Below are 60948 nucleotides of genomic sequence, written 5' to 3'. Positions count from 1 at the left end.
TCCCATCTCTTCTTGTTGCATGTTGAAGCTCTCCTTGGAACCTTGTGAAGATCCAGCCGTGCTAAATAGGATTTCTTGCCATTTTTTCAAGTGGTCTTAAACTTTTGCTCAGGACTGTATATTTTATATGGGGCACGGGCTGTCACTTGTAGCTTGCAGATACAGCTGTGTTGTGGGATTACACCCCTCGGTGATTCCATTCCCTGTAATCCCCGGGTCTTATAAATGGCTTCCTCAGGATTTCGAGCTTCTCTGACTCTTTTTGAACCTTGATATTAACATTCACGTCATCATTGCTGTTAATGACAGAAGTCATGGCACAGGGTAAAAATAACATCATCCATAAAGAGAGCGCACACGGGGGGGCAGTCGTGTTCACATGTTGTGCCTGGTTTTCTAATGAGCGGCTGCTTGCATCACTGTTTCCATAGCAACACGTCCTTTATTTTTTTTTGTCTCTTGCAAGCAATCAGTTTTTCATTTCCTGCGCAATTTATGTTCCTCTAGGAAGCAAAGTACCTGACTCATGAGTTAAAGGGACACTCTGGGGAAAAACTGCTACAATGTGTCATGCCTGACCTGAGGGGGCGGAGCATAATCCTTGTGTCATGCACCCCCCCCCCTCAGAACCTGTATTATGTACAACACAATGTATCAGTTTTTCCTTCAAAGTGGAATTCTACTTTTTGTCAATGAACACCATGGAGTAATGAAAGAGTATTTTCCGTGCAGTCAGAGTATTTTGGACTTAGAAGGCGAACAAAAAATGTATAACCAGTGAGAACAACACAACTTTCTGAAGGGCTCCCATTTTTGCAGGAAATGCTGAATTCCTGCTTTTTTGGGAGACGTGATCACTGACTGATTTATATTCATATACAGCAGTTTTGTACCTATGACACTGGCTGACCTGTTACATGTGCGCTTGGCAGCTGAAGGCATCTGTGTTGGTCCCGTGTTCATATGTGCCCGCATTGCTGAGAAAAATTAGGTTTTAATATATGCAAATGAGCCTCTAGGAGCAACGGGGGCATTGCCATTACACTTAAAGGCTCAAATCTCTCTGCAACTGCCACTCCCTCTCCACTTTGACAGGACCAGGCACTGTAAACAGACTTTGAGTGCAGAGTGCAGAGGGCGTGCCAGTTGTAGAGAGAGCAGAGCCTCTAGGTGTAATGGTAACGCCCCTGTTGCTCCTAGAGGCTCATTTGCATATATTAAAACATCATTTTTCTCAGCAATGCGGGCACATATGGGCATGGGACCAACACAGACGCCTTCAGCTGCCAAGAGCACATGTAACAGGTCAGCCAGTGTCATAGGCACAAAGCTGCTGACAGATGCCCTTTAAACTGACCATGAATCCCCCGATTATTAGGAACTACTGAGGTTCTGCTGATACCTGGGTGATGCCCTCTTCATATCTTGCATATGTTTTAACATTTTTACCCCTTTTGATAACCTAAAATCAATAGAAAAAGAGGAAAATACAAGAGAGTAACGAGCAACTGCCGAATCAGACTGTGCGGGGTTCGTCTGTAACCAGAACTGTACCCAGTCCTCCATGTGTGGTCTGACTAGTGATTTGTAAAGTGGTAGGACTATGTTCTCATCACCGGCATCTATGCCCCTTTTGATGCAACCCATTATCTTATTGGCCTTGGCAGCAGCTGCCTGACACTGGTTTCTACAGCTTAGTTTGCTGTTTACTAAAATTCTAGGTCCTTTTCCATGTCAGTGTTACCAAGTGTTTTACCATTTAGTATGTACGGGTGACTTGCATTTTTCCTTCCCATGTGCATCACCTTACATTTGTCAGAGTTACCCAGTGTTTTTCCGTTTAGTATGTACGGGTGACTTGCATTTTTCCTTCCCATGTGCATAACCTTACATTTGTCAGTGTTACCCAATATTTTACCATTTAGTATGTACGGGTGACTTGCATTTTTCCTTCCCGCTTGAGTAGATCCCTATGGACTGAGCTCTATCATCCATCACCACAAATACAACCTGGGAAACCTGGAGCTTCACATGTTTATTTTTGACCATGCAGTAGTTCTTCGCATGCACACAGTGCAACATGTTCACATCCTACCAAGGAGGAAGACAAAAATGACAGATAGGACACACAGCTCGCAAGACGCTCCCTCCTCCGCGTTAACTCTTTTATGGCTTTTTTGGCTCAAGACCTCAAACTTAACATGAGAGTTTGTAATATACTGAACCATACTGAAGTGCTGTGAGGCAACCCTAAAAACCTAATGTCAGGAACCACTCACAAAGCTTTAGGGGAATGCCCACTTTTGGCACAATGACGCTTTTTAGATTCTTTTTGTGCTTATTGAATTTGAGATGTATCTTTATAGAGACCAGAGTTCTGTATTTCTGAGGCAGAGATTTAAATTCCCCTGCATAGACATGCATACAATTCTCACTGCCCGCAGCCACCACCAGAGTGGAGCTTACCGCATACTGAGCTCAATGTATACTGTAAGCTCCTGGGCTCCACCTAGTGGTGGCTGCAGGAAGGCAAAATGTTATAATTTAAAGGGGTTTTCCCATCTGAGACAATGGGGGCATATCGCTAAGATAAGCCGCCATTGTCTTATAGGTGCTGGTCCGAGAGAATGGAGCCCTGAAAGTGGTGGAGGGCGCACTGCGCGTGCGCAGCCACCCTTTATTCATTTCTATGAGCGGTGCGCTCCCATTCACTTCTATGGGAACAGCGATATGCCCCCATTGTCTGAGATGAGAATACCCCTCTAACTGTATGTAGAGGCAGAACATTTGATGCTTTCCATCCAAATAAACTTATTAACCCTTTCAAAACTGGGTGATCTTTTTGTTTAATTTTTTTTTTTTACTCCCAGCCCTTCCAAAGCCATAACTTTTTAATTGTTTCATTCACAACGCTGTGAGAGGGATTGTTTTTTGAGGGACAAGATGCACTTTCTAATGGCAACATTTATGGTCGCATAAAATGTGGTGGGAAGCGGGATTTTATTTTAAAACGGGGTGCTGGGTGTAAGATCCCAGCCAATCTGATATTGATGACCCTATCCAGAATGTCAGGGAACCCCTCAAACCTTTCTACCTCATTCTCAGATGTGGAATTGTCCTTCATGAAATCATCCATGGGGCATAACTGATGCTTAAAGGGCTATTCCAGTCATGACAAGTTATTACCTATGGTTTCGGGAAGTGGTGGTGGGGGGCGGGGGGTTTACACTGCACTATACTTTACACCAGTTCCCGGTATAAATTATGTGGCAAGAGAGAAGCGAGACTGGCACAAGTGGCATAAGGAATTTGCCCTATTTTTTGTCTCTATGACTTCAGTTCAAAGCTTTACCTTTTGGTGAAATAAGAAATTAATTCTTCTTTAACGTACACAAAATTTGTTCTAAAAAAAAAATATGTACTCCCCCCCCCTTTCTTAAAACCATAAGAATCTAGAATTCAGGATGAAAAATAATCTCTTGGAGGTCAAGAAGATTTCTTTTTTTTTTATATTTATTTTTTAAATGATGCCGATAGAAAAAAAAAAAAAGATTACCATATAGTTTAAATCTTTGCAAATGAAACATTTTGGTATAATTATCCACCATTTATTACCTGGGACAAAGAGCATCGCTCTCCCTGGAGGACTTTACATGGACAATATCACAGATTTCAATGGATACTATGTAATGCTACATTTCCCCTGTGGTGGCGCTGCAGGGGAATTGAACGCTTGCTGTGGTTTTCCCTTGCAGATCACAGCTGATAGCTGAAGGTCATAACAGCGGAGTACCCTGTGACAAACTTATTTTTGGGTGACCCATGTAAATTTTTAAAAAAAATGTAAAAACTGTGGACAACTTTAAAAATACAGTTCAGGTGGTCCTACTTGTGTGGAGCATAATCAATATCCATGCTGCTCAAGATTTATATCCCAGTGATAGAATTTAGCAAGGTTAGGGCTGACGCACACAAACGCATTTTCTTTCCATGTCCGTTCCATTTTTTTTTTTTTTGGGCGGACCGTATGCGGAACCATTCATTTCAATGGGTCCGCAAAAAAAACTGAAGTTACTCCGAGTGCATTCTGTTTCTGTATGTCCGTATTTCCGTTACGCAAAAAAATTGAACATGTCCTATTATTGTCCGCATTACAGACAAGGATAGTACTGCTCTATTAGGGGCCAGTGGTTCCATTCCGCAAAATACGGAATGCACACGGACGCCATCCGTATTTTTTGTGGACCGCAAAATACATACGGTTGTGTGCATGAGCCCTTATGGCTATATACCATCGATAGGTTTGGGAAACGCAGTGTAGGATGCACAAATGACCTGTGAAGAAATCATAAATAGACCTTTGATGATGTCATGAAGCTCCTCCCATGAGGAACGAGTGGAATCTTTTGCAATGAGTTCAGCATAAAACATAGGACCAGTGTCCGCACTAAGCAAACCTAGGCAAGTGACGGAGCTTCAGCGACCCATGGCAATATGAGTAAACATGGTCTACTGTGTTGCCCATATACACCTGGCGCCGTCCCTCCTAAAAATGATACATTGTTACACTTTTAAACACAGTAAACCACTTTGTTGCTTTGTTTATATCATTCTTGGCTCCGTGTACAATAGGTCCATGTTCTTTTCCCATATTCTTGGCAGTGATGAGAGCCTCAGAGATGATGAGATCAGGACAGGAACTCTCACGGGAGCAAATGGTGCCACATTGCTATTTGTCTCCTGGGATTATTTATCATTTCTTGCCAGTGACTCTTTCCTATGCCAGTCTGATCTGACCCCAGATAACACGAGCCTATTGCACGACTAGGTCCTCCGGATTCCTGACTCAGCAACTCCATCTTCATGCTGACTTCTCCTAGGAGTTCTGGTGGCACCTCAAACATGATCATCTCATTCCAGACGGGATTGATTTTTTGTTTTGCCTTTTTGCTTTGTTTCCTCTTGAGCCTTTGTGCCTGATGCCAGAGGATGACCTTGAAGAACAGATCTACCAGGGAGACACAGGGAAGGGTCAGAAGGCTGTGACTTATGTGTATGCCCCAGCCACAGATCGCCTGGAGCTTTATTACAGTTGACACTTTTGTTTGATGTTTGCTTAGTGACTTGTAAATCTTCAGAAGTAAAGTGCACATGAAAGATGCAGGTCACGTACCTTTGCCCACGAGGTCGTTGTTCTGATCGGAGTGGATATTCCGGGCTTTGATTAGCACCACGATGAGGCGATTGGCCGCTGGGAGATAACTCATGGACATGAGGACTTCTCCAGACGAGTCTGCATCCTGAGGATAATAATATACACAATAATCACTTCACTGTTTTTGTCCTAAATCTGACCATTTTCTCCAATCACATCTAGAGCTGCATTCAGAATTCTGCCAGCTGAATTTAAAAATTGTCAGTGGTTTATCTACACTCCATTTCCAGAAATGTGGCCAAACAGGTCAGCTTTGTGTACTGTATGATTGTATATTATTTGGGCACTGTATGAATGTATTATTATTTGGGCACTGTATGATTGTATATTATATGGGCACTGTATGATTGTATATTACAAACCGGATTCCCAAAAAGTTGGGACACTATACAAATCGTGAATAAAAACTGAATGCAATGATGTGGAGGCGCCAACTTCTAATATTTTATTCAGAATAGAACATAAATCACGGAACAAAAGTTTAAACTGAGAAAATGTACCATTTTAAGGGAAAAATATGTTGAATCAGAATTTCATGGTGTCAACAAATCCCCAAAAAGTTGGGACAAGGCCATTTTCACCGCTGTGTGGCATCTCCCCTTCTTCTTACAACACTCAGACGTCTGGGGACCGAGGAGACCAGTTTCTCAAGTTTAGAAATAGGAATGCTCTCCCATTCTTGTCTAATACAGGCCTCTAACTGTTCCACCGTCTTGGGCCTTCTTTGTTGCACCTTCCTCTTTATGATGCGCCAAATGTTCTCTATAGGTGAAAGATCTGGACTGCAGACCGGCCATTTCAGTACCCGGATCCTTCTCCTACGCAGCCATGATGTTGTGATTGATGCAGAATGTGGTCTGGCATTATCTTGTTGAGAAATGCAGGGTCTTCCCTGAAAGAGATGACGTCTGGATAGGAGCATATGTTGTTCTAGAACCTGAATATATTTTTCTGCATTGATGGTGCCTTTCCAGACATGCAAGCTGCCCATGCCACACGCACTCATGCCACCCCATACCATCAGAGATGCAGGCTTCTGAACTGAGCGTTGATAACAACTCGGGTTGTCCTTGTCCTCTTTGGTCCGGATGACATGGCGTCCCAGATTTCCAAAAAGAACTTCGAATCGTGACTCGTCTGACCACAGAACAGTCTTCCATTTTGCCACACTCCATTTTAAATGATCCCGGCCCAGTGAAAACGCCTGAGCTTGTGGATCTTGCTTAGAAATGGCTTCTTCTTTGCACTGTAGAGTTTCAGCTGGCAACGGCGGATGGCGCGGTGGATTGTGGTCACTGACAATGGTTTCTGGAAGTATTCCTGAGCCCATTCTGTGATTTCCTTTACAGTAGCATTCCTGTTTGTGGTGCAGTGTCGTTTAAGGGCCCGGAGATCACGGGCATCCAGTATGGTTTTACGGCCTTGACCCTTACGCACAGAGATTGTTCCCGATTCTCTGAATCTTCGGATGATGTTCTGCACAGTTGATGATGATAGATGCAAAGTCTTTGCAATGTTTCGCTGGGTAACACCTTTCTGATATTGCTCCACTATCTTTCTGCCAACATTGTGGGAATTGGTGATCCTCTGCCCATCTTGGCTTCTGAGAGACACTGCCACTCTGAGAAGCTCTTTTTATACCCAATCATGTTGCCAATTGACCTAATTAGTGTTAATTGCTCTTCCAGCTCTTCGTTATGCTCAAATTTACTTTTTCCAGCCTCTTATTGCTACTTGTCCCAACTTTTTGGGGATTTGTTGACACCGTGAAAATTTTAATCAACGTATTTTTCCTTTAAAATGATACATTTACTCGGATTAAACGTTTGATCTGTCATCTACGTTCTATTACAAATAAAATATTGACATTTGCCATCTCCACATCATTGCATTCAGTTTTTATTCACAACTTCTTTAGGGTCCCAACTTTTTGGGAATCCGGTTTGTATATTATTTGAGCACTGTATGACTGTATATTATTTGGGCACTGTATGATTGTATTATTTGAGCACTGTATGACTATTATTATTTGGGCACTGTATGATTGTATTATTTGCGCTCTGATTGTATATTATTTGGGAACTGTAAACCTCACCATGGATGTCCTAAAAATCAAAACCACCTACTGGTTCATATTGTCCTACCCTCCATCCTGGGAGACGGCATTCTGTCCCTTGTCTCGCACAGGTGACAACTTAATAGCTAAATATAATTTATAATTTTTGTTTACGAGCAGGTACCAGACGCCCCCCCCCCCAAACAGCAAATTCATCTTGAACCTGATATAAATGGAAATAAGCGGCTGTACATAATGCAGGTGCGCAGAACTGATCTGGACATTTCTCCTTATCTACTTTCCATGAATTCCCTGACACCAGGAGGATATTAAGGTGAGGGGGAGCGTATGAGCTGTGCTAAAAATAGCAGCAGGGCGTCTTCTCCCCCTCCCCGCTGCACCAGTAATGATCGGCACCGAAGGACCACTCCAGGATATCTGCTGTGACGCAGGCAGACATCTGTGAACTAGGACACGTATTCAGGATCCAGCGCTCGCCATGTGCCGCTCGGCTGAAGTGACTCATTATCTGCTGCATCGTTGATTATAAATCTTATTCATAGATTTCAGGTTTTACGCTTTAATCCGATCTGCTGACGTCTTTCGCCTTAGGTACTTTCACACTTGCGTTGCTGGATTCGGCAATCTGTATGCAAACGGAAACCATTTGTAGACAGATCCGTATGCGGATCCATCTCACAAATGCATTGCAATGCCGGATCCGTCTGTCCGGTGTCATCCGGAAAAACGGATCCGGTATTATTTTGTTTTACATTTTTAAAGGGGTCTGCGCATGCGCACACCGGAAGACCGGATCCGTCAATGCGGCAATTTTAATGCCCGATCCGGCACTATGGAAAAAAAATGCCGGATCCGGCATTCCGGCAAGTGTTCCAGAATTCTGTCCGGAGAAAATACCGCAGCATGCTTAGTAATGAGATTTGTGAAATTGATTTACGTTTTCAAACTAGTATCTGCTCGTAGTCAGAAGGGCAGGTTATGCTACTCTATATATAATGGGGATTAACATTTACTCCCCCCATTCGTAAGCCGATTGCTAGAACAGGGACCCCGGACCCACAGTCCTCAGTGTAGAGGAGTTGTATGTTGCAATGGCCAAGCATGCTCACAGCGTCCTCCATAAAAGTCTATGTGATATGTGGAAATAGCTGAGCGCGCTCACTACATCTTCACCCTTTTAGGTGCCAATTCACTGGAGGGTCAGACCTGGTGCACCCACCATATTTCCCTCATGTCTTGATGTCACTGCTTTCCATAGTCATAGTTAGGTTAAGGTAGATCCAAATCATGATGATGATCCTGTCTTGCAACATTGGGAGAAGAGCAAAGCAGGTAAGTGCTCGTCATTTGGGTCAGGCCAACAAGTTTGCTAAGAATATTAAAGGGAGGCCCCACCGCTGATTTACCATGACCAGATACCAAGCCTGTAGCATCTTTTTAGTGTATCCTCCTAAATAGTGTTGGAAACCAAGAACAAGCTGCTGTTGATGGATCTGGTATTTATATTATTTTTAATATTTCTATTTTTTAGAGCTTTGAGGGGTACAGTTTGGTTTTCTGAGACTTTATTTTACTTATCGGTGGGGGTCCGACAGCCATGACTCCTGTGAGCGCCGCGGCCTTCTCTCTGCTTTCCCCAGGCGACGCGTTCATCAGTCACATGACCTAAGTGCGTCTCAGTCCCATTGAAATCAATGGGGCTGAGCTGCAGTACCAATCACAGCCACTAATGTATGGTGCTGCGAGTAGAACCATTGCCTTCTCAAAATAGCTGATTGGGGAGGGGGGCCCGGATGCCCCCTACTGATCAGATATTGATGACCTATCAGATAACCCCACCCCACATTCTGTGACATCACCAGTCTATGTCAGATAACCCCACCCCACATTCTGTGACAACACCATTCTGTCAGATGACCCCACCCCACATTCTATGACATCACCAGTCTATGTCAGATAACCCCACCCCACATTCTGTGACATCACCAGTCTATGTCAGATAACCCCACCCCACATTCTGTGACATCACCAGTCTATGTCAGATAACCCCACCCCACATTCTGTGACATCACCATTCTATGTCAGATAACCCCACCCCACATTCTGTGACATCACCGGTCTTTCTCAGATAACCCCATCCTTCATTCTGTGATATCATTAGTCGTTAACCCTCTGTGTACTAGTTTAAATCAGGCGATACATTCTCATTTCACTGTAGGCTGCAAAATGAGATTCGTTTTTTGGACCACTCTGCAGCGTTTTGTCCACTAGGGGTCAGCACATGAGAAAACGGCAATATTGCATATTTATACATGAAAGACATATCTATTACTTTCTCCACCTTTTCTGGTGCCCTGAGGTCCACCCATCTTGCTGTGCCAAATGGAATGCCAACGTGAGCCAGGCTCAGGGTGATTTCTCCAGCCACCTGATGTCGAGAGAAGCGGTCGCAGTTCCTCAGGGTGAGGGTCAGCGTGGCCTCCGCTCTGTCCTCCTCCTTCAAAGGGAACAGCAGAGCTTCTTCCCACACCGTGTGGGCCTTTCTCTTTATAAGTGCTGTTTGTGCCTCCGTCTGGCCATGATGAGTATTTAGTGTGCCCAGGACGTAGCAGTGACTCCCACCATCCTCCTCTCCTGGAAGCACTGCTCCTACAACTGCAATATATCAACATTGTGTATGTTTAGTTTTTTTTCCCAAAACTTGCATCAAAATAATGGATGTTTTTCAAAAATATTCACACCCTGCAAATGATCACTCACCTTCCATTACTCATGCTCCAAGAAGATCAGATATTGTTTGTCAAAAAATGAATTTCCACTCCTTCACCCTGCAGTGCCCATGCCCCATGTATGACCCAAACCAGACAGTTATGTCCTGTTCTGGGTGGGGTTTATTTAAGGCCCCACCCATTTTCAGCCCAGGACAAGCCAAATTTACTGGGATTGTTGGCAACTATGCACCCCAGTGTTCCCTCCATGTTACAGGTAGGTATTGGGACCTGCAAAGCAGTTCTATAGTGAGAGTGGACCCTAGCAAACAGCTCGCCATATCTTAGCTTCCTGAATTCTTGTGACTGTGAAATATAGGTTAAGGTAAAGCTGATTGTGGTTGACTTGTGAGTGTGAGAAGATGCTTGTGCTTGGCTTGTGAGTGTGAGAAGATGCTTGTGCTTGGCTTGTGAGTGTGAGAAGATGCTTGTGAGCATGAGAAGATGCTCAGGATTGGCTTGTGAGTGTGAGAAGATGCTCGTGATTAGCTTGTGAGTGTAAGGAGATGCTCAGGATTGGCTTGAGAGCGTGAGAAGATGCTTGTGCTTGGCTTGTGAGTGTGAGGAGATGCTCGGGATTGGCTTGTGAGCATGAGAAGATGCTTGTGCTTGGCTTGTGATTGTGAGGAGATGCTCGGGATTGGCTTGAGATCGTGAGAAGATGCTTGTGAGTGTGAGAAGATGCTCGTGATTGGCTTGAAAGGGTGAGAAGATGCTCGTGATTGGCATGAGAGTGTGAGAAGATGCTTGTGATTGGCTTGTGAGTGTGAGGAGATGCTTGTGATTTGCTTGTAGTGTGAGAAGATGCCTGCAATTGCCTTGTGAGATAGAGAAGATGCTCATGATTGGCTTGTAAATATGAGAAGATGCTTGTAATTTGGTTGTGAATGTGAGAAGATGCTTGTGAGCGTGAGAAGATGATTAGTGATTGGGTTGTGAGTGTGAGAAGATGCTCGTGATTGGGTTGTGAGTGTGAGAAGATGCTCGTGATTGGCTTGTGAGCGTGAGAAGATGCTTGTGATTGGCTTGTGAGTGTGAGAAGATGCTTGTGATTGGCTTGTGAGTGTGAGAAGATGCTCGTGATTGGCTTGTGAGTGTGAGAAGATACTCGTGATTGGCTTGTGAGAAGATGCTTGTGATTGGCTGACAGCTATGTTGTTTTTTTTCCTAGGTCATGCATTTAAGAATCAGTCTCATATAGGCTGATCTTAAACAGGTTTTCCAGGGTAAGAAAACCATGGCTGCTTTCTTCCAGAAAACAATGCCACACCTGTCCACAGGCTGTGTATGGTATTACAGCTCTCCCAATTCTTTTATTGGACTTGAGCTGCAATACTAGACACGACCTATGGACAGGTTGGCCGCTGTTTTTGGGGGAAAAAAGCAGCCATGTTTTTCTAATAATTGACACCTTGTCTGATGTGCCATATCTTCTGCCATAAACCTTCATCATGGAGTGTGACTTCCTTCTAGATACAGCTCTGAGGATGAATAATCACTCTCCTGCGGGTCTCACACTAAATACTGATATGTGAAATCTTAGGGCCCTCATACACATTAGTGTATTGTTGGCTGAACCCCCCAAGAACTGCAGGTTTGGCTGAACATCTAATGTGTTAGGGGAGAGCAGGATTGGGCAGAATGAATACTTTTGCCTGATCCTTTTGTTTTCACGGGAGATAAGAAGTGTTTGGGGGCAGCTTTCTCCTCACTGCTCATGGAATACACATCCGTGTTCTGCAGAGCTGACCGTGTGCGGAGGAGTCGGGGGAGATCTCTGTCGGCCTCAGGATCCTCAGACGCTGCTCTCCTACTTCTCATTTACATATAACTGATGGCGCGATTTCCATATAATGACATATTTACCTTCAAGGAAGGACACACATAACTCTGCCGCTTGCCGGTCATACCCCAGGGAGTAGCTGCAGTTTTGGTGCATGATGTAAAGAAGAGGTTGTCTTCTCAGGGTCCTCACCAGCAGGAGAGAGATTTGGTATCTGGTCTGGAAATGATAACGAGTTAATGGTTACGTAGATAATAAATATTGACACATTTGTAACATGAGGTTTCATATGGAACCAATACACCTCTGTGCAAGAGCAAACCCATAAAAAACAGGGGTACCCCATCTGCACACAATCTGTTAAAACTACAGTCGCTGAGGGGGGGGGGGGGGGGTGACCTGCCGTGGTGCTGCCAAGACGTGATTCAGAGAGCTCTCTGACTTATCTTGACAATCCTTGGCCATCGGCGGTTATAAGAGCTACGGAACGGTCCAGTCAATCAGTACTAGCTAGAACACGCTGTTTCATCTGTCTTGGACCGCCTGGAACAATTGCGAACTGGAGATCTGCCTCTTTTACAACTGAGGCCTATGCGGCCTAGAAGCCTAGGGGCCGCCTGCTCTGAATCTCCCGGCAGCCCCAAGACCGTAACATTTTCTGAACCAGGAGCTGATGGACCAGGTAAGAGACGTGCTCCTTACTGCGCTGTGTTTAAAGGCCCAGAATTTATGCCGAGCTTCATTCAGTTCTGTCGGTTCCTGGTCACCGACCTGCCCCATGGAACACCGGGCAGACCTACTCGGTGAAACATCGTGAGTGCTGCATCTGCCCCCGTAACTGGCGTTTCCACTAACTACAAATATCGCCATCCTAGGTGTACAACTCACCAGAGGGCCTGACATCCTGGTTAGTACTATACCGGAGCCTCTCTGGTGGATCTGGTCCCGCGGCCCGCTCTGTGAACTGCTGTATAGGTTACTGGTTCCTCTTTACCCCATTGAAAACGATTCTCCGCATAACTTAAAAGGATATGACTTCTTGCCCCTCTCCTATGTAAGGGCACTGCTCCAATTTTTCTGGATTGTTCTAACGATCTAATTAGCTGCCATTGTTTTTGGGGTGCGCCATCACCAGCTTCAGGACCCTGTCCTAATTTTTTCTGTGGCTATAATACAATATAATATCCACTCTCCGAGTACTTACTAAGTGTCCCCGATGTAAATAGCATACGAGGCACCAAGGAGTCCCAACACCTCTAAAGCCTTCTCCCTCGTAACAAAATGGTTAAAATTGGGCAAGCTGTCTCTAAAGACTCTAATAACACCCAAAAATCCACTGTCTCATGAGGAGAAATGAACAAATACATGACAAAGGAAAATTCCAACTCTGCCATTCAGAAAATGTCTACCCCATCTAAAGACTCTTCCACTATCTCCTTTGGCAAATGTTGATACTGGAGAGGAATCGGATAGTGAAATGGATGTTCCTTCCCATCAAGATTCTCTTCCAAAGCTTTAGACCCCCTTTTTAAGGACTTACAAGATATAAAGCAAGATGTGAAGTTATAAAGCAAGATGTGAAGTTATAGTACAGCTGTCATGGCTAATCTGTTGTCCTGCCAAAATTACCACAATGCGGCCTTTGAAGCTATTAAAGATCAGGAGAACAGAAGTCATAGAAACAACTTGCGAATAAAAGATCTTCCAGAATCTGTTATACCAACAGCCCTTCACTCAGCAGTTCTGCAAATCTTCCGCCTCATCCTAGGGGACTCCTATGCAGATGATGTTATAATAGAACGAGTCCATAGAGCACAACGGAGGAAGCCTAAAGATTCTGAACCATCACGGGATGGTGAAGGAAGAGATTCTGCGTCTTACTAGAAGATCTACCCAGATTGAGTTTGAGGGCACCCAAGTACATATTTACAAGGACTTATCTCCACAAACATTACAAAAGAGAAGAGCCCTCAAGCCATTAACAGAAGCTCTTAGATCTAAGGGCATCCAATACAGCTGGAAATTCCCATTAGGACTCATGTTCACATGCAGTAATAAAAGATTCCTGGTCCGGTCAGTCACAGACCTCCCAGATGGATATATGGCCTTGGATCTACCAGACCTCCAGATTCCTGATTGGGCAGAGGTGAAGGACCTGGCAAATTTACCACATCTTCAACCACCTTCCCCATGGGAAGAAGTTACACACGGTTGCTCTGCGAAATCCAGGAGGAAGGGAGGAAAGCATCAGTTCAGATAACACCTGAACTGACATGTTGGTAAAAGGGACATTTCTCCACCTACCAGTACTTTGATACTAGATGGTACTGTAACCTTTATGGATACCTATAGACACTATCTGTTTCCACCTTCGCCTTTACTTTACTTCTGTCTATATTCCATTCTGCTCTCTTGCAAACTGACCTCCCTCCAAGAGATCTTCTTATTCCTTTTAAGAGTAGACCCGAGATTGCCTTCCCTCCATGAACACATGCTACCTGTCTTATTCTCACACTGTATCCCAGTGCCAACTTGACTTCTTCCCCTATACATGCCCACTTCAAACTGGGGCACAAAGTTTAGACACTTCCAAATGTCCTTCTTCTCTTTGCTCCTTCCTTTCATTTCCTGCCCTTTGTCTCTATACACGTGAAGACCTTCTGGTGTCCAACCCGGCCCATAACTCTCCACTATATAGGCTCTTCCACTATCTCTAAATTTCCGCTACTCTCTTGTAGCACTATCATTTTCCTTCTTTACAAACCATCCTTATTTTTTTTCACCCTTTATTCTTTCTTTATGCTTCTATTAGTCCATGATTAGTTGGGTCTCTACAGCCATGACATCTGTAATACCGCTGTCACCGGCTGTATCTCTTTATGGTACTCTTATAAAGCCCCCGATTCACCTTAAGCGTTGCACTATATACTTTGAGCCATATTGTTACCAGAGGTCCTTGGGGTGGGAGAGAGGGAGGGAGGGAGGAAGGAAAGGTTGAAGTGTGGGAACAAAACAGAAATAACATCAGCTAATGGCTCTTTCTCCTAAATATTTCAATGACACGCCTTAATATTCTATCCTACAATGTGAGAGGCCTAAATTCTCCATCCAAGAGAGGTCAGGTGATTTATTTTCTTAAAAAGAACAAAGCAGATATCTGTGTGATATAGGAAACGCACTTTAGGAAAACGAACCTTCCCACTATGAACAGACTTCATTTTTCCACATGGTATCACGCTGGCTCGGACAGTGGCTAGCTGATAGGGTGTAAGTATAGGAATTAGCAAACGTATCTCCTTTTCTGTGGTTGATAAATGTGTGGACACAGAGGGCCGCCATCTCTTTATTAAAGGAAAACTAGGTAACTCTATGTTCACAATAGGGAATCTCTATGCTCCCAATAAGGATCAAATTCCTTGGCTCATCAAGGTCTTGAAGAAATTATTACGCTTTTCAGAAGGGACATTAGTTTTGGGTGGTGATCTCGATGTGGCTTTAAACCCACTTATAGACACGTCTAATGGAAAATCGGCCCATCGATTCAGGACCTTAGTAAAATTAAAACAGCTACTTTACTCCTTACAATTAGCTGACTCGTGGCGCACACATTATTCGGCCCGACACAATTCCTATGGATAGATTATATATTCATCCCCATTAATCATATAACTATTAAAACACAAGTTCTTTTAGATCACTCACTATTGGAACTAATTTACACATTACCCTCGTCCCCACCTCCTTCTAGATGTTGGAGATTAAATGACCTTCTACTAAAATCCCCCCCAAAACCCCCCAAAAATTAAGCGACACCTAGAGGAATTCTTTAAAATAAACGATAATGGGGAGGTCTCACTGCAGACGCTCTGGGAGGCGCACAAGTCGCATATCAGAGGGGAATTCATATCTCTCTGTGCATATGTACATAAAGAAAAGACTAAGAAAATATCAGACTTAGGGCTCGTTCACACGACCGTGTGAAGCCCGTGCTGTGGACAGCAAATTGCGGTCCGCAATGCACGGGGCACCTTCCCTGCGGCAGGCGCATTGGGATCGCAGACCCATTCACTTGAATGGGTCCACGATCCCTCCGTTCCGCAAAAAGATAGAGCATGTTCTATCTTTTTGCGGTGCGGAGGCACGGGACAGAATCCCAGAAAGCACTCCGTAGTGTTCCGTTCCGCATCTCCGGATTTGCGGACCCATTGAAATAATTAGGTCCGCATCCGTGATGCGGAATGACAACGGAACGGGTGCCCTTGTATTGCGGATCCGCAAATGCGGTCCGCAATACGGGAACGGGACATCAACGGTCGTGTGAACGAGCCCTTACAGCAGAAAATCTCACAACAGGAGTGTCTGCGCAGGAAATCCCTATTAGCCTTCGCATCTAGCAGATTTAACGTCCCTCCGAGACGAGCTCAAAAATATTCTCAGCCAAAGCTTACCTTTATGCGAAATACTGTATAAACATTACGCACATGGCGACAAGCCGACTAGCTTTATGTTGGCTCAGATTAAAAATAGGAAAAACAAATAATTTATCGCAAGTCTTAAAAGCTCCTCGGGCAACTTACTACACAAAACAGAGGATGCACGCTTCTACACACAGTTGTATAATTTACAAAAATTTCCAGGATCTGTCGACCCCTAAGATTAAAAAGCACTTGTTAGATAATTTCCTCTCCTCACTGTCTCTCCCCAAATTAACTGAGGCTCAAACCCAAAAGCTCTGCTCCACTATATCCATTCAAGAAATTAAGGAAGCGATAGATACTACACCTAAAAATAAATGTCCTGGCCCAGATGGACTATCTCCATTCTATTATGATACCTGTTAGCAGATGTTGCTTCCATACCTTAGTAAGTTGTATAATGCAGCGCTAGCTTGTATCCCCTTTCATAAGCAAACTTTAATCTCTATTATCCATAAGAAAGGGAAGGACCCAACTTTATGTGGTAATTATCGGCCCATCTCCTTGCTTAACGTGGACCTTAAACTGTTTGCAAAAATATTGGCCCATAGATTACAAACTACCCTTCCCTCTCTTATTTCCCTAGATCAAGTTGGATTTGTGCCTGGCAGGGAGGGTAAGGACAACATTTATAGAGTAATACAACTTATCACATGTGCTAAAATATCAGAAAAAACGCTAATATTGCTAAGTACAGACGCCGAAAAGGCTTTCGACCGGGTAGACTGGTTGCATCTATGGTCTTCTAGAGCAGCTTCCGGTATTCTACTCGCTTTTATCGAAGCTATTTTCTCCATGTACAAAGACCCTACTGCTAGAGCAATGGTGAATGATGTGCTGTCGCCCGTGTTCCCTATTTCTAATGGCACTCGACAGGGTCGTCCATGATCTCCTCTGCTCTTTGTGATAATTATGGAGACCTTGTTGCAGAAAATAGGACTCGATAACCGCATATTGGTAGGGAGCACAAGGCCGCAGCATACGCTGATGATCTATTGCTGATGTTGACTGATCCTTCCACCTCACTTCCAATAATAGAGCTCTTAGTCAATGATTTCGGTGCAGTATCTAACTTCAAGGTAAAGATGAGTAAGTCTCAAGTTTTGAACATATCCCTCCCTAAGCGCCAGTCATCCTTACTATCTAACAAATCGCCATTTGACTGGTCCCAATCCTCCATAAAATTTCTAGGGATAAAGATCTCTTCTGAGACTGCTCAACTATATAAAAATAATGTCCTACCCCTGCTTCAGGAGATATCCAAAATCTTAGCGTCCTGGCCAACACCGTATATTTCTTGGTTTGGTCGAAAAAATTGAGCAAAATGTCTCATATGGCCAATCTACTACAAGCTCTACCCATACATATTCCCAACATCTTTTACTCCAAGCTGACCAGGATCTTCTCTAGATACATATGGAACCGAGCATTAAATACTCCACACTTCAACTCCCCCCAAAATAGGGGAGAATTGATTTACCTGCCCCACAAGCACACGTCCGAGCTGTCCATCTGAATAGGCTAGTGGATTGGGTTAGGAAGCCCCCACATAAGCTATGGGTCCCTATCGAGGAGGATATTTGGTGTTATCTGCTGAGATACATTGTATTCTCTAATCAAATCATCTCAGCATCATGTGCAATACAGAACCCATTTATATCTGAAACCAGAAGAATATCGACTATGAAGGATCTCCGAGAATTGTGCTCCCCTTTCCCTTCCCCACTACTGCAAGTGAGAGATATAATATTCAGTGCGGATATTGATTACAGCAACACCATACCTAAAGAGAATAAACTCAATCACTCCACCATTGACGCTTTAATAACAGATGGCACAACCCCCGCTCTGGCATCACTCGCTGAACAAATGCTTTGCCCATCCACTAATATACAACACATTTATTTCATCCTTTAAACAACTAATACAGACGGGAAACCTACATAGATCGGTAACAACATTTGAAACTCTCTTCACCCAACTTAAAACACCTAAAAAAAAGTGGGTTATTAACTTCCACAGCTAATAACATAGTACATTTATTCATCAAAGCTTGGGAAAGGGATCTCAATAAAACATTCTCGGAAGAGGTTTTACACAAGCTCTTTCTTGCCCCTAAACAGTCCTCGAAATGCATTAGAATGCAAGAGAGCGGCTATAAAATACTGACTATATGGCATCTAACCCCAGGGTTGCTAAACAAATATGACTCTAGATAGAACCCCTGCTGCTGGAGATGCGGTCAACAGTTGGGCACATACTTCCACTTATGGTGGACATTCCAACTCACTGTCCCATATTGGTCGTCTGTTATATCCAAGATTAATCTGATTATGGGGTTGAACTTCTCTTTACTACCAGACACCTATTCCCAGACAAGATTCCCAAACACTGACTGAGGTTAAGAAGACACCTCTTAGCAGCCGCTAGGATAATGCTCCATACACAATGGAAATCGGATTCTCCGCCAACACTTAGACAGTGGATAGAGAAAGTTGACTCCTTGTACCGCCTAGAAGAGCTAGCTGGGAGACCAGGTCACATTTCAGACTACCTGGTCCCCCTGGGCGAAATACAGACACTTCTTTATTTAGCAAGTTATTCTGTAAGACACCATGGCATGCGGAACGTTTGCATGTACATATCTTACTCCTTCTCTCTCACTTGGCCTTTATACCTCTCCTCTGAACCTTATAGAGAAGCGATGAAATAAATGACCCTTGCAAAAAAGGACAATCATTTGATGGGCTCTTTCCTCCCCGCTTCTTTCGCTGGTTCATTTTTGCATTGGCAGCTCATCTTTTTAGGATAAATCTACACTTATATTTAGTGAGATTACTTTGTTGTTCATCTCTGATATTTGTTACAGAGTGACCTGGTGACTTATACTATTTTGCGATAAGATTTTGAAGCCCTCTGTACCTATTGATCTGCAGCTATCATCTGCCTTGTAAGAAGGTCTGTATTGATGTTTATGTTTCTTATAATACAATAATAATAATAATTTTGAAAATAAAAAAATTAATAAATACAATCGCTGAGACTTCAACTGTGACCTACTTAACAGATCCATCTGAATATTCAGAATACCTTGAATGTGGATGGCTGCCCACGGTTTGACCTTCCACTGCCCAAGTCAAATTTTTACTGTATCGACTGTACCGTGGATCAGAGCGAGTCCTGCGCCAATGGTGGAAATACTATCTGTTTGCTCCACCACTGACTGATTCTTGAGCCTGCCCTAAATGAAGAGCTAGATATATTGCTCCCCGGTCTCTGATATTGGATCACAGATACACCGCCTTTCCTGAGCTCAAAGAATGTGGAAGTGTACTTCCCGACCAGAGTTATTGGAATGGCCAGAAAAATCTACTTTGTTCAGTATTTCTTGGACGAAGCCATCAATACTGGTCTTCCCGAGTTTCTGGCTGGATCACCACAAGACGAACCAGACTTGATAAACATTGGTTTCTTCTTGAAACAATGCTGGTTTGCAATGTACACTAATGCCCATGGTACCGCTTCTGTCTGAGAGGTCAGGAAAGTATCAGTTTGTAGACACAGCGGCTGCCTGGCCTGATCTGATAGCGATCTTGATTAGCGACAGGAGTGGTGGTTGCACGGGAGGAGGGGGGGGGGGGGGCAGAAGAAAAAAACATGTCTACCTAGTGGGTGTGCACTCCTTTATAGGGGGATTAATTAGTCTGATTTACTAATGATTTATCTTCTGTCCTAGACGGGAGGAGCAAGACATTAACCCTTTGTGTTGTGCGGCCTGAAGGATGATAGGGAAAGATGGTTATATATACTATAGATGTGAGATAGATAGATAGATAGATAGATAGATAGATAGATATGAGAAAGGAAGGATAGATAGATATGAGAAAGGAAGGATAGATAGATAGATATGAACAGATAAACACAACCAGGTAATTTTGGTCACAAATAAATAAGTAATAGGAGTAACCAAATAATTCAAAATAAATTAAATAACTAGTATGGGTGACCTGATTAAGACTTAACGTTTAATAAATATACATTACAATAGGCCCATATCCATTGATAGAAATGCAAAACAAGATAACTCGAATAGCTCAGCATGACCAGGAGAGAGGGTAGTGTATAGACTTAAAGGGGTTAAAGGACACAACACCGGGTCTCTTACCCTAAGGCCCCTTTCACACGGGCGAGTATTCCGCGCGGATGCGATGCGTGAGTTGAACGCATTGCACCCGCACTGAATCCGGACCCATTGATTTCTATGGGGCTGTTCACATGAGCGGTGATTTTCACGCATCACTTTTGCGCTGCGTGAAAATCGCAGCATGCTCCTCTTTGTGCGTTATTCACGCAACGCAGGCCCCATAGAAGTGAATGGGGTTGCGTGAAAATCGCAAGCATCCGCAAGCAAGTGCGGATGCGGTGCGATTTTCACTCACGGTTGCTAGGAGACGATCAGGCTGGGGACCCGATCATTATTATTTTTCCTTATAACATGGTTATAAGGGAAAATAATAGCATTCTGAATACAGAATGCATAGTACAATAGTGCTGGAGGGGTTAAAAAAAATTAAAAATAATTTAACTCACCTTGGTCCACTTGCTCGCGCAGCCGGCATCTCCTTCTGTCTTGATCTTAGCTCTGTGTAGCAACAAGGACCTTTGGTGACGTCACAGTCATCACATGATCCATCACATGATCTTTTACCATGGTGATGGATCATGTGATGACCGGAGTGACGTCACCACAGGTCCTGGTACTGCACACAGCTAAGATGAAGACAGAAGAGATGCCGGCTGCGCGAGCAAGTGGACTAAGGTGAGTTAAATAAAAAAAAATTTTAACCCCTCCAGCGCTATTGTACTATGCATTCTGTATTCAGAATGCTATTATTTTCCCTTATAACCATGTTATAAGGGAAAATAATACAATCTACAAAACACCGATCCCAAGCCCGAACTTCAGTGAAGAAGTTCGGGTTTGGGTACCAAACACGCGCGATTTTTCTCACGCGAGTGCAAAACGCATTACAATGTTTTGCACTCGCGCAGAAAAATCGCGGGCGTTCCCGCAACGCACCCGCACATTTTCCCGCAACGGCTGTGTGAAAGTGGCCTAAGAGTCCCTACAGCTCTCTCCAAAATGTGTCTTCCTATACGGCCCTGGTGGTCCCTTTGGAATACGGCGATGACGGCCCAGCTTCGTCAAAGGGATGAAATAAAGAGAAAATAAACACTCACACCAACTCCACAGAGCGTTCCAACGTGTTTCAGTGGCACTGTGGTGGCGATATAGTGCCAAGAAAGCCCTAGTGCCAATGTGGTCCTGGTGCCAAAAATCGCCCTACTATGGGCTACAAATACAATCAGCAGTTCTATGATAACATTGTCGCCAGCAGATGTATAGTGACAAAAGGAGCGGTGATCAATCGCTCAGTTATACTCATCTGTCCATGTAGAGGTGGGACATGGGTCAGAGATGTGGCATCGCGTCCAGTGTATGGCGGCAGCGATGTAGGTATCTGTGCAGCCGAATTTAAAGGCCGCGCCAGATCGCTATCAGTCCGCCCCGTCCCAACACATGGCGCGTCACATGGGCCGGTCATGTGATTCATCACATGATTGGAACGATCGTCGGAGACAGCGAAGCCAGCTGGGAGGTTACAACACGTCCTACTGACGCGCTAGGTGGGCGGAATCAGCAACGGGAGGGATGGGAAGGCAAAATGGGCTAAACACGCCTCCCCGGCCGCCTCGTTATGATCGAAATAGACAAAGAAACCTTTTACCACTGGACAGACAATGCTTGTCCATAGTTAATGGGGTTTAGAGAAACCTCTTATCAGCAGATTCTAGGTCCATATACTTGATGAGACTTGATCCGTAAACGGAGCTCTCATTTAGAAGCGAGAAGGTAGTAACGATATGTAAATGAAGTACTGAACCATAAACCAACAGGTGGTGAATTACTAGGATCCCAGTACCATAAGATAAGAGTATATATCGTCTATTCGATACAAAGAACAATACAACAGTCCTCCCTGTAGAGATGCACTAATCCAGACGTACTACACTCACAGCTAGTGATAATGCTAATCACAGGCGGCAAACTTTTAGTAAAAAATGCACCAAAATAATGAATTACAGACCATGAGCTGAAAGATCATATGAGTCAAAGATAAATATCACAAATATATATAATAATAATAATTCAACAGCTTGGAATCACATGTAAACAAGATAGAGATGCTGACAAAGGTTAGAGGTCCGAATATGGGACAAAAGATGGTGAGATGACAATCCCTGGTCAGATATAGCAGCCAAATAGAATTGCTCATTTAGGCCCTTAGGATACTCAGCTTGTAATTCAAATATCCAGCACGATTCTCTCTGTAGTATCTTCCTGTCCCATTCTCCACCTCTTTTGGATGGATACCCATGAACCTCAATTTGGAGTGATCACCGCCATGTGTAATTTCAACATGTTTGGCTATGGGGGCATCCCTATTGTGTCTCACATCACCCAAGTGTCCGAAATTCACGAATGACCTTGCCTATATACTCAAGACCACATTCACAGGTTGCCCTGTAGATGACGCCTTTTGTACGACAGTTTATAAAGCGTCTAAGTGGCTGTGTAGCCTGCTCGCATATCACCCGGGGACGCCTCTTTACCAGCGATGTTACTGGAAAAACGTATGAGATTAGACGCTTTATAAACTGTCGTACAAAAGGCGTCATCTACAGGGCAACCTGTGAATGTGGTCTTGAGTATATAGGCAAGACCATTCGTGAATTTCGGAAACCGATTGGGGAACACTTGGCTGGACGCGATGCCACCTCTCTGACCCATGTCCCACCTCTACATGGACAGATGAGTATAACTGAGCGATTGATCACCGCTCCTTTTGTCACTATACATCTGCTGGTGACAATGTTATCGTAGAAATGCTGATTGTATTTGTAGCCCATAGTAGGGCGATTTTTGGCACCAGGACCACATTGGCACTAGGGCTTTCTTGGCACTATATCGCCACCACAGTGCCACTGAAACGCGTTGGAACGCTCTGTGGAGTTGGAGTGTTTATTTTCTCTTTATTTCATCCCTTTGACGAAGCTGGGCCGTCATCGCCGTATTCCAAAGGGACCACCAGGGCCGTATAGGAAGACACATTTTGGAGAGAGCTGTAGGGACTCTTAGGGTAAGAGACCCGGTGTTGTGTCCTTTAACCCTTATAAGTCTATACACTACCCTCTCTCCAGGTCCTGCAGAGCTATTTGAGTTATCTTGTTTTGCATTTCTATCAGTTGTTATGGGCCTATTGTAATGTATATTTATTAAACGTTTTGCCTCACAAGTCTATTGGGGAATCCAACATTGAATGCTGCTCCTTAGATCTCGGTCATTGCCAGGAGATTTCCATATACTTTCCTGCAAGTCTGAAGCCACACGCATAGCTTAGGGGCCATCAGTAAGGAACATTTATACAGTAGGTTTTACAGTCATTTATATTTTTGCCTACCTTTTTTTGTTGCTATTTTGTTGTACTTTTCCCAATTTAGGTGCATCTTTTTAATTTTGCAGATGACACAATATGTGGAATTGCCCTTTAAGGGTTTGCTATTGCAATGAAGACGCTTTGGCAGCTGAAGTATTATCATTTTGTTAGCAAGTACCTGCAAGTGCTATCGATCTCATGAGGGCTCTTGAGAGTAAGAGCACAACAACTCGGAAATGTGCTGTAGACCCACACACCAGCCGTGAATCTGCAGCAGGAAAGTCGCCTTTTCTCCCCAAAAACATCTCTGTCAAACACTTGCATTATTTTTCCGCTTTTTGTCACAATTTTTGCAGTAATAAAAAAATATTGGAAATCATCAACAAGCTGCTGTTGATGGATCTGCTCTTATAATATGCATCTCTTTAGTACTCTGGTCACTTCTGGTCTTGATGTAAGTTTGATTGATGTTAGCTCATTAGCGATATGAGTGTTTTTACCAGTTTTTTCTTTTACCAGCAGTAAGGTCAGAAATTCAAAAACACCTGGGTACTAATGTACTTTCTTTATGACATAGCCAAATAGACTGGCATTAAACACAAATCTACTCTTGTCCTGGAAGCTTGGCATATACATAGGCGTGCCATGTGATGTGTCATATGACAACATGTATGTGACTGGGTGACGTCGCCCATGCTGTAGCATTTTATGAGAGCACCCTGCACTGATCAGCCAATTCATTTTTATTTTTTCAAAAATAAAATTCTGTTTTCTGCAGCCACCACTAGGGGGAGCTCAGTACATGCAGATTTATACTCCTTTCAAGGCACTACCTGTGTAAGCTCCCTCTAGTGGTCGCTGCAGGCAGGCAGACTTTTATAATTTAAAGAGGCTCTATCAGCACGATCGACCCTGTTAAACCAGACATACTGCCTGGTAGGGCTAATCATGCTGAATAAAACGATACCTTTCTTTTGTCTGTATGCTAAATAACTGCAGAAATATCAGCATTTTATTCATATGCATTCAAATGTTGGAGCACCAGGAGGCGGGGCTGTGTCCTTGCATGTACATATCATATACACTATGTACTATAGCTTCACCACACTGAGATCTGCTCAGAAAGCCAATCTAGATATTACTGCTTTATCCACAAGCACAATATATGATTCTAAAAACACCAGTGATATGTGTCAGCTTATAAGTATAGAAAAGACATACTTCTCTATGTGGTAAATTTATAGCTTGGAGGTAAGTGCTTGGTTTTATATATCGTTCAAGTCCCAGGAGAGACTAACATAAACTTTTTTTACTGTTATTTCTTTTCTCTTTTATTTAACCCATAATAAAAGCCTATACTATAAAAATAATATATATAACAATAAAAGCTGTCACTACATTGTGAATTGGTTTTTTCTTTCCTTAGAAACCTAAAACCTATTACCGGTTTATTCACAGGCACAATATATGATTATAAAGAAATCAGTAATTTGTATTAGCTTTCTAAGTCTAAAAACACTATTCTCAATATAAGGGGTCATGCACACGAATGTTTTTTGCGTTCAGTATACTGGCCGTTTTTTTAGTTCAGTAGGCGTTACTTATACTGAACCACTCATTTCAATGGGTCAGCAAAAAAAAACTGAAGTATCTCTGTGTGCATTCCATTTCCATATTTCCGTTCTGTTCAAAGATAGAACATGTCCTATTTTTGCCCTCAAATCACGTTCCGTGGCTCCATTCAAATCAAGGGGTCCTAAAAAAAAACAACAGAACACATACGGAAAGTACTCCGTATGTCTTCTGTATCAGATCCGTTTTTGCGGAACCATCTATTGGAAATTTTATGCCCATTTCAATTTTTTCTATGTAATTACTGTATATGCCATACGGAAAAACGGAACGGAAAAATTGAACTGACCCGGAAACACTAGTGAAACAAAAAGTGGATCTGTTAAAAATAGCCCGCAAAACACTGAAAAAGCCATACGGTCGTGTGCATGAGCCCTAAGGATATAGACTTTTATTATGGGTTAAGTGTGGAAGAATAGAATATCTGAAGAAAAAAATCTCTGTCCCTCCCAAGATTCAAACCTGGAAGCCCTACCTGCAAAACCAAACACTTATCACAAGGCTATAGCATAACCACATTGAGAGAAGTTTGTATTTTCTATACTTATAAGCTATCACATATTACTGGTGTCTTTATAATCATATATTGTGCTTGTGGATAAAGCAGTGATATGTAGATCAGCTTTCTGAGCGTTCTGAGTGTGGTGAAGCTATAGTACATAGTGTATATGATATGTAGATGCTAGGACACAGCTCTGCCCTCAGCATGCTGATGTCTTGACCTGTCAATCAAGTCATCACACCTCTATGAATGTAGATGGAAAATTAATCAGCGCTGATTATGGGACCTGCACACGAAGTGATGTTCATATTTGGTACAGTGTAATCTAGCTCCCATAGGACCTGCGTGCATGATTAGTGGTGAGCGAATTGAAGTGGAATTCCATCCGAATTTCAGGGAAAATTTGATTCACCACAAAGCCGAATTTCCTCGTGCTTCGTGGTAACTAATTAATTTTCCCTGAAATGGGGTAAAAAAAATAATCATACCCCATCCATTTGAGCGCCAAGAGCCTGCCACCGCCATCTTGATTTAAGTTCCTGCGTGAAATCCCGTGCTCAGTGACGTATGACGTCACCACGCCGGCTGATGTGATGACGTCATCATGGGCCGCGGGAGATTTTGCGGTGGATTTTCAATCAAGATGGCGGTGGCGGCGGGCTCTTGGCGCTCAAATAGATGAGGGTAAGTATGATTTTATGAATTTATTTTTTTATTACAGACTTAAATATTAAAGTCAGCTATGAACTCAGCATCTGAGGGGTACAACGACGGGGAGCTGCGCAATCACCGTTCCCTATCATTGCACCCGCTACTTACAAAGAAATGCACTTCGTGATGACAAAGTAATTCATCACAAAGCAAATTTTTGGGGTAAAATTTGGCGGAGCAGCCGAATCGAATTTTCCATAACTTTGCTCAACACTATGCATGATATAACATACGTACGTGCGCCCCACACATAGAGAACTTCTTCTACATTGTATTTTTATTCTGATCTGAGACCCGGCTTACAGTGTGGTCTATCGCCTGTGTTCCCTAGTACTTTGCATGGTAATTACAAACTGTTTCACTGAAAACAGGTTATTCCAGCTTATCCTTAAGACACCTACATCTCCTCAGGGATCCGGAAGCTCTCAAGTCTAGGAACAGGTGACACAAGCGCCTGCTGGCAATGTGGCTCCAGGCTGCCGGTGCTACAAGTACATCCCTGGACGTCTGCCAAGGAGTCCTCAGCTAGCCGTTCTGTAGATTCTAGATATGTGGCCGGGGCAGAAAACGGAATCCTTGCCCCAGCTGACGGAAAACCTATGAATTTCCCAGTCCTATGTCAATGAAAGGGTTGTACCCATCTCAGTTATTGATGGCATATCCACTGGGACCCCTGCTATATCCTGAATGGGGCCCCAGAAATGAAGGAGATCATACCTTACACATGCACAGCATGCTCTCCATTCACTGCTATAGGAGTTCCAAAAATACGCTCGAGTGACCGTGTTCTGCTATTTTCGGAAGCCCCATAGTGGTGAATGCAGAGCGCACGGCGCATGCACGGCCGCCTCTCCATTCACTGCTATAGGACCGCCTGAAATAACTGAGCTCAGCTAATTTTGGAACTTCCATAGCTCATACTCGGCCGCATTAGCATTACTTTGTGGGGCCCATCCTGGAGATAGCGACGGGTCCCAGACCTTTCTGACGTTGGTGGCCTATCCTAACGATATATATACCATTAACATCTGAGATGGGAACACCCCTTTAAGCGTCATCATTGTAAAACAATGTATCCAACATAGAATTTCAGTATCTGCCCTTTTCCCCAAGATCTTTGCTTGCTGCCATTGAATGGAATTGTTAAAATTCAGTAGCTGAAAACCGCTCCTAATCCTACAGTGTCAGAGTCTGTTACAAAGTATCAGTTTAGGTAGAAGTTGTTTTCTTCTGTATTTAATACATTGTAACACTACAGATGAGCAAGTTTTCAGCCACGGAAAGGGGTTATCATCATAAAATGACACCTCTAAATAATGATGATGATGATAATCATGAATAATATCAGTGTCCCTGCTCCAGTACCTGAGTACAAACCTCCTGAGATAGTTTCCACAGGTTTGTTGTTGTCTTCTTTCTGCTCGTTTTGGGCGACCTTCAAAGCTTGGTCTTTGCAATTAATGATCTCCGGGGACGTTTGCGCAGTAGAAATGATGTGAAGAAAGCGAAGCTTCGCCTGAGGCTGAACCGGCTCCGTGCATCTGTAGACATTCATCTAATGGTAGAAGTGGAAGAAAGGGGGATGAAAGACGGAAGTAAGAGGAAGATCAAGAGCAAAGCCACTGAAGGGTATCATACAAAATGTGATGATTAGCGAGATCTGATACAATGTAGGTTAATGCAAAGTTTTCAAACTTGTTGTAACTTTACAGGGGTATTCCCATATAAGAATATAACGGCACAGAGCCAGGATATAATGGGGCTCCACAGATACTGAGAAAGAAGGGGTTCCAGGGCTAGGATATCTGTCCCGTCATCTTAGGGATTGGCCCCCACACACTGAAATACTGGAGAATATTCTAGTGATATGCCATAATAGTCATACAGGGGAATACCCCTTTAAATAATCCAGTCTTCCCCAGCTAGCTGAGTTGGTTGTATTGGCTTCATCTTGCTACATGGTATGTACATAAAATAGAGGGGGCTCTACTTCACAAGGCTAAATGGTTCTGGTGCCCCCTAATCCCATGGTTGACCCTTCTCCTCTTCCGTTCTTCACCCCAACCCTTCTAGGAAGGAAGGTTGGCAATACCCTATGGTGAAATTAGAAGTTTACTAAATATATGTTGTGGGCAAGACCCATGTTTCACCAAAATCACTGTGTAAAATGTAAAAAAAGTTTATAATTTTTGTGTAAAAAATACAAAAATGAGTCTTTATTACACCAGATTTCTGCTGCAAATAGAATAATTAATTCCCCCACTGAGTTCAATGCAATTTGGGTACAATTGGATGCAGTGAGCTCCCTCTAGTGGTGGCCGCAGGCAGACAGAATAGATCGCTATGAGAAAGATAGATAGATAATAGATAATAGATAGATAGATAGATAATAGATAGATAATATATAGATAGATAGATAATAGATAGATAGATAATAGATAGATAGATAATAGATAGATAATAGATAGATAGATATGAGATAATAGATAGATAGATAGATAGATATAAGATAGATAATAGATAGATAGATAGATAATAGATAGATAATAGATAGATAGATATGAGATAGATAATAGATAGATATGAGATAGATAATAGATAGATAGATAGATAATAGATAGATAATAGATAGATAGATATGAGATAGATAATAGATAGATATGAGATAGATAGATAATAGATAGATATGAGATAGATAATAGATAGATAGATATGAGATAGATAGATGCGTAAACAGGTTGATAAATATACCCAATGTGCAGAATCTATCATACGGCGTGTGCACCACTAATAAATCTGATAAGTCTAAGACAGAAATAATAAATCCCCCCCCCCCCCCCATGTCTGCAAGTGACATTTCGGGATTCGGGATCGCCCAGGCAGATATGGCGTCCGTCACCCGGGGAGACCCCTGCACTCGCGTTGACTCTCTGAATGCATTTACACATTTGGCGCTGTCGTTGCTTGGTAACAGTGCCGTCTCTGTAGAATTTCTGAAAAGTGTAAATGTGTCGATCTGAGTTTTACAGAACAGTCGGCAGCGAAACGCGTCCTCCTGGGATCACGTTACATATGAAAGTTTCCAGAAGACTTTTCTTTGCAATGTGAAGTTTTTCAGGCGCATGATGCACATGTATAATGTATCCAGATTTATAGGAGGAGAAGCCAAGAATGTCCTCCTGTGTAATCAACTGCTGCAAGTCAGCGAAGTACTGCAAACTCCCTGGAATCACTGACTACAAAGCTATTATCTATCTCCTATCTATCTATCTATCTATCTATCTATCTCATATCTATCTATCTATCTATCTATCTATCTATCTCATATCTATCTATTATCTGTCTCTATATATCTCATATCTATCTATCTATCTATCTATCTCATATCTATCTCCTATCTATCTATCTATCTATCTATCTATCTATCTATCTATCTATCTATCTCATATCTATCTATCTATCATCTGTCTCTATATATCTCATATCTATCTATCTATCTATCTATCTATCTATTATCTATCACTATCTTTCTCATATCTATCTATCTATCTATCTATCTATTATCTATCACTATCTTTCTCATATCTATCTATCTATCTATCTATCTATCTATCTATCTATCTATCCCATATCTATCTATCTATCTATCTATCTATCTATTATCTATCACTATCTTTCTCATATCTATCTATCTATCTATCTAATATCTATCTATCTATCTATCCAACTAATATCTATCCCATATCTATCTATCTATCTATCTCTTCAGTCTCTCTCTTTATATGACTGCTGCGCTCCCATAGAAGTGAATGGAGCGGTGGTTACTCATCATACGCTCTCCTGCTGCAGTCACACATGGGGTTCAGGGGCCCCATTCTTATGATTGTAGAGGGTCCCAGCGGTGATGAATGTTGTTCCTCGGCCCATCCCTTTATCCCTTGTTCTATGCGGTGGATTTGGAGCTCTGTGTCAGAGAATCTGAGGTCTGGCAATTGAGAAATATCAAGTAACTAAAATCTGAAATATAATAAGATCTGACATTCTGACTGTATCCTAAAAGTCTGCTCTGGGGGTCTGCAGGCGGGGCCCCCGGATATTGAGGACAATAGGCTTACATAGGGTCCCATATCACTCCTATCATCTCAATGGAGAGTGAGTGATTGCATGACCAAATACTTGCTGACCACCGGGGACGGAGACCCTCGCGATCATTGAGGGTCCTAGTGGCCAGACCGCCAAGCAAATATACTGTTACCATATAGCATCATCAAAGATGTTCTGAAGCAGCTGATGCAATTTCTAACATATCACCATAGGACAGCACTGGGACCAGAACATGTGAATTAACCCCTTCTGTATCACAGCAGCCTCTGCTATATCATACATATCCTGAGATGAGACAAGGTTATCAGATCCATCTATCTCATATCTATCTATTTCTATCATATAGAAAGCAGTGTGGGTTCAGATCTTAGTCTAACACAGGTAAGTCCTGTGACACAATGACACTTACCACTTGCCCAGGCTGGAGCACACTGGCCATGGTCACAGGTGTGCCATCCCCACTGTCAGGTGGCAGCTTCCTTTTATGAATATATTTGCAAAGACACATCAGTCCGCACAGAGCGATGAAGCCAGTCAGAGTGCCCAGGGTGGCCCCCATGGCCACTAGAGGAGCTATCATGATGGCACTTCTCGGGTGCCCGAGGTGGGTGTCAGTGTGGCATGGTCACTGCTTGGCACAGCTCTGCTGCCAGCTCCAGTCTGAGCAGCCGTCTTCCTAGTTCTTGGAGTGCCGAGGCTGGAATGTGATGGGCGACAGCTTCTCTCAATGAGCGGGGATGAGGGGCTCTCCGGGGAAGGGGAGGACTCGCCTCCTGTACGTCACTCACATTGCAGGGGGTGCGGCTGCACTCTGCTCTGCCTCATCTGCCCCGGGCTCCCAACTTCTCGACCTACCTGAAAAACAGCAGCAGGTTCCACAAACTCCCCGGCCGATATCTGCAAGATGTGAAGAAGGAAGACAAAGCAACAAAGTAACCAGCGGATAAGAGAATAATAATAACTACAATCTGTCTCTATGCAATGTGATTCAATGTATCTTCAATGAGCTGTAAGGACTACACCCATTATACAGACTCCAAGATCTATCTATCTATCTATCTATCTATCTATCTATCTATCTATCTCTCTACCTATCTATCTATCTATCTATCTATCTCATATCTATCTATCTATCTATCATTCTATATCTATCTATCTAACTAATATCAAATCAAATCAAATCAGCTTTATTGGCAGGACTAAATACATTTTAGCATTGCCAAAGCAAGTGGTAAATAATTGGATAGGGTTGGGGGATGGGGACACGTCCAGGGTGGGGAGTCCATGGTATATCAGGCTCCTCTCAGTCCATGGCAGGCAGTAATATATTGTGCTGCTATGGCCGCTGTGTTCTCCTCTCCCCCCAGCAGTATGGAGAGTCTCTCTTCCTCCTCCATGGAGGTGAAGCCTGGGCAGAGATCAGACAGTCTCCTGAAGTGAGTCTCTCTCACTGCTGAGTATTTGGGGCACCGCAGCAGGAAATGAGCCTCATCCTCCACGGCCTCCTGGTCGCACTGCTGGCACAGTCTGCTCTCCCTGGGCTTGTACCTCTGTCGATGACGCCCGGATTCGATGAGCAGGCTGTGGGCGCTCAGTCTGTACCGGCTCAGGATCTGTCTGTCTTTTGGATTGGGGAGTTTCTCCAGATATGGGGCCAGTTTGTACTCCCTCTGCAGGCTCCGGTATACTGTCAGCTTCTGGGATGTTCTTATGTCGTTTTTCCAGACGCTAATATACTCCTCTTTGTACTTGTGTATCGTCCTCTGGATTCCGCCCTTTGTCAGGCTATATTGGTTGGTGGATTGGGCAGGCTGGGTTTGGGTGACTTGTTGCGGGGTGCTTTGTTTTTCTGTGGCTTCTTGGTGTAGCAAGGCTTTGTGATGGTAGGAGCTGGGACTGCTGCTATGTAGATGGGCTCTGAATGATAGCGCCCTCTTCTGGACAGCAAAGTAGAGTGGTAATCTGCCCAGTTCTGCTCGACAGGCGCTGTTTGAGGTGCTCCTGTGGACCTGGAGAAAGTGTTTGCAGAGTTCTAGGTGGAATAGTTCTGTTGGCCCAGAGTCCCACTTTGCCCGGTCTGGGTATGTGTCTGGGCCCCAGACTTCGCTGCCATACAGGAGGATTGGGGCGATGATGGTGTCAAGGATTTTAAGCCAGACGGTCACTGGTGCTTTAAGGTGATACAGACGCCTTCTGATGGCAGAGAAGGTTTTGCTCGCCTTGTCTTTCAGTATTTCCATGGCTTTCTTAAAATTCCCTGATTGGCTGATTTCTAGGCCCAGGTCGGTGTAGCTGTCTGTTTCTGAAATTGGACAGTTGTTTAGCAGGAAGGGAGGACGCCCGGCTGCTTTTCGATTTCTTTTCTGGAACATTATGATGTTGGTTTTCTTTGGATTAATGGGCAGTGCCCATGTGTTACTGAACTTCTCCAGGATTTTCAGGTTATCTTGGAGACCTTTCTCAGTTGGCGATAGTAGCAGAAGAGGTAAGCTGAAGAGGCCGGTCTGCTGAGATGTTTGTGCTGGTAGTTTACTTGTGGATTTTATGTATAGGAGCAGTTGGTTGTGGTCTGACAGGTGTGTCTGTGGGGTGACTATGAAGCTACTAACATTTTTGGGGTCCATATCTGTGATGGCATAGTCTACCACACTGTTGCCTACATGGGAGTTTAGGGTATATCTACCAAGAGAGTCTCCCTTGGTGCGGCCATTGAGAATATGAAGTCCGAGGCTTCGACATAAGTTCAGCAATGTTCTGCCACTTTTGTTTACTGTGCTGTCATAGCTGTTCCTCTCGGTGTGTACTGAGCTGTCACAGTCAGTGTCTGCTCCGAATATATAGACATTTCCGTCAGTTGTCAGGTAGTCTCTCTCCCTCCCTATTCTTGCATTGAGGTCTCCAAAGATCAGAAAATTGCCCAGGGCCTGGAAATGGGCGGCTTCCCTCTGTAGGATCTCAAAGCTGTCGGGATTGAAGTATGGAGACTCTGGTGGAGCTATGTATGCTGCACAGAGGTAGACGTCAGCCGGAGAGGTGAGGATGGAGCGGGCTATCCTTACCCAGATGTGGCTGTCTCCTATCTATCAATCAATCAATCAATCATATATCTATCTATCAAATCAAATCAGCTTTATTGTCAGGACTAAATACATTTTAGCATTGCCAAAGCAAGTAGGAGATAATTGTGTAGTGTTGGGGGATGGGGACACATCCAGGGTGGGGAGTCCATGGTATATCAGGCTCCTCTCAGTCCATGGCAGGCAGTTGTGTTCTCCTCTTCCATCTATCTATCTATCATTATATATCTATCTACTTTATCTATCTATCTATCTATCTATTATCTATCTATCTATCTATCTATTATCTATCTATCTATCTATCTATCTATCTATCTATCAATCTTCCTTCCTAGGAAAACTAGAAGAATGGTCAGAACTCTGGCAACTGAAATTTAATGTGGATAAGTGCAAGATAATGCACCTGGGGCGTAAAAACCCAAGGGCAGAATATAGAATATTCGACACAGTCCTGACCTCAGTATCTGAGGAAAGGGATTTAGGAGTAATTATTTCAGAAGACTTAAAGGTGGGAAGACAATGTAATAAAGCAGCACGAAATGCAAGCAGAATGCTTGGGTGTATAGGGAGAGGTATAAGCAGTAGAAAGAGTGAAGTGCTTATGCCGCTGTACAGAACACTGGTGAGACCTCACTTGGAGTATTGTGCGCAGTACTGGAGGCCATATCTCCAGAAGGATATAGATACTCTAGAGAGAGTTCAGAGAAGAGCTACTAAACTGGTCCATGGATTGCAGGATAAAACTTACCAGGAAAGGTTAAAAGACCTTAATATGTAGAGCTTGGAAGAAAGAAGAGACCGAGGGGATATGATAGAAACTTTTAAATACATAAAGGGAATCAACTCGGTAAAGGAGGAGAGCATATTTAAAAGAAGAAAAACTACCACAAGAGGACACAGTTTTAAATTAGAGGGGCAAAGGTTTAAAAGTAATATAAGGAAGTATTACTTTACTGAGAGGGTAGTGGATGCATGGAATAGCCTTCCTGCAGAAGTGGTAGCTGCAAATACAGTGGAGGAGTTTAAGCATGCATGGGATAGGCATAAGGCCATCCTTCATATAAGATAGGGCCGGGGCTATTCATAGGATTCAGATATATTGGGCAGACTAGATGGGCCAAATGGTTCTTATCTGCCGACACATTCTATGTTTCTATGTTTCTATGTTTCTTTCTTTCTAGATAACTCTACATAAAGGAAGACTGATATCTAGGCTTCTAGCTGGTGTAGGTGTTAGTTGAGGTGCATGCACTGCCTGTGGATGTTCTTAATTTCTGACAAGGCAGGAGCAGCACCTTCAGCTGTCATGATGATCCCCCCCATTGTTACAGCCATGGTAGTGTTTCTGTTCTACAGATGCAGCAATTCTCACCTGCAAGGAAGTTTTACTTGACCTTTTCAATGTCTTGTGTGACACAGGAGGCTGCAGCAATGTATCACATAAGTGTATCCATCATGTACTAGAACTAACAGCAGCAGGAGAAGGCAGCAGCTGCTAGGATAATACTGCCACCTTGAGCTTATTTTCGGTATTACATGCACAGCTTTTGCTCAATGATCCTAAGTCTAATGAACGTCCCTAAGAATATCAGTCTAAATCTTGAAGTTTGTGGACATCTCTGACATTGGAAAAAATTATATATATATATAACTCTATATAAATATATGACATTCATGAATGTTAGGACTGGGCCCAGCGCTGATCACTACTACCACCATCGTCCATAACACTTCTTCCTGGCAATCAATCAGGATAAAAGAACCCTCTCATCCCTCTCACTCTGCTGAGGTTTTCTGGGTCTGCTGATCAAGGATGTGTTTTTCGCACTGTTTTAAAATGTCTGCTTGCTGTCAGTGTATGGCAACATTCTTGCTTACATCTAGAGACTGTAAACTTGCTCAGACTCCCAGCCCTGCTGTGAGGTCGAGGTTATTTCCAGTGCATGAAGCTGGACTTATTCTGTAATGTGTCTTAATGGAATCTGACAGCAGGTGGCGCTGTTTACAGGAAGCCTCACAAAGGAGTTGATCCTTCTAGAGGTGGACAGTGGTACTGCAGGCGACAATAATACCCCAGGAAAGAATGAAGCAGACGGGTCCAGAGATATAATACATTGTTTTTTAATTAGATAGAACAGATCTACAGCATCCTACATTACACAATTTGCATGTATTGTGACCCCGCCTCTTTAAATAAATAAATAATATTAATAATAATAATATTGAGGATGATATTGGGGATTTACGTGCCGTCATCTGCAGAAACTCTTCTCATTCATTCACTTCGCTGGAACTGAAAAAAAAAAAAAGAAAATAGGACCACAAGTAGATTTCACATTTACTGGGTGGTGAGAATGGCGCAAAATCCGTCAAACTGCTCATCTTGGTGCACATGGTTCACCGCCAGGCGTTTTTGCCATGTTATGCTTCTTATGTTGACCTGTTGACTAAGAGCCAATGGCTTAAAGGAGAACTTCAGTTCTGAACAACTAGCATGAGAGGTCACATGACTGACCAAGGGATGGAGCTAAACCATTGTCTGTTTCCAAGGGCAACCAGCTTTGTATAAGTCTGGAGAAAATACATGAAATTACTAAGTAAACCAAAGTATTGCCAAAGTTACCCATTTTTTTTGCGCAGAGTTAACACTATGGAATATTGTTTAGGGTGGAGTTACCCTTTAAAGGAGCTTGTCATATATTAACTGCAGGCCTTTCTGCGGGCAGTATGTTATAGAGCCGCAGGAGCTGAGCAGATTGATATATAGTTGTGTTTCAAAAGATTCAGTAGAACTTGCACTGTATACATATGAATGCCTGCCCTGCCTGTGCTTAGACGTGCAGTGGGCGGTCCTAATCTGTGACTGACACCTCTCTGTGTCACATAACTCCGCCCACTGGATACCCAAGCATAGAATAAGCAGACATTTAAATGAATAAATTACAAGTTATCCTGCATCTTTTCCCATAAAACTATATACAGTGCCTTGCAAAAGTATTCACCCCCTTGACTTTTTTCGTGTTTTGTTACATTACAGCCTTAAATTCAATGTATTGTTAATCTGAATTTTATGTGATGGATCAGAACACAATAGTCTAATGCTACATGCACGGGACCCTATGTGTTTTGCGGTTTGCAAATTGCAGATCCGCACAAAAAAAAAGGATGACGTCCGTATGTCATCCTTTTTTTTTTGCGGATCCATTGTGACAATGCCTATCCTTGTCCGCATCAGTATGTCCATTCCGTAGCCCCATAAAAAAAGATAGAACATGTCCTATTCTTGTCCGTTTTGCAGACAAGCATAGGCATTGCTACAATGGATCCGCAAAAATGCACGTCATCCTTTTTTTGCAGATCCGCAATTTGCGGACCGCAAAACACATACGGTCGTGTGCATGTAGCCTAAAACTATTGTTTAGAAAACAGAAAATTGGCATGTGCGTATGTATTCACCCCCTTTATAAGGAAGCCCATAAAAAGCTCTGCTGCAACCAATTACCTTCAGAAGTCACATATTTAGTGACATGATGTCACCTGTGTGCAATCTAAGTGTCACATGATCTGTCATTACATAGACACACCTTTTTTTAAAGGCCCCAGAGGTAGCAACACCTAAGCAAGAGGCATCACTAACCAAACACTGCCATGAAGACCAAGGAACTCTCCAAACAAGTAAGGGACAATGTTGTTGAGAAGTACATTCAGGGTTAGGTTATAAAAAAATATCCAAATCTTTGATGATCCCCAGGAGCGCCATCAAATCTATCATAACCAAATGGAAAGAAGATGGCACAGCAGCAAACCTGCCAAGAGATGGCCGCCACCAAAACTCACGGACCGGGCAAGGAGGGCATTAATCCGAGAGGCAGCACAGAGACCTGAGGTAACCCTGGAGGAGCTGCAGAGTTCGGCAGCAGAGACTGGAGGATCTGTACATAGGACGGCAATAAGCCGTACGCTCCATAGAGTTGGGCTTTATGGCAGAGTGGCCAGAAGAAGCCATTACTGTCAGCAAAAAACAAAAAGGCGCGTTGTGAGTTTGTGAAAAGTCATGTAGGAGACTCCGAAAATGTGTGGAGGAAGGTGCTCTGGTCTGATGAGACTAAAATGAAAGTTTTCGGCCATCAAAGAAAACGCTATGTCTGGCGCAAACCCAACACATCACATCACCCAAAGAACACCGTCCCCACAGTGAGACATGGTGGTGGCAGCATCATACTGGGGTGACTGGGAAACTGGTCAGGGTGGAGGTAAAGATGGATGGTGCTAAATACAGGGATATCCTTCAGCAGAACCTGCCCCACTCTGTGCGTGATCTGAGGCTCGGACGGAGGTTCACCTTCCAGCAGGACAATGACCCCAAACACACGGCTAAAGCAACACCTGAGAGGTCTAAGGGGAAACATGTAAATGTGTTGGAATGGCCGAGTCACAGCCCAGATCTCCATCCAATAGAAGATCTGTGGTCAGACTTAAAGATTGCTGGTCACAAGCGCAAACATCCAACCTGAAGGAGCCGGAGCAGTTCTGCAAGGAGGAACGGGCAAAAATCCCAGCGGTCAGATGTGGCAACTGCTCATAGAGACTTATCCAAAGCGACTTGGAGCTGTCATTGCCGCAAATGGTGGCTCTACAAAGTATTGACTTTAGGGGGGTGAATATTTCTGCACATTGACTTTTTCTGTTATTTTGTCCTATTTGTTGTTTGCTTCACAATCAAAATAAAAAAATCTTCAAAGTTGTCGGCATGTTCAGTAAACTACATTATGCAAATCCTCAAACAATCCCTGTTAATACCAGGCTGTGAGGGACTAAAAAGTCAAGAGGGGTGAATACTTTTGCAAGGCACTGTATCAATCTGCTCAGCGGCTCCCGCTCTATAACATAGTGCCTGCAGCTTAGACATCATGTTCAATGTGATAGGTCCCCTTTAAGCTGGACAAAAACATGAGATGAGAGTTGAAAAGATCTCATTGTGGAGCGACCCTTCTACAAGTCACCTAATGTCTATGGATATCTTTAGAGTTACGCCTCATTCACACATCAGTGTTCGGTCAGTGATTTCCATCAGTGATTGTGAGCCAAAACCAGGACTGGAGCCTCCACAGAGATAAGGTTTAAGGCCCCTTTCACACGGGCGAGTATTCCGCGCGGGTGCAATGCGTGAGGTGAACGCATTGCACCCGCACTGAATCCGGACCCATTCATTTCTATGGGGCTGTGCACATGAGCGGTGATTTTCACGCATCACTTGTGCGTTGTGTGAAAATCGCAGCATGCTACTCTTTGTGCGTTTTCCACGTAACGCAGGCCCCATAGAAATGAATGGGGTTGCGTGAAAATCGCAAGCAAGTGCGGATGCGGTGCGATTTTCACACACGGTTGCTAGGAGACGATCGGGAGGGAGACCCGATCATTATTATTTTCCCTTATAACATGGTTATAAGGGAAAATAATAGCATTCTGAATACAGAATGCATAGTACAATAGCGCTGGAGGGGTTAAAAAAAATTAAAAATAATTTAACTCACCTTAGTCCACTTGATCGCGCAGCCGGCATCTCCTCTGTCTTCATCTTAGCTGTGTGGAGGAACAGGACCTGTGGTGACGTCACTCCGGTCATCACATGATCCATCACCATGGTAAAAGATCATGTGATGGATCATGTGATGAATCATGTGATGACCGGAGTGACGTCACCACAGGTCCTGTTCCCGCAACAGACCCGCACCTTTTCCCGCAACGCCCGTGTGAAAGAGGCCTAAGGGAAAGATCTGCATCTGTTCTTTGTTTAGAGCCGCACCTGGTTTTGGCTCAAAATCACTGATGAATACACTGACTGTGTGAATGAGGCATTACTTTGGTTTGTGAGCTGCAGCGTAGCTATAAGGTGGTCAGAGGCATCAGCTACACATTGTCCTGGTGTCTTGGTAGACCTAGAGGCCCTCTGCCACACCGCAGTCTCACGTGGTCCTGATGTCTTGGTGGACCTAGAACCCCTCTGCCACACCACAGCCAGACATGGTCCTGGTGACTTGGTGGGCTTAGAAGCCCTCTGCCATACAACAACTGCACATGGTACTGATACAGTGGCGAGCCTAGAAGCTCTTTGCCCCACTGCATCCTCACATAGTCCTGATGCCTTGGTGGATCTAGAACCCATCTGCCACACCACAGCCAGACATGGTCCTGGTGACTTGGTGGGCTTAGAAGCCCTCTGCCATACAACAACTGCACATGGTACTGATGCAGTGTTGGGCCTAGAAGCTCTTTGCCCCACTGCATCCTCACATAGTCCCGATACCTTGGTGGACCTAGAAGCCCTATGCCACACTGCAGCTTCCTATGGTCCTGGTGACTTCTGCCACACCAGCATTATAAATAATTTATACAATAGGAGATGGGAAACGCTGCTACCAATTTTACGTTGGGACTCAGGAGCTTCAAGTTTCACCTATGATAGCTCTTACCAAAAGAGTATTTTGCTTGGAACCCAGTGCTCTCTACAGAGCCATCACTTTGGAAATGGAGTAACAGGGCATTGTTGGTGGAAGACAGAGGCTGGATAGTGGTAGTGCCACAGTAGGCATTGCCCAGGAGAGGAGACGTGGACAGCATACCATCTCTGATCTCCAGGAAATCATAGGAGCACGGGGTACTGGCCTCCAAGCTGAAGTCAGCAAAAGCCAGCTGCACCTGGAAAATAGAGCGTCAATGAATGAAAACGCCTACGTAATAATGTATCTTCCATAATATGATGGTTTGTTGAGTTACATGACAACATTTGGTCTTCTTACAGCGACCACTAGGGGGAGCTCAGCAGCGTACTGTAGACACATCTACTATTGAGTCCACTGAGAAGCATATGTTACAGTTTATAGGATTTAGAGGATGGGACTTACTCTATAACCTACTGGAGCCAGGATTGTCCAGGTGCAGTCACTGAGTGGGGGGTACATTTGCTGTTGATCGTACCCTGGACTGGATATGATCCCGATGGGCGCAGTAAAGGTTCCTCCGCAGTTCACTAAGATTGCAAAGATATTATAAAGAGATTACATAGTGACACTGGCACAGTCAGACTTGGAATTGACTTTCCTGATTTTTACAAATTTGCCAGTCCATAGCATTGTCAAAAAATGTGCTGACCTCTAGACATCTTATATGGAGCTCAACCTTCTACAGACGTTGAGCAATATATCCCCGGTCCTCATATCTACTGTATGAATTTACAGGAAAGTTCCAGGTAAACTAATTGTACCTAGTGGGCGGAACATGACACAGGAAGTTACCGAAGACATCATCCCTGTGTCATGCTCCGCCCCTTCAGGTGCACCTGACTCCTCAGATTACAGCTTCATACAGCATAGATCTGTTATATGACCATGTTCATGATCCCATAGGATCAGCAGCTCACATATTGTCACATAAATGGTCATGAAAACCTTAAAGGGGTTGTCCAGATTTATACAATATGACCCCTGTTTTGGCGTGAAGTAGCTCCATTCCTGTCCATAAGCTGGTATTTCAGCACAGCGTCATTCAATCCAATGGAGATGAGCTGCAATATCAGAGACAGCCCATGGACAAGAGTGGCGCTGTTTCTGTAAAAAAATAAAAATAAATCCTGGTGGTGGCAGGAACTTAGAATAGATTCCTGGTGATACCTGTGCTGTAGGACGCTCTGAAGCCAGTTGCGTTGACAGAACGGTCAGTGACAAACTCCACCAGCATGGTGGTGCCAGAGGACACCAGTGACGGCAGCTGCCCAGTTCCACATGACCTGTCCAGCAGCAGAGGCGACGTCCGGCTGGGGCCATCAAACACCCTGATGTAATCTGCGGTGCAGCCAGGGGTGGACTGCACATCGAAAGCCTTAAACTGCAGAAGAACCTGAAGAAGGGGGATGAGAGATCGTCAGAAGAGTCGTCAGCTGCAAAATAATACATTGGACCACTGACCCTGATCGTGGCGTCTTATAACATTACAGCAGAGATATAAGAGGAGAGGCTAATACCATTGGCACTGTATGGCACTACTACTGTATGTAGACACTGTATGGTACTATTATTTAGGCTCTGTATGGCATTATTATGTAGACAATGTATGGCGCTATTATGTAGGTTCTGTATGATAGTATTATGTAGACATTGTATGGCACTATTACTGTATGTAAACACTGTATGGCATTATTATGTAGACACTGTATGGTACTACTGTATGTAGACACTGTATGGTACTATTACTGTATGTAAACACTGTATGGTACTACTGTATGTAGACACTGTATGGTACTATTATGTAGACAGTGTGTCGCACTACTACTGTATGTAGACACTTATTGGTACTATTATTTAGGCTCTGTATGGCATTATTATGTTGGTTCTGTAGGGTAGTTTTATGTAGACACTGTATGACACTAGTATGTAGACCCTGTATGGTACTACTACTGTATGTAGACAATGTATGGCACTATTGTTTAAATATTGTATGGCATTATTATGTAGACACTGTATGGCACTATTATGTAGGCACCATATGGCACTATTATGTAGATACTGTATGGCACTTTTATATAGACACTGTATAGTACTACTACTGTATGTAGACACTGTATGGTACTATTATGTAGGTTCTGTAAGGTAGTATTATGTAGACACTGTATGGCACTACTACTGTCTGTAGACACTGTATGGTACTATTATTTAGGCTCTGTATGGCATTATTATGTAGACACTGTATGGCGCTATTATGTAGACATTGTATGGTAGTATTATGTAGACACTGTATGGTACTACTACTGTATGTAGACACTGTATGACATGAGTATGTAGACATTGTATGGTAGTATTATGTAGACATTGTATGGCACTATTACTGTATGTAAACACTGTATGGCATTATTATGTAGACACTGTATGGTACTACTACTGTATGTAGACACTGTATGGCATTATTATGTAGACACTGTATGGTACTACTACTGTATGTAGACACTGTATCGTACTATTATTTAGACACTGTATTGCAATATTATCTAGGCACCATATGACACTATTATGTAGACACTGTATGGTACTATTATTTAGAGCCTGTATGGCATTATTATGTAGACACTGTATGGCAATATTATGTAGATACTATATTGCACATTTACATAGACATTGTATGGCACCCTTATATAGGCACTATATGGCAGTGTTTCAAGTAAACTGCATGACACTGCTATTTGACACTGATATGGGCCCAACATGGCAGCAATCAGAGCAACAAAGCCTGTCAGGGATGAGAGAGCGGTGCTGCAGGAACAGACTGAATTTGGATCGGTAAGTATCATTTGTGAGCGTAAAAACCCACCATCTGGAACAACCCAAGACTTTTAACCTTTATGGTCCCCTTTAAATAGCTCGCACATCATCTCTAAATACCTGGTTACGTGGAATCCGGATGAGCCAAGAGCAGTTGTAGTTATTCGGGTAATTTGAAGGGTTTGATGCGGAGAAGAAGACACCGCTATTACTGGAGAGCACAGAGGAGCAGACATCTGGACGGGAAGAGGAAGAAGAAATATCTAATATAAGATGTGGTGGAACCTCCTACTGAGGACACAAAACATGCTCCAAATATATCAGCTTACTACAACATGTTGTGTGTGTCAGCTCATGCCGTGTCCTGACCACGCTCACATACATTAAAGGCAACATATATATCGTAGATGTCAACATTTTTGTGGGCACCACAGCAATAATCTCCATGGCTTACAAATAGTTTACTGACACATGATCCCTTTCTATTATTGCCCCTCTGCCACATAACAAGACAGGGGTGGACTGGCTATAGATCCTGCAGGGAATTTTCCCCGTGGGTCGGTGGTCATAGGGCCACCTGAGGTCTCCTCACTGCCGCTGGCCGGGTACATACTACTGGGGGAACTCTAAGGGTCATTGTTAGAGGAAGTCCAGGCAGCATGCCGAAGGTTGGGCTGACTTGGTGGTCCGCATCTCAACTCCTAAGCCCCCCCGCTCCATATCCATATTAGAGACAACTGGAGGAGGACAGAAGGTGGCAGCTATTGATGGCCACCAGAAAGGGACAAGCTTCTGGGGAGGTATTTTGAGCTAACTGACCCTGCCAACTTGTATTGGCCCCATCTACTTGTCTTGCCCCACCTTCTGTCAACTTGGACCCACTCACAACATTGAGGCTATTTTTTATTTTTTCCAGGGCCACTTTAAGTTCCCAGTCCATGTTAGGTGGGGACTGGGGAACCCTGCTGCAAATGTGGCATTAAAGCCCAGGACTTTCAGGTCTGCCCATAATGATTTATAACTCCCCCCCCCATATTAGAAGCAGCCAGGTAATTACCCGAGAAAAGTGTAAGATGGTGCAACCTCTTAATTCAATGGTTGCAACATGAGAGGCACAGCGAGCCTCATGCCTCGGTAAGGTCACGGGATCCCAATACATACTTACTGCAGTTATACAGCCTGTTAATTTTGGCTACGTCCAGGCTGCTCAGTCCAATTCTCTGTCCAACATCGACGTTGTTATTGGGAATGGGCTGAATGGTCTGTCCATAGTTATTAGAGGCAAATGAGTATCTGTGTGAGATAAAGTCCTATTTAATACGTATCGGTTAGTGGCATATCTGCTATTCAATCCTCATCCTTCCTCCAAAAAATAATATGAAATAATTGCTCGGGGCAATTGAAATTTGTAGATTCACCATAAAAGTAAAGATTTTGTTGCTCTTGGATGTGATCTGCTTTGCCCTGTAGTTCAGATACAGCCATATCAGCATCCAGGGTCCCTGTAGGCATCACCTTTATGCTAAAGACTCATCATGGAGAGCAAGGGGTGCACATAGGTCTACATGCTGTGTGCAAGGTAGATGTGGCCCCTTTAAGAAGTCATCAGTCTTTTCCATTTAGAGACACTTACTTCCCATAATGCATCACAGAGGAGTAGTCATATTCCAGGCCCAGGTTGTTGGTGTTGGTTTTAGCAAAGCTTGCATTGTATCCTGGGAGATGGAGACAAAAAAAGGACAGAATGCAGAATATTACAAATGGTTTGTACTCAGCAGTCTGATTTCAGACAACATACCGAGGGATGGATACAAGGGCCCAGCATTGGTTTTAAAAGGGGTCGATGATAAATGACTGGTTCAGGTCTGATCTCTGAGGACCCCACTGATTCCAAGAACGGGGGACGCCCCGTCACAATCCATCAAAGTCAATGTGAGACAGGGATTTAGTGGTGCTCGCCCGCTCAACACAATCTCTCCATTTCTACTATTTGTGGTCATGGAAATGGGCCCAGGTCCAGCTTTTTCTATGGGTCCCACCATCTTTTTACAATGTGGTCTGATGACAATCCCCTCCATTTTGAATGGGGTTATTAGAAGACATTGAAGACATGTTAAGAGTGGCCCTCAAATATTAGATCTTACCAGGAACTATATTTTGCCACAATATCTTGACGTAGGAATCGCGATCGCTCCTGCTGTGCTCATGTTGGAAGCCGATGGCGTGGTTGAATTCGTGCTGTACGACCCCGTGCAATACACATCCATTCCTGTCCAGAGACACGTCCTGGGGTCCTCCCACACGGCCCAGTGAAGAATAACATCTGGAACAAGCCAAATAACCGAGAGATTTCACAATAGAACCTTATGTATCAAGATCAAGAAAAGTGACCAATCAGGACTGAAAATTCCAAACAGTTGCTACTTGCTACAGTAACATTACTGCTAAGGAGACTACTTTAGGGCATTGCTGTCTGTAGGATTCTCTGTTTAAGGACTCAAGCACACGGATACCAGCCGTGTGCGTTCCACCGGAACATCCTGGCCTCTATAGAACTGTCCTATTCTTGTCCATAATACTATTTTTTTGAGGATGCTGTGGAATGGACATACAGATGAGGACAGCACACAGTGTTTTGAGGGGTTTGAATGGTTTCATTTTGCATTTTGGAGAATTTTGCTCACTGAGTACTCACCCAACATCGGAGATAATATTCAGATAATCGGCTTCTTTAGTATGTGGCACAAAATTGATACAAGTCAGTGTGGAGAATTCCAGCATGGCCTTTGCTATAACATTTCTGTCGATGCTTGCTGATTGGAAAAAATAGAAGGAACATTTTCAAGTTATAAATAATACTTTTGCATAGATATATTGGCAGATCATGAAGTCTGAGATATGGAGACAGCTCAACGGACTGGCAGCTGAGCGGTCCCCGCAGATGATGGAGCACAATGGTGGACCCATGAGTTGACCTACTTCCACAGAGAGCCTGAAGGTATATTTCACATCAAAGGGGTTGTACAAGTTTAGAAAAACTTGGCTACTTTCTTCCATAAGAATTATGATAGAGGTCACTCACTGAACTGAGGATCCAGTGTGTAGGGTATCGAGACCAAACCATTGCTTGCTTTTGGCCAGAAACAGTTCCCAGTAGTGCAAGTAATAGCGCTGCGCCCCTCCTTCACCGCAATGTCACCATGATAAAAAGACTTCTTGCTTCCTGGATTGAGGACAAAAAATATTGACATGTTTAGTTCCCCAGCTTATTAGTAACCTACGAGACTGGTGGAAAAGGTCTTCTAGCTCAGGTTGGAACCATGGACCTGTGTAAGACTTCCCCTCACCAGGGACTGCAACATAAGCAAGTGGAGGACAACTAACTCTACAGTCATGCTTCCTTCCCTTATTATAAGGCATGAGAGTGGAGAGGTGGAGAAGCTTCTAATCCTCTTGGAACAATTGACCCAAGCCAACAGCAAGAGGGGGTCCCATTTTTATTTTAAATTTGATATCATGAACTATTGGGGATCAGTCCTCTCTCAGGTCAGTTACCTTTGTTCATTCTTTCTATGGTGCTGAAAACATCTTCTGGTGGAGGACTCAATGTGGGACCTTGACCTAAATATCAAATACACGTAAGGATTAGTGACCCAAAACATCAGAATTAGAATTATTAACATGTTGCGATGAGGCCATGAAAATTCAAGAAACTAAATCAGGTTTACCATTTTCTCCTTCCCCATATGCTGAGAACCTAAGCAACCTGGGATAATGCAGGGATAGGACTGCCCAGATGTCCTAGCCCTCCTCTGCTACAAGCAATGGGAAAGAGGTTTGGGGGGCAAAATGGTCAAGGCTCCCCCTCACCAGGCACTCTCATCAGCAAGTGGAGGATGACCAAATCTAAGGCCACGTTCCTTCCCTTATTAGAAGACATGACAATGGAGACATGGAGACTCTCCTAGTTGTCTTTGGAAGATTGAGCCAAACCACCAGCACGGGGAGACCCCATTTTGCTTTCATATTCTATATACACATCTTCTTCCATGCCTGGGCTTTTTCTGACTAGGGTCAAGTGTGCTACAAATGGTGGAAACATAGGACACAATAAGGGAGACGTCTACCCACATGAGTCTATAATTAATAGATCAGGTACTGGATAGAGAAAGGGGGGAGCAAGCAGGGACTATGCATTTCTATGAAGCCTGGGTGACTATGTGACTATATGTCAGCTCTGTAGTTGGTAGGACCTTGATATGACATCTGTATGGAAAGGGATTTATAATGAAACTCCTCTATAGGCAAAAATTTCCTAAAAGAGCCAACACATTATTATTCTTACTCACCTTGGAGGTCGAAGCCCAGGAGAAAAGGCAGCTGAAAAAAAGAAAAGACCAGTTATCATTAGCAACACAGGAAGAATATCCATATAAACTTCTTCTAACATATCCAACAGTATATGCACTGGGCTGGATCTAGGTAAGTGGAGGGTCCTGCACTTAATATGGGGTACGGGGTAGACTATTTTTTTTTTGTGGCAGGCTGGAAAAACTGGTCTTTGCCAGTTCAGCTCTTCAAACTGGATTCCCTGAAGGGGGAGTAGGGCTTCCCAGGTGGCAGACACCCTCAGGCAATTGCCCCTTCTGCAGACCTATAATTTGACCCTGCCAGTGGCTGATACCTCCACTAAAAATAATACAAAAAATTTATGTAGAAGAGTGAGGTGGGCCGGATTGTGCCTATTTTATTCTTTGCCATCCTCATAAACTTCTGCTGAGGAAATGTGGGCATCACTACCTTACCCAACAAAAAAATGGCCAAAGTCTGATTTGAAGCAATTCAATGGGCAAAATAAATCTCCATTAACTAAATGGGCATCTTGCAGATCTGGAACAGCTGATATTTGGGGCCCTCAGTCCTAAACCACCTATATTTTAGAGACCTACATTCACATATTACATTACCTGCAGTGGCACACCATGGACTTGGATGAAGACACAACACAGAAGAACTAGGAGCCAACTCCTCGCCATTGTCTCATCAGCTCTTGTCTTCTTATCTTGCAGTTTGTTGCCATGAGCACTTGGTGGTCGCCTTTTATACAACTTTTTGGGTGGACATCCAGGGATATTTTGCAGTGTCCTCCCTGGAACTAATTCCAATCTGTACGCATCTTAGCAGGTGACCATCACAGGAGGGACGCTCATAGGGATTTACCTTCAGGGCGCATTACAAATCTGAACACAGTGGCTGATATCAGCTTGTCACCTTTTCTTCTATATCAATGAGTAGGGGCAGGTATTAATGTGAGTACCAGGTGTTACTGCACTGGGCACTGACTGGCACATCACTAACCTGCTCTAGAGAGGTACATAGAGGTGACACCACATTATTTTAACCAGTGCCTCCTCCAATGGCAGACGGGCTATTTGGGCACTGTGGTACTATACGGGTACTGTGTGGGGGATATATGGAGTAATGAGGGGTACACGTTGATTCACATTGTCATTTTAAATATTTTAGAATGTTTCTTATTTTCCAAGTCATCAAAATCCGAAATTTAAAAGTCCAGGACCATCAAAATATGCTATATTATGCTTATGTATCTTAGTGTATTGATTATACTATGTATTAGAGGCACATATTGGTTACAGTCCTTATTGGAGGACACACGGCATATTAGTTATGGTCTCTATGAGAAGATACACATCATATTGGTTACAGTCTCTATTAGAGGACACACAGCATACTGGTTACAGTCTCTATTAGAGAACACACAGCATACTGGTTACAGTCTCTATTAGAGGACATATGATATACTGGTTACAGTCTATCTTAGAGGGCACACAACCTACTGCTTAGAGTCTCTATTAGAGGCACACAGCATATTGGTTACAGTCTCTATTAGAGGCACACAGCATACTGGTTACAGTCTCTATTAGAGGACACACAGCATACTGGTTACAGTCTCTATTAGAGGACATATGATATACTGGTTACAGTCTATCTTAGAGGGCACACAACCTACTGCTTAGAGTCTCTATTAGAGGCACACAGCATATTGGTTACAGTCTCTATTAGAGGCACACAGCATACTGGTTACAGTCTCTATTAGAGGACACACAGCATACTGGTTACAGTCTCTATTAGAGGACACACAGCATACTGGTTACAGTCTCTATTAGAGGACATATGATATACTGGTTACAGTCTATCTTAGAGGGCACACAACCTACTGCTTAGAGTCTCTATTAGAGGCACACAGCATATTGGTTACAGTCTCTATTAGAGGCACACAGCATATTGGTTACAGTCTCTATTAGAGGCACACAGCATATTGGTTACAGTCTCTATTAGAGGCACACAGCATATTGGTTACAGTCTCCATTAGAGGACACATGACATATTGGTTGCAGTCTCTATTAGGGGACACATGACATACTGGTTACAGTCTCTATTAGAGGCACACAGCATATTGGTTGCAGTCTCTATTAGAGGCACTCAGTGTATTGGTTACAGTCTCTATTAGAGGCACACAGCACATTGGTTACAGTCTCTATTAGGGGACACATGACATACTGGTTGCATTCTCTATTAGGGGACACATGACATACTGGTTATGGTCCCTATTAGAGGCACACAGGATATTGGTTACAGTCTCTATTAGAGGCACACAGCATATTGGTTACAGTCTCTGTTAGAGGACACACATAATATTGGTTAATGTCTTTACTAGAGAGGAAGTTACCTGCAAATGAGGAGCAGTTATAATGCATATTGGGACAAAGCACAGCAAACATAACATGGCCGTTGATAATAACAGTACAATGCACAATAAATGCAGCTGGTTGCGAGTGCCATGATTTTCTACATATTGCAAGACTGGGTTTAGTCCTCTCAATGTGTTGCGGGGGTGTACATGTATACAGCATAAGGTACTGTGTGAGTGCTGTCTACGTCTGTGTAAAAAACTGTGTGCATATTATATGGTGGAATGAAGGGTGCACATGTGATATACGGGTACTGTGTGGATGCTTTGTTGAGATATGAAGAGTGCACTTGTACTGTACGGACACTGGGCACTCTATGGAGAAAGTGCATATGAAATATACAGGTGTTGTGCATGTGGTATATTGAGGTGTGGTACACATATACTAAACAGGTACTGTGTGGGTGCTTTATGGAGAAATTAAGGGTGCACATATGTACTTTACAGGTACTGTGTATGTGATATACTATACAGGCACTGCACGGGTGTTCTGTGGAGAAATGAAGGGTCACATATGTAGTATATGGATACTGTGTGAGTGTTTTATTGAGTCTCTAATCTATATATGAGTACTGTGTGTTTTAAGGAGCAATGAGGGGTGAACACATGTACTATACAGACACTGTGAGGGCGCTCTATGGGGAAATGAAGGGTGCACACATGTACTATACAGACACTGTGAGGGCGCTCTATAGGGAAATGAAGGGTGCACACATGTACTATACAGACACTGTGAGGGTGCTCTCTGGGAAAATGAGAGGTGCACACATGTACTATACAGACACTGTGAGGATGCTCTATGGGGAAATGAAGGGTGCACACATGTACTATACAGACACTGTGAGGGTGCTCTATGGGGAAATGAAGGGTGCACACATGTACTATACAGACACTGTGAGGGTGCTCTATGGGGAAATAAAGGGTGCACACATGTACTATACAGACACTGTGAGGGTGCTCTCTGGGAAAATGAAGGGTGCACACATGTACTATACAGACACTGTGAGGGTGCTCTATGGGGAAATGAAGGGTGCACACATGTACTATACAGACACTGTGAGGGTGCTCTATGGAGAAATGAAGGGTGCACACATGTACTATACAGACACTGTGAGGGTGCTCTATGGGGAAATGAAGGGTGCACACATGTACTATACAGACACTGTGAGGGTGCTCTATGGGGAAATGAGGGGTGCACACATGTACTATACAGACACTGTGAGGGTGCTCTATGGGGAAATGAGGGGTGCACACATGTACTATACAGACACTGTGAGGGTGCTCTATGGGGAAATGAAGGGTGCACACATGTACTGTACAGACACTGTGAGGATGCTCTATGGGGAAATGAGGGGTGCACACATGTACTATACAGACACTGTGAGGGTGCTCTATGGAGAAATGAAGGGTGCACACATGTACTATACAGACACTGTGAGGGTGCTCTATGGGGAAATGAAGGGTGCACACATGTACTATACAGACACTGTGAGGGTGCTCTATGGGGAAATGAAGGGTGCACACATGTACTATACAGACACTGTGAGGGTGCTCTATGGGGAAATGAGGGGTGCACACATGTACTATACAGACACTGTCAGGGTGCTCTCTGGGGAAATGAAGGGTGCACACATGTACTATACAGACACTGTGAGGGTGCTCTATGGGGAAATGAAGGGTGCACACATGTACTATACAGACACTGTGAGGGTGCTCTATGGGGAAATGAAGGGTGCACACATGTACTATACAGACACTGTGAGGGTGCTCTATGGGGAAATGAAGGGTGCACACATGTACTATACATACACTGTGAGGGTGCTCTATGGAGAAATGAGGGGTGCACACATGTACTATACATACACTGTGAGGGTGCTCTATGGAGAAATGAGGGGTGCACACATGTACTATACAGACACTGTGAGGGTGCTCTATGGAGAAATGAAGGGTGCACACATGTACTATACAGACACAATGAGGGTGCTCTATGGAGAAATGAAGGGTGCACACATGTACTATACAGACACTGTCAGGGTGCTCTATGGGGAAATGAAGGGTGCACACATGTACTATACAGACACTGTCAGGGTGCTCTATGGGGAAATGAGGGGTGCACACATGTACTATACAGACACTGTCAGGGTGCTCTCTGGGGAAATGAAGGGTGCACACATGTACTATACATACACTGTGAGGGTGCTCTATGGAGAAATGAGGGGTGCACACATGTACTATACATACACTGTGAGGGTGCTCTATGGAGAAATGAGGGGTGCACACATGTACTATACAGACACTGTGAGGGTGCTCTATGGAGAAATGAAGGGTGCACACATGTACTATACAGACACAATGAGGGTGCTCTATGGAGAAATGAAGGGTGCACACATGTACTATACAGACACTGTCAGGGTGCTCTCTGGGGAAATGAGGGGTGCACACATGTACTATACAGACACTGTGAAGGTTCTCTATGGAGAAATGAGGGGTGCACACATGTACTATACAGACACTGTGAGGGTGCTCTATGGAGAAATGAAGGGTGCACACATGTACTATACAGACACTGTGAGGATGCTCTCTGGGGAAATGAAGGGTGCACACATGTACTATACAGACACTGTGAGGGTGCTCTATGGGGAAATGAGGGGTGCACACATGTACTATACAGACACTGTGAAGGTTCTCTATGGAGAAATGAAGGGTGCGCACATGTACTATACAGACACTGTGAGGGTTCTCTATGGAGAAATGAGGGGTGCACACATGTACTATACCAGGACTGTGTAGGTGACATATTGAGGTACTTTTTGACGTGAGTTGATCATTCTGGTGTAGACCATATAAACATATCTAACAATGTTTCGGGGGTTATTGATGTGTGACAAAAACGTGCTACTTTATTTGCCAGGATAAATCTCCTCCTAAGTCTTTACTTCATGTGATATTTCCAACCACATGATTTCCTTCTTGGGGGACATTATGGGATATACCCTTTCTCATGTTACAATTTTAAACATGAGTCATAACCATCATCCCCACAGGTATGACCACCATCAGAGGTTCCGCCCGAGCCCGCTATTATCAGATGACATGGCGGCAGGTGTTCTCTGCACTGACAGCAGCTCATTCTGCATTTCTTTACTTCAGTTAATTTGCTAATTATATGTTAATGTGAAAGGCGAGGGGGCGCTCCTCCCCGAGATGAGAGGGTTGTCCTGCTGCAAGGTGTAACCATAAGGACAGGTGTAAAGCACCGTGCTGGCAATAGATTACCATAGGGAACATATGCTGGGATATAAATGTAAATGATTGTAATATAGATAGAGGGAAAGAAAGAAAGAAAGAAAGAAAGAAAGAACGAAAAAGAATACATAGATAATTAATAGGTAGAAAGAGATAGATAGATATAGGTTTTAGTGGAGGCCAGTATGGCACCAGCGGAGGTGGTATTTGGTGTAGGTTCCTGTCCTACAGAGATCGCCTTGTTGTTGGCGGACAGGCACAAATAATTTTGTACAAAATGTATTTACCAAGAATATGACATTTATAACGTAGCATTGGTACATTTTCTATAGTGAGTAAAGCGTTATTGTATTTACTTTATTATTTGTGTGCAGAGCGCTGTTGCATTGTGTTTGTTTTTGCTTACGTTCTATAGAGCAGTTCTGGATGCATACATCTACTATATAAAGCCACTGACAGGCGTCTGATTGTCCAGTTGCCCTCCTACTTTTCAGAGGATTTGCCACTGAGAACTATGACCAAAAGCCTCAATGATTTGTGTGCTAAGGAAATGTTTTTCTTGTCCCAGCAGTAACCCAGTTCTGCCACAAGGTGGCGACAGAGCACCAGCAATCCACAATCTCCAGTTCCTTACACAATTCTTTGCCCAATTTTCTATTTGCTTCTATGTTTTACATCATCATGATTCATCCTCAATATTACAGCCAGAAAACACAACTCGACTGGATGATTTGTTTGGCTGGAGCCAGTGGTAAGTTTTTGTCATGTGACTTTTGTAAACAAAAAAAACAAAAAACTGCTAAATAGCAAATGCTGCATTAGGAAAAATGTGATTTTCATGTGCAAAAACATGATAATCTTTGAAATAAAGCGAATAATATAAACGTTTGTTACTACAGTTGTATGCAAACCACATAGGATTTTGTGGCACATGACTCATAGCTTTGGTCTACTTTCTGTTAGGTGTTTGTAAGGCACCCAAATCTTATAAGCAAGCTCACCGGTGTGCTGCCAGGGCACCGAACATACAGGGCTCCTATATCTGGCAGGTCCCACTGCTGACAGTTTTCTGGTAAACATGGAAAGACTAAAAAGAACTCACTGAGAAAGTTACTGAAAAGTGGCAGTAAGGGGATTGATACAGGAAAATGTGCAAATCACCAAATATCCCTTCATGTGCCATGAAAAATATGAGCATCAAGGGAGGAAAAGTGATCAGTGTCAGATTGGGCTCACCTGCACTCACCAGATAAAATTATTCCACCCTCTACATATGCAGACTATGAACATGTCCAAATGATCTTAAAGGAACACTCCAGCCAAAACTAATAGTCTATGCTATGCCTAGAGCAGGGTCTGAAGTTTTAGATCTTCACTTTAACCCCTTCAAATGGGAGTTACTCTACGTCCAGGTGTGATATTTAAACATGGTGCCTACTCAGAAGCTGAGCAGGCACCATTGCTGCTGGGTGTCTGCTGTTTTATACAATGCAATGTCTGCGATTGGCAAAAATGCCGATTTCAGACATGTTACCTGCAGATGCTATTGCAAATTGTGACCATGACATCTGAGAGGCTTTTCCCGGGGAGTGCTGCAATCCTGAAGCCTGAATGGCTACCCTGCAATACGATCGGGGAAGCCATTCGCTGACTGTGGCAGATGTGAGAGTTAGGACGGATCCGAGGCTGCCACAATAATACATTCCTGTGCCTATGACGAAGCTCCAAAGGAATGAATTGAATTTCCCATAGATTGCAATGGTAATTCAATTGCAGTCTGTGGGAGAAGCGATCTGAGGATTGTACGATCAAATCTCCTGGGGAGACTTAAAAAAAGTAAAGGAAAAAAACAGTATATATATATTATAAAATATTATACAGTGGATATAAAAAGTCTACACACCCCTGTTAAAATGTCAGGTTTCTGTGATGTAAAAAAATGAGACAAAGATAAATCATTTCAGAACTTTTTCCACCTTTACTGTGACCTATAAACTGTACAACTCAATTGAAAAACAAACTGAAATCTTTTAGGTGGAGGGAAGAAAAAAAAAAAACTAAAATAATAAATTTGCATAAGTGTGCACACCCTCTTATAACTGGGGATGTAGCTGTGTTCAGAATTAAGCAATCACATTCACAATCCTGTTACATAGGAGTCCGCATACACCGGCCATCATGTAAAGGGCCTCTGATTAACCCCAAATAAAGTTCCGCTGCTCTAGTTGGTCTTTCCTGAAATCTTCTTAGTCACATCCCACAGCAGAAGCCATGGTCCACAGAGAGCTTCCAAAGCATCAGAGGGATCTCATTGTTAGAAGGTATCAGTCAGGAGAAGGGGACAAAATAATGTCCAAGGCATTAGATATACCATGGAACACAGTGAAGACCGTCACCATCAAGTGGAGAAAATATGGCACAACAGTGACATCACCAAGAACTGGACGTCCCTCCAAAACTGCTGAAAAGACAAGAAGAAAACTGGTCTGGGAGGCGACCAAGAGGCCGACAGCAACATTACAGGAGCTGCAGGAATATCTGGCAAGTCCTGGCTGTGTGGTCCATGTGACAACAATCCCTCGTATTCTTCATATGTCTGGGCTATGGGGTAGAGCGGCAAGACGAAAGCCTTTTCTTACCAAGAAAAACATCCAAGCCAGGCTACATTTTGCAAAAACACATCTGAAGTCTCCCAAAAGCATGTGGGAAAAGGTTTTATGGTCGGATGAAACTAAGGTGGAACTTTTTGGCCATAATTCCAAAAGATATGTTTGGCGCAAAAACAACACTGCACATCACCAGAAGAACCCCATCCCTACAGTGAAGCCTGGCGGTGGCAGCATCGTGCCAAGGGGCTGTTCTTCTTCAGCTGGAACTGGGGCCTTAGTTAAGCTACAGGGAATTATGAATAGTTCTAAATACCAGTCAATATTGGCCCAAAACCTTCAGGCTTCTGCTAGAAAGCTGAACATGAAGAGGAACTTCATCTTTCAGCATGACAACGACCCAAAGCATACATCCAAATCAACAAAGGACTGGCTTCACCAGAAGAAGATTACAGTTTTGGAATGGCCCAGCCAGAGCCCAGACCCGAATCCGATTGACAATCTGTGAGGTGATCTGAAGAGGGCAGTGCCCAGGAGATGCCCTCGCAATCTGACAGATCTGGAGGGTTTTTGCAAAGAAGGGTGGGCAAATCTTGCCAAGTCAAAATGTGCCATGCTGATAGACTCCTACCCAAAAAGACTGAGTGCTGGAATAAAATAAAAAAAGGTGCTTCAACAAAGCATTAGTTTAAGGGTGTGCACACTTATGCAGCCATATTATTTTATTTTTATATTTTTTCTTCCCTCCACCTTAAAGATTTCAGTTTGTTTTTCCATTAAGTTGTACAGTTTATAGGTCACATTAAAGGTGGAAAAAGTTCTGAAATGATTTATCTTTATCTCATTTTTTTACATCATAGAAACCTGACATTTTAACAGGGGTGTGTAGACTTTTTATATCCACTGTATTATACACTTCGCCATATGCCAAAATGCCCGTACTATTAAATATCTAAACATATTCATCCTGTATGGTGAACACTGTAATGGAAAGAAAATCAAAATGGCCAAGTCGCCGTTTTTTTGGTCACTTCACCTACCAAAATAAATTAATAAAAAGTGATCAAAAAGTCACACACACTCTAAATTGGAATCAATAAAAACTAACGATCTCTGCAAGAAATTAGCTCTTACACAGCTGCATGACATAAATATAAAAAACGTATTGGGGTCAGAATATGGTAATGCAAAGAAAAAAAATATTTATTATCACTGTTTATGTATGTATATAAGTATTTAAGCACAATAAAAACGATATAAATGTGCTACCGCTTTAGTCACACTGACCCAAAGAATGAAGTGAACAGGTCAGTTTTACCGCATAGGGAACGCTGTAAATGTGAAACTCGTAAAACTGTAGCGAAATTGCATTTTGTTTAACAATTCCATCCATTTAGAATTTTATTCCAGCTTCCCCCTACTTCACATGCAATATAAAATGGCGCCATCAGAAAGTACAACTACAAAGACAAGCCGTCATTCTCCTATGTGAACTGAAAAATAAAAAAGTTATGGCTCCAGGAAGACAGGGAGAATTCCAGTATCAAGCTCCACCCCTGCACTAAGCAAGGATACAATGTATCTATTTTGCTCAGTGTTCCTTGAAATCATAATACAGTAGACTGAAAATGAAGTCTGTGCCTGTAATAACTCTCCGCTGCTGTGCGCTGTGTCTGCAGCCGTCACTACCCAGCGTGCAGCACTTGTGACGTGTGACTTTGTGTTGGGGGTTTTAACTTTGCTGTGTTTGGTAACTGCTTCTCTGCTGCTCATTTCTGGGAGATGACTGTGATGATTGTGTTCGCGCTGATACGAGGGTAACATATGCTACAACATAAGCACCTACTGAAGAAGGCAAAATAGCAGGCTTGATTCAATTATATAAATTATATCTGATTGGGATATATATATATACACACTACTCACAAAAAGTTAGGGATATTTGGCTCGTGGGTGAAATTTCAGGATGAACCTAAAATTCCCTCTAACCTTTACAGGTGAACTTAATGAGACCTTCTCTACACTTTTGAATGCACTTGTCCAAATCTTCAATGTTTCAGGACTTTTTGCACAACTTGCTGTTCTCTAACAAGGGGCTTTAACAGCAAAATTCACAACAGGTGTTTGATCCATGAATCGCCCAATAAATTTCCTGGTTTAATTAGAATTGGGATTTAAACAGTCCTCCTCATCATGATGTTCACATTTTGACATCATGAGACCAAGACGACACCTAACAATTGATCAGCAGTACATCGCTATTGCGAGGCTTCAAGCAGAATGTTCTCAAATGGAAGTGACCACTGAGCTTAGAGTGTCTTCAGCAGGTTGTATTAGAGATACAGAGACTGGAAGAGTCACAGATAGGCAGAGAAGTGGACATCCTTTGGCCACATCCCATACTGATGTGAACAATGCCCTGCGGAACTGGATGATGAACGCCACACAACTCCAGGCAAATTTAAGGGAGGTAAGAGAAACCAAAGTGTCACATCAGAGCATTCAAAACTGTTTACATCAGTGTGGTCTGCGTGCTAGATGACCTGCAAGGAAATCTGACCACAGGAGGCATTGTCTTGCATGGGCCAGGGAGCATCTACTCTGGACAAGGGACCAGTGGGCCTCAGTGTGTTCACTGATGAAAGTCCATTCACACTGAGCAGAAATGATGGCCGGCAACGATGTTGGAGACATGAAGAAGAGCGCTATGCACTAGCCACTGTTGTCACCAGACGAGCCTTTGGTGGTGGTGGTGGTGGTCTTACAGTGTGGGCAGGTGTGTCTAGTCAATACAGAACTGCCCTACACTGTGTGAATGGTCCAGTGACAAGCCCAGACTACTTGAAGAACATCATTAATCCAGTCATTGTGGTTCTGCAGGAACAACACAGGCCAAACTTCATCTTCATGGAGGACAATGCACCAGCTCATCGAGGTCGCATTATTAGGGAATGGCTGCTGGACAATATGGGACCTCAAATGGAGCGGCCTGCACTTTCTCCGGACCTGAATCCCACTGAAAACCTATGGGATCATGCTTCTAGGAATCCCTGACAGTTTCCATTGTAAAGTCCTATTTTGGTTGGGGTGTCCCTTTAAATGTAATATAAGAAATGATAAAACAAAATTTAACCTAAGAAAATGTTACATTACAGCAAAGTAATCTGGACAAGCAATGACAGCACGTGGCCACTAGGGGCAGCAGTCAATGTTCATCTCCTATTTGATCCTTCCCAAGCCTAAAAGGCAGCAGCAGGAAAAGCCTGAAAAAACAACTGCAGCCACGAATCTCCATGTACATGGGGAGGATAGGAGCTGTAATCAGGCCGAGCACATCCAGATTCACCTCCGTAAAAGTTACGGTATAACGCTGGTATTTATGTCAGTAACGAGTCCCTGGGCGGCATTTGCTCAAACCTTACAAAGCTGTCATAAATGATACGTCAAGCCGCGGCTTCATGAATATATAATGCCCACTTCCTTCAGGAAACATTTCAAGCAGTCGGGCGTCTCCACCGTCTCCAATGTCTTCACCCTCTGTTTCTACTTTATAGCAAAAAAGAGCAAAAAAAAATTTAAAAAAATGTTTTACAAATTAAGTTATTTTTTTGGGGATCGTGGAGCTGATTTCGCCATTCATTTCCAGCAATATCCTCTTTAAGCACCTAATACTGTAGAAAACCTGTTTCTAGGAAAATCTCCCCAGTAATTAGTAACGGTCAGCCATTGTTGTCAGGGAGCATGTCGTGTTCTAGTGTGTAAACCGACCCACGCATCTGCAAAATGGAGCTCATAGGAGGCGGACACTATCATTAGGAGGCGGACACTATCCCTAGGAGGCTGACACTATCACTAGGAGGCTGACACTATCATTAGGAGGCTGACACTATCATTAGGAGGCGGACACTATCATTAGGAGGCTGACACTATCATTAGGAGGCGGACACTATCATTAGGAGGCTGACACTATCACTAGGAGGCTGACACTATCACTAGGAGGCTGACACTATCACTAGGAGGCTGACACTATCACTAGGAGGCGGACACTATCACTAGGAGGCTGACACTCACTAGGAGGCTGACACTATCACTAGGAGGCTGACACTATCACTAGGAGGCTGACACTATCACTAGGAGGCGGACACTATCACTAGGAGGCTGACACTCACTAGGAGGCTGACACTATCACTAGGAGGCTGACACTATCATTAGGAGGCGGACACTATCATTAGGAGGCGGACACTATCCCTAGGAGGCTGACACTATCACTAGGAGGCTGACACTATCATTAGGAGGCGGACACTATAACTAGGAGGCTGACACTATCATTAGGAGGCTGACACTATCACTAGGAGGATGACACTATCATTAGGAGGCTGACACTATCACTAGGAGGATGACACTATCATTAGGAGGCTGACACTATCACTAGGAGGCTGACACTATCACTAGGAGGCTGACACTATCACTAGGAGGCTGACACTATCATTAGGAGGCTGACACTATCACTAGGGGGCTGACACTATCATTAGGAGGCGGACACTATCATTAGGAGGCGGACACTATCATTAGGAGGCTGACACTATCACTAGGAGGCGGACACTATCATTAGGAGGCGGACACTATCATTAGGAGGCGGACACTATCATTAGGAGGCGGACACTATCATTAGGGGGCTGACACTTAGGGGTGGGCGATATAGGCAATATGCGATATAAATTTGTGCCACGATATGGATTTTGAGCATATCGCCTATATCGCCGGATCGCGATATGATCGCACTCTCTGCGCGCACCATCTTCTCCTGAGCCGGCACACAGGGCACAGTGGAGAAGGAGAGAGTCCCTCCCTCCCCACTGTGCGCGGCTGCCGCTGACCACCAATGACAAAAGAGGAGGAGGAGGAGGAGGAGGAGGAGGGACTGACAGTAAATCATTGAGTTTTCACGATCTCAGTGAGCGCGTGAAAACTCAAATCCGATGGTATATTGTAACCCGCAGGCGTTCCCATGGTGACAGGGACGCTTGCCTGGGGGTTAGAATATACAGGGCTACGCCGCTGACAGTAGAACATTTAAAAACTAATCAGTAACTTTAACTTTATTAATTGGTGATGTCTTTACTGTATACCTTACTAGGTCTTAGCTCCTGTAACAGCAGGCAGTGCGGGC

General features: G+C 43.5%; 1 protein-coding gene across 1 annotated transcript; it reads right to left on the bottom strand.

Moving 5' to 3' along the window:
• Positions 1–4175: 4175 nt before the first annotated feature.
• Positions 4176–31512, bottom strand: SYT13 (synaptotagmin 13). The gene is made up of 7 exons (XM_044270445.1): positions 31176–31512; positions 28028–28217; positions 22994–23004; positions 11927–12062; positions 9634–9947; positions 5174–5300; positions 4176–5008 (listed from the first exon to the last, which is right to left on the bottom strand). The coding sequence occupies exons 1-7, from the start codon at positions 31344–31346 to the stop codon at positions 4704–4706; spliced, it is 1254 nt and encodes a 417-aa protein (XP_044126380.1). The 5' UTR covers positions 31347–31512; the 3' UTR covers positions 4176–4703.
• Between the last annotated feature and the right edge of the window lie 29436 nt (positions 31513–60948).

This window comes from Bufo gargarizans, chromosome 10 (genome assembly GCF_014858855.1).
Source record: "Bufo gargarizans isolate SCDJY-AF-19 chromosome 10, ASM1485885v1, whole genome shotgun sequence".
Lineage (NCBI taxonomy): Eukaryota > Metazoa > Chordata > Amphibia > Anura > Bufonidae > Bufo > Bufo gargarizans.
This window is presented reverse-complemented; position numbering and strand designations above follow the sequence as displayed.

Bases quoted from the DNA above. Each gene is read 5' to 3' on its own strand.
- SYT13 (XM_044270445.1), bottom strand. From the start codon at position 31,346: ATGATAGCTCCTCTAGTGGCCATGGGGGCCACCCTGGGCACTCTGACT. The intron at 5,301-9,633 runs GTGGAGAAAGTA...TATTATCCTCAG, and splicing joins ACCTCAGGGCACCAGAAAAG to GATGCAGACTCGTCTGGAGA. The intron at 5,009-5,173 runs GTACGTGACCTG...TCTCCCTGGTAG, and splicing joins CAACGACCTCGTGGGCAAAG to ATCTGTTCTTCAAGGTCATC.